The sequence below is a fragment of the Ruditapes philippinarum genome, unplaced genomic scaffold, assembly GCF_026571515.1.
Source record: "Ruditapes philippinarum isolate M1 unplaced genomic scaffold, ASM2657151v2 ctg609_1_1_1_1, whole genome shotgun sequence".
NCBI classification, from domain to species: Eukaryota; Metazoa; Mollusca; class Bivalvia; order Venerida; family Veneridae; genus Ruditapes; species Ruditapes philippinarum.
The window spans coordinates 110644-182732 of NW_026853899.1; the positions used below are offsets into that span (position 1 = coordinate 110644).

A 72089-nucleotide genomic window follows, 5' to 3' on the forward strand; every position below is an offset into this window, starting at 1 on the left:
TTAGATGGTCAAAATTAACGAAAATTATAAAAACTTTAAAATATGGACGTTATGCGGCAGGACCATGCCTTTTTGCCGCAAAATGTACGTCGGAAAAATGTGGACGATATGCGCCGCAAAACGTCTATTTACGTACGTTTTGAGGTACGGAGGGTTTGGTGTGTTACAAGGCAGCATGTCACCCTGTTTGTGTATAAAACAGAATAATTATACTATTATAGAATTGTGTGACTGTAAGGTTCAGAACTGGTTTATTTGGACATTTAATTAGCCATTTCCCTAGCCTTGAAAATTCGTCGAAATCTTAATAAAGTATCTGTTATTTACTAACCAGAATAAAATGTTTCATCTTGTAAACTTTTTTAAAATGATGTAGAATTCTTTAACGATTATTTTCTAATAATACACAATGTCTGCTATACTTTATGATTCAGAAGTAGATTATCTACATTAATTCCACGAAGAATCTAGATCAATGTGAGTAACTTTCTATTGACTTAAAATTAGCTGCGACCCGTCCAGTCGCAACATCGGTGAATTGTAAGACCTAATAAATAATGCTGTAATCATGCATTTGTCAAATTATAGTTGGTGAATTAAAAAATAGTTACTCGTCTTTATTCGCATTCCTAAAATATTTTTACATGTACATTGACTTGATGTTTATAGTTGAAACAGTGTCTACAAATTTATGCGCTTTATAACGAACACTTTTCACCTGCTTACACAACGTTTCGTCAAATAATTATCGGAAAACGACACATTATTCTTGAGAATGAAATGACATAACCGAAAATATATATAAGGCAAACGTTTCATTGAAAAATATTGAAAACCGACATCAGTTAAGCAGTGAAAACAGCAAATTGCATAAACCTGTAGACAGTGTTGGATTAAGTCTTTTCACGGCGAATAAACGAAAAGAGCAACATCCCTAACGTTCCCTAGCATATCATATTCATAGTGAATGACAAAACATATGCCTCCTAGAATCAACTTGACCGTATAAAAGCCATTCAAAGTATTTATGGTAGGTGAATAACGTAAAATTCACAGTTTTAGACAAAGATATTCTGATGAACGAAAACGATAAAAAGGAGAGAAAAAACATTGTACATATGTTTCGAAATCGTGAATTCGTGAAGTTGAATTCGTAAAATCATGAAGCTGGAATCGTAAATTAGTGAATTCTGTATGTTGAAAACGGGAATTCCCGAAGTTTAAATTGTGAATTCATGAAGATGAAATCGTGAATTCATGAAGTTGAAACCATATAGGTCTATTGCATGTTATAACTAAAATATATACATTCATTCCTTATTGCAAAATTTGACTTCAACTTTATAGAAAATAAATTTTTAATACCTCCCTTTATTTACAAGAAATGTTAAATTCGATATTAATATCTTTATAAATAATGCTTTTTGGAACCTACAATATAGGTAAATCTTAATTTGAGCATCATATTTTTGATTTAAAACCATAAAAATTGTGTTATAGGATCTTTAAATAAAACAGATATGGGAAATAATTTAAATGATCTTCAGCAACATGTGCATGTAGTCATAAATTGTTGCCTGCTTCATTTCCAGACAGAATGTGACATGTAATAACTCAATAAAATGAAGAAGTTGATTAAGTCGGAAGAACGACGCTACGCGCGAGCATATTGCAGCAGAAAAACTGATAGCACTTGTCGCACGTCGACACGATGTTTGCAGAAATAAAAATTGAGCCTTGTCATGACAAAACCAACATAATGGGTTTGCGACCAGCATGGATCCAGACCAGCCTGCGCATCCGCGCAGTCTGATCAGGATCCATGCTGTTCGCTATCAGTTTCTCTACTTGTAATAGGGTTTGTAAGCGAACAGCATGGATCCTGATCAGACTGCGCGGATGCGCAGGCTGGTCTGGATCCATGCTGGTCGCAAACCCATTATGTTGGTTTTGTCATAACACAGCTCAAATAATCCTAAACACAATCGTAACAATGATCCAATGTATTGTTACTAAAACACTATGTGATGAAAATAATTTGAAGTGACTAGAGACACGATTATAAAATTGAATGAAATTTTTGACGACGTCTACAATATCGGGACAGAAACCTTAAACCGAATTTTACTTTGTTAAAACACAAATAATCTTATTTGTATAACGTACAGTTATGAAATCACATTTTTTATTAGAATTGAAAATAACGTGTTTTTTTCGGTTTACTTAATTAGTTGTTTACATTGTATCGCAGGGAATGCAGAATATGTTGTTCAATTGTTAAACAATATATAACGTACATGTTATTTACGACATTATAAACGTACTTTGCGAATTTGACCTAAAGCAAGATAAGTTTACAACGTTCCGACTTGGAAACTGTTAAATTCATTGAATCGTTAATACCTGATACTTAAATATTCTTCGTACAGATATTTGTTATATGCATAATTATGAACTGAAATTTTTGCCAGTATAAATTATTATAAACAGGTGCAAAGTGATGCAACGGTATTATTGTTCGCTCACATAATCATAAAAAACCCAACAAATTCGTATGTCTGATTTGATTGTACATTAGTTGTGAGGTAATCGATTGGAAGTTACACCCATAAGGAAGATCAGTCGCGGGAATTCATTTCATTTTGAAAAGTTATATTCCATGATTTATGGGTTTGTCTTACAGCGAGCATCTTAACAACGTACTGTTGATGCTAGTGTTACATGTTGATGCCAGCATTATATGTTGATGCCAGCGTTATATGTTGATGCCAGCGTTACATGTTGATGCCAGCATTATATGTTGATGCCAGCGTTATATGTTGATGCCAGCGTTATATGCTGATGCCAGCGTTATATGTTGATGCCAGCATTATATGTTGAAGCCAGCGTTACATGTTGATGCCAGCGTTATATGTTGATGCCAGCGTTACATGTTGATGCCAGCGTTACATGTCTATGCCAGCGTCAAAGATTTTGTTGTTGTCGTTTTCTTCAAGAAAACCATCAACGTTCTGAAATGTCGCTTTATATTGAATTGTATCCATTAAAAGCGCCATTTCATCAAAATCGTTTCTTCGAAATGTATAACGTTTTTTCGCTATAAATCTCAAATTGACGTGTCAATTTTTCTATCCATAATTGTATAGGAAAAATTCAGAATATTTATTGACTGAAGATCGAACAGTGCTGACTATGATCAGACGGCACTGATATACGCCTGTATATCTTCGTTTGCACTGGTCGCATTGGTAAAACCAAGTGTCCTATTTGCATTATATAAATAAAACATGTTTTGAGAAACAGTAAATAATATCATCCCAAGGAAAGTACTGTTCACGCTGAGGGTAACAGTATTTTTACGAGGGATGATATTTTTTTCTGTTACTCACAAACCTATGTGTTATTTACTTATAACCATAAACAAATACTTCATTTGACAACCAAATATTCACTATGAACTAGATGGTACCAGATAATATCAATCCTGTGCATTTACTTATTGGATAACCCGATTGAACTATTTTTAATTGGCGAGATATCATTTTTCTGACAGTTTCAGCTATTGTATGTATTCCGAAACCTGTCAAATGACAAAAATAATTGGAATCAATAAGACAGTCGTCACATATTACATTTACATTATTAACGGACACATAATTTAACCTAAATATCTAAAATTGTTCAAACAACCTTATTTAGAGCTATTGTTAATAATAAGTCAGTGATTTTCCACTTTTATTATTTGTGCAACAAACCGCAACTGAAAATGTATTGTTATAAAAATAGAAACTTAGAAAATAATGTCAATGTAATCAGTCTGACCCATTTTCTTTAGTATATGTGTTCATGAAAAATGGCAGATGTGACCAATTTCAACATTAAACATTTTTTTTTTTTTTGGTCGGGAGTATGTTTTTGATTTAGGTGAATTAACACATATCTTGATCACAGATGCTTGGAGAATCATGTTTTTAAAAGAAGATATTTAGTTTTTTTAAAAAAAATAGCCTAGAATGAATCCTTTAACTTTGATTATAAATGTTGATTTGGATTTACAACAGCTTGAACATGCGCACATAAAACTTTGGTTTGATCTTCATGAATGATGATAGCCACCAGTTCGCATTTTTGTGATGGAAGCAAGATGGAAGTAAACTCTCGACACAACTGAAATTGTATTTCTTAATTTATTGTCAAGTAAAACCTGTCATGCTACGTCGTTTTTAAGAATAATACGCCTATGACATCCAAAACTACCGAAAAGCACTCGTAATGTTACAGACAGCAGTCACTTTCACGTGAACTTTAGGGAAAACATGTTAAAATGAATCATCAGTTTGGAGACATTTTACATTAGCTTGCTTTTTCGAGAAGACAATCTAATATATCATTTACTAACCATACTTAAATATGGCATTATTCATTAACTGACATTATCCATGGATAAAAAGGTGTAATTTTCCTGATTTACGCTGAAAATTATGTTTAAATTTGGCTGCACAATAATGAAATGCTGAATTGTCCTTAGATACTAACGTGAATTTGAAAAGGAAATACCTAAGAAATTTAAATGTCCCTTTAAATGTTGGTTGAAAAATCATATTAGAAATTCGGTATGACATAACTGTTGAAAATCATTTGCATATTTAGTATCATATATGTGCTTTAACAAGCCGTTTAATTAATTATAAAATTATGAACAGAATATAACCTTTGATATTATAAAAAGTTAAGAAAAAATGAAGGTTAATGGAGTGATGTTAATTCGAAATTATAGTTAGAGGATATTATACATAAGGACTGATTAAACAAAGCATTTGGAATTTAGATTTTATTCATCGTATATAAATAGGAACCGAGAAAAACGTTATTAAAAAAAAGAAAGAAATTGAAAACTGATTTCAAATCTTTGGGAAATTCATGGCGTATTTTTAATAAAAAATGTTCTAAAATATTTTTTCATGACAAACACTGCTTTATAGCATAGTGTACAAAATATTTATACTATACCTTAATTTCCATGTATACAACCCCTATACCTATAATGTATTCTGATTGAAAATAATCATGATTAAGAATTAACCCCGGGATATGCCTTATATCACCATGAAATAAAGGCTGCAGCTTAGGGTATTATACCAGTTCTCCACAATTAACCCAAATTGAATGTATATATTCATATATTTACATCTTTAAACAGACTTTATAATCGAATAAATAGATGTTCCTTATCAAATACAGCATCGATTAAACATACTCGAAAAACAAAACCACTTTGAAACAGCAAAAATAATATTACAATTTAAAATTAACAACTGGTTGCCTACGCGTATCTTTTAGTTGATTAATAACCTATACATTCTAAAATCTTCAGGCAATTTCAAAAGCAATTTCAACAAAGTACGTGACTATAATTTGATTTGATTTGAGTCTTATCGAGAAATTGGAAATACTTCTAATGCATCGCAAAAGTTACGTGAACGCCTGATATGGTTGAGATTGTTCATGAGAGATAATGAAGTGTATATGTTCATGTCAGTTTTGTCCTTGATTTATCGTAGGATTTAACCTTTAGTCTGCTGGTAAGAGGCGAGCAGTGCAGACCAACATCATGGTCTGCATTGTTCGCAATTCAGTCAGTAGTTATTTTGAAATTGTCCCTAAAGATAAAGAATGGTTTTGACCAGATTGAATATTGGACGAGTCCATTTAAGATATTTAGCGTGGTAAGTTTTAACCTGAGTTTTTTAAGAACGTCCTCATTCACACTGCATGCAATTACAATATGAAATAAGAATGTCATTTAGAGTAATAAAGTTTTTAATCAAGATAAAAAACAAAAACACAATAATTCTACGATTATATTTGGGACCGATAAATCTTTGCGTCATCTGATATACAATAAAATATATTATATCGGTTAATTAGACTGGGTATAAGTCTAGATAAGAATGTCCTAACATTCTGCATATTGCAGAAGATTTTCTCGTTTATCATTTGACATTGTCTAAGACTGTCAGACAGATGTATTTCTTATCGCCATATAAGATGAAAATAAGCAAACGGAATCACTTTAAGAGAGAATATTGTACTTTAATATGTTATTATTTATCGTGTGCAAATTCATCGCAAAACCAATTTAAAATAACAATTGAACATTTAGTAAAAATAACGTTAAATTCGCTTTTAAATTATTATGTTGACACTTTTTTTTGTTGTTAAGCCAAAATGTTTCAAATATAACATGACTGCAGAGTTCTAGAATGCATGGTATATTTGCAAAGCCTGATACCGTTTCATTATTATAAAAAATTAATTGCACATGGAAGATATTATAACAGAAAAGAACCATAGCAAACATTGCTCAAGATTGTATATCACGACAGCAGGAAGTTTGGTAAATCTTCTTAAGCCAGTTCCTAATACAGTAAACTCCGCTTGTAATGAACTCATTCGGACATTCAAAATATGTTCCTTATATCCAGAGTTCCGTGTTAGCATATAGCGAATTAGTTCCTTGTATTAGGATTTTTTTTGTAGCGAACATATGTACACATAACACATCGTCCACAGAGCGTACTTTTTGGAATTAGAAAATCCTTTGCTATATCAGTTTTAGTTTTACTCCCTTTCTCCATTTCTCGTAAAATATGATATTTTGTTTCAAAACTCAGTACTTTTCGTTTTTTTCCATCATAAAGAATAAACAAGTTTTTAGATTTTTCCTTCCTTTTATATTGAATATCTTTTATTATATTTAAAGGGGGGCATTTATATATGAAAGATATAGATTTCTTTTTATTTCATTCAAGTGTTCTTTGTTGTTTTCAATGGATTAGCATGAAATTGCATGCGTGATTATGTTGAAAACCGATTATACTCTTAAATGATCATAATTATTTTACTCGAGCAAAACTATTAAAGGAAAGAAATGATAGAATAAAAGGAATAACCGTTTATCTTGGTGACAAGAACTCATGCTAAAAATATCTTAAATAGAAAACTCTTACGTACTGCTATACAAATTCATTTTCACACATACAACAAGAAACGGTTTAAATCAGTGTGAAGGAAAACGAAAGTTGAAAATGCGGGATCTATTTATGGATAGCGGATATTTTACAGTACGTTATAAAAGTGTAATTTTTTGTACCTTTAACTAAAATGGGACTAAGAAATAAGTTCCTTATAAGCGATAATTCCTTATAAACGTGTTCACGATAACCGTATTTTTTTTATATAAAATAAAGAAATTCGGGCCAAAAAATGTTCTTTTTAATCGGACGTCTGCTTTAACTATGTTCGCTTTAAGTGAAGTTTTCTACATATCTCTGAAAAATCTACCAATTTATATATCTACATATCATGATCTCATGATTTAAAATTATCAAGTCCACTTATTGATCACTGATTCAACATTGCTCACTACAGGCTCTTTTTAAAATACATAATACAGTTCTTCAAATATGCTTACGTCATACAAAACACATTGTCTGTATCGTTCCATACGCTGTTGTAGAAAAGAACAAAATCGTTGCATGCCTTTTTAACGTACATCATTAGTTGAAATGTAACAAAATAATATTTCTAAAAAAGTTTACCATATAATAAAACTTAACACACTTCAACACGCTCAGAATTTAGCTACAATTCACATCGGCAAAATTTATAGTTTCGCTTCCGAAGCACGTGTTCACGCGACATTGTTAATTACGTTAGTTTTAATTTAGATTAAATGCAGAAATTTTAATTTCACAGTTATCAATGTCGTATCTTCAGGCAACGAAATATAATCGAGAATGTTGTTAAATCATCACTATTTGAAAATTAGATTAAAACTAATCAAAAAAAGAGAAAAGTTAGGGTTGCCTACGACCAGCTTAGACAATGCAAGTATAAATTGTATTATTCCATCCACAACGATTATTTTGGTAAATTAAATGTATTCCTTTAACACATATGTCATGATTAAACCGTAAGTAAGTATGTAGAGTTCTGCAAATTGAACGAATAATTAACATTCAACATGAACCTGATAAACTACATATTAATCAATATTTTATTAACTTAAAAACTAATTAGTTTTATGAACTAATAACTAATTCTTCCTGTCTTAGGAAGTACAATACCACCCTAACAGGTACCCATTAGCATCCGGTTAAAGTTAACGACAATCGTCAAAGAGGCGCGTATGCTACAAATGGCCCAACAATTTCAACATATTAAATGTAATAGTATTTCCTCTGCAATTTCCAATGAAATTCAAGTAAAATTAAAATATATCCAATTAAATTATAATGTATATACTTTTTAATTTCATAAATAATTTATGCATGTATTTAAAACACAAGACAATACCTGTTTCATATTTATAATCTCGTTTGATAATATCGAATGTCTTCTTCTAATTTTGAATTGTTTAAATCTATGGCCACTTTTCTTATCGTGTTGCTTGCTTCGGCCGGATATTTGCACAATACGGTGTCACTTTTGCACAATGCCTGCGCTCTTTTAATATTCCTGCGTTACGCGATATAAAGTATGTGTCGGGTGATTTCTAGCTGTTACGAAGCGGACGTTTTCCTTTTTTTTTTATCTAATAACAAAATCATTTAATCTCTACATTATCTTATTATAAAAAAATATCTCGTGCTATCTATAAAATATATATTATTTATCTGACAGTTCTGGCAAAAGTATGTTTAAATGTCTATAAATGGACACACATAATTGGGTAATATTGGTTTAAGACATATTAGTGTCATTGATCATATTAACGTTATTGGCAGCAACATTATTAGCCTAAATAACTAGCTTATCCTCAAACTAGAATAATGCTACCGTCACTATATTAGTTCACTTTTTATTTTACGTATATTCAACTATGTTATTTACCCGGAATGTTTATGAAACAGTATGGACAGAAATAGGTAACAGCGGATGATAATATGTACATTTTAATCCAGGATTATAACTTTATAAATTCACAATAAATTTATTTTCATAAAGTCACGATTTCAGCTCCATGAATTCACAACCTCAACTTAATAATCTCAAGTTGAAGTTTTTAACGTGAATTCATACAATTGGCATGAAATCGTCCGCTCATCTGGCCCAATAGGAATTCAAGGGTAGCTGGTTTGACACTCGTGCAAGGCTAAATTTTCTGTTACAATTGACTCTGTTGCTCATTCATCCCTAACCGCTAAATCAAAAATCGTGTAAGATAAGTAGTCTATCACTATAAATGAGCCGCGTCATGACAAACCAACATAATGGGTTTGTGACCAGCATCGATCCATACCAGCCTGCGCATCCGCACAGTCTGATCAGGATCCATGCTGTTCGCTAACAAATTATATTACAAATAGAGAAACGGATAGCGAACAGCAATGATCCTGATCAGACTGCACAGACGCGCAGGCTGGTCTGGATCCATGCTGGCCGCAAACGCATTACGTTTGGTTTTGTCGTAACGCGGCTCAAATGTGATTAAATAGGCGTAAAACCAGAAAAGCAATCAACGTACAGACTGTAAACATGAAATTAAGAGTTCTAAAAGTTGAAATAGTAAATTCACGAAGAATAAAAATAACTTAAAGTTATATTTCAACAATTTATTCACTTGTTAGCAGCAGACCTTTGATGATAACAAATGACCGAACAGTAGTTTAATAGTATACTAGTGTTTAAAGGTGTTCATTTTCCGTTAATGTTTGAATTTATGGATATTTACATCCATTAGTAATTGATTTACGAACAGATGACCATTCCCCCTTTATCTGACCATTTAATTAACCTGTTGTTCAACTTCAAAAATATTTGTGTAACTAGCTTGATCAGGCATGCGTACAGTTCATGAAATGATGACAGCCTTCTGCTGCAAATTTCTAACCATAAGATACGGTCATATACTGACCAGTCGGTACATTGTTTACCAAACAGTTATCAACAGAGGATAATGGCTTTACTATTAGTAAATATATTTTCTATATTTTTGTATGATAGGTAAACTAAACAACTGAAAATTTTATGAGAAATAAGAAATACAGATACTGCATCAAACAGAAAGCATTTGATGCAAATATTTTCTTAGCAATTAACAATGTAAAAAGAATTGTTTTTGCTGTCTAGTGTTATTTATTATATGTTCTTTGTATCAATGTTTATTTTATTTATTTTTTTTTGCTGCTCGATGTGGAAGTAATGCTTATATTCAATCGTTCAATTTTGCATGGCTTTTTCTTTTCTTCCTAGTATATTGAAAAATGTGGTTGCTATGGCAACAAATAGGCTAAAAATCTGGCAAATATAACAATATTTGTGATTGCTAAAAAGTGCTGAAAACATTTTTATGAAACTTAAATATTGATAAATGGCAGTATGGAGATTATACACATTATTGTAATCTTGACTCGGACTATTGGGAGTATATTAAGAACTGTCCTACTCACCAGCGTCGGCGACCTCAAGATTTCTGATTTTTTCACTATATGAGTTCTTTATTGCTTAAGCTATTTACCTCAAACTTCAAATATATGTTTCTGATCATCAACCATAGCCTGGGTTCCAGTCTGTCGATTTTTTTATGTTCCTGTTTAGCAAATCGACAGATACTATCAAAACGACGAACTAATACGGAATAGCGCATATGTTATTAATAAAGAAAAAAAAATGTTATAAATAAGTAAAAACTTTCAACGCCTGAATCCCAGGCTACATCAACCACATCAAATGTGACAAGGTTTACAACTTTAGCACACAAATTATCAAAATTACCCCCTTGAACTTAGAATTTTCATGAAACAAACTGTTTTTTTTTAAATCCTCTTTATTTCTTAATGCATCTTCTTCATTTGTGAGTAGGTTCAATACTCTAACTAGACTATTTCGAGCGTTTTTCTAGAAATTAATTATTTTCTACTCAAACTTCTTCATTCCATATAGCACTTTAATGACAAGGGTTATAAATCTAGCGTCCATATTTCCAGAATTATCTCCTTTAACTTTCATTTTTTATTATTCATTCTTTAAATTTATTATTTCTTCATGGATTTAATTAAAATTTAAAATATACATTCATTATCAACACCTATATCATATGTGATCGGATTTATAAGAAATGGGTTTCCATGATTATTTTCATTTTGAACTTGAAATTTAATCGATATTTTTTATTTCTTTTCGTTATTTCAGATGGTATATTTGAAAATTGTTACATTTTTTTTTACTTTTCTTCTTTATGACTACAAATGGTATTTTCTTTAACTTTAGAGATATTGTATATTGCAACACTTGAGTATTGTATATGTAATTATTCTTCTAAAACAATTTCAAAACATCCAAGAATATGTTAAATATGTACTGCAAATGTTTATAAACATTATAAGTAATCATTTAAATATATGCATTCATTTCTTAATGAAAAAAAGTTGGCTTTTCATGGAATGGCACGGAAGTGTCACATTGAAGGTTCCATGATAACCGCCGTATGAACACATCTGTGTATGTTTCTAAATTCAAAATTTTACTATTTCATGTTTAAATGTTGAATTCTGCTTAAGCCGGTGCTAGGGGGCGTGGACGGTAACTTGCACTTTCCAGTACCGTCCATGAACAGGCTCAATCAAACCGAGCCTGCAACATTTTCAATTTTGCCGTGTTGGACTTTCTTTAGGGATTCTGTATTTATCTATTTTAGACCAAATCCAAATAAAATTTCTAATTACCTCCCTTTATTTACATGAAACTGTTAATTTAGTAATATCTTTACAAATAATGATTTTTTTGGAACTTACAATATGGATAAATCTTCTTTTTAGCATCATATTTATTATTTAAAGCCATAAAAATGAGTTATATGATCTTTAAGATTGTTGTTGTTGTTGTTGTTGTTATTAGACACACATCATGTTGTCTCCTTCTTAATTAAAAAATTTTGCTTTTTTTTCAAAAAAAATGTTATATTCTTAATCTGGCAACAACCGGGGATGATTGAAGATTAACTCTCAGAGTAACTTTCAATCTGTCTTTCTTGAGATCACTTTTAAAGAACTTGTAACTTTTCTAACGAATTTACTTAAAATAGAGAAAAGTTGAAACATTAGTTATACATTTTCATCCTGAGAAAATTAGATCTTTTGATTATATGTTGTATAAACATAATTTTCATACTAGGCAGGGAAATTTTACACATTACTTTGATACAGACAAACTAAAAACTCCAAAGATTTAAGATCATTCATGATATTCTTTCATTTATTCATTCCTTCATTCATTCAATGGCATATTTGAATGGCTAATAGCCCTTAAGAATGTTGCTGGGATTCTAACCGGTAGGGGGCTTATGGATTGCTTGCAATACTATGATAATTGCTTTTTATTATAATGATAATAATAATAAGAAGAAGAAGAATCTTTATTTTGCAAATTAACTCTCAAAAGAGTCATGTACAAGCATTCATAATATATACAATAACATGTATGCATAAGTAAATAACTAATTACATAAGTATGTGTTTTCATAATGACCTTGACATATTAGCCTGAGGCTGAAGGCTAAGCCCAATAACAATGTCATTATGAAAACAGTAAATTATTGACAATTATATTAATTAACTGCACATAATTTAAAAACGTTAAAATTTAAGAGAACAAAAAATAACTAATAAACTGTATTTCTGTTGTTGTTAGATATTGCAAATGAGATTCTTGTTTTGAAAATGTCTCGGAAACCAACCTTGCAGCAATTCAAAATAGCGACTTCTTTCAATGAAAACAAAAGCAAATTCATAAAGGCCTGTCGGACCGTATTTGGTACAAAAACGAATATGGTACAAATTTGTACCATATTCGGTCGAATATGGTACAACTGTCTAATTGTACCATATACGTATCTGCAGTTTTGGGGTAAAATGCCTGACCAAATATGGTACAAACTTGTACCATATTCGGATGAAAAATGTACCACATTCGTTCCGAATATGGTACACACTCATCATCGTCATCATCATCATCATCATCATCGTTATCCAATCATCATCACCATCATCATAATTATCATTATCATCATCATCATCATCATCATCATCATCATCATCATCATCATCACCATCATCATCACCATCATCATCATCATCATCATCATCATCATCATAACTACAATTTGCATCAACGTCATCAATACCATCATGAAATAATCATCATCGTCATCTCATCATCATCATCTATCATCATAATCACCAATCGTCATCGTCATCGTCATCAAATCATCGTCATCATCATCATCATCATCATCATCATCATCATAACTACAATTTGCATCAACGTCATCAATACCATCATGAAAATAATCATCATCGTCATCATCATCATCATCAGCATCATCATCATCATCATAATCATCATCATCGGCGGCCGGTAATCATTGGCGTCAACATAATAAAAAACTTTTTTCATCATCATCATTATAATCATTATCATCGGCCGATAAACATCGCAGTTATCATCATCACAATCATCAAACCCCAATCATCATCACCATTGTCATCATCATCAATTACATCATCATCGTCACCATTAACACCATCATCATCATCGTCACCATTAACGCCATTATCATCATCATCGTCATGATGATGACAAAAGTTTTGATGATGATGACGACGATCAAAATTACCGTCATCATCATCATCACAAACTTTTATCATCATTGTCATCATCATCATTATCATTATCACCACAATCATCAAGGTCATCATCATCATCAACATCATCATCATCATCACCATTATCATCATCGTAATGAAGATCACAAAAATGTGATGATGATAACTGCGATGTTTTTCGGTCGATGGTGATGATGATGACAAAAGTTTTGTAATGATGATAACGACGGTCAGCACATCATCATCATCATAAAACAGTTACACAACCAGCAAAATCCATGTAAAGTGTGGTTAGGTTAGCTGTTTCTGTTACTGCTAGTTACGACGGCGACGACGACGACGACGATGATGATGATGATGATGATGATGATGATGATACTTTTGTCACTTCCAATATTAGGTTAATACAATGTATTTGAGTTTGAAAAAAAGTCTACACATCGGCAGACTATTTCATTTATTAAGAAATACATAATTTATGTACCATATACGTAGGCCATTTTCATTTTATGAGTTTTTTTGGTATGTACCAAATACGTTTTGGCGAGCATAGAAAAACTTATTCCAACCGAATATGGTACAATGTTTGTACCATATTCGGTCGAAAATTGTACCATATTCGGTCCGAATATGGTACATTTGTACCATATTCGACCGAATATGGTACAATTGTACCATATTCGTTTTTGTACCAAATACGGTCCAACAAAGGCCGAACTTGAGAGCCAATTAAAATTCTCCGATCTCATAATAGCCGAGTTTTCTCATAATGTCCTTCCTTTTTGCATTATGGCATTGTTTCATGTTCATAATGCCGTGGTCAACTTCATATTAGGCTTACATTTGAAGCGAAAACATGCCTTGTCGGACCGTATTTGGTACAAAAACGAATATGGTACAAATTTGTACCATATTTGGCCGAATATGGTACAACTGTCTAATTGTACCATATACGTATCTGCAGTTTTGGGGTAAAATGCCTGACCAAATATGGTACAAACTTGTACCATATTCGGATGAAAAATGTACCACATTCGTTCCGAATATGGTACACACTCATCATCGTCATCATCATCATCATCATCATCATCGTTATCTCATCATCATCACCATCATCATCATTATCATTATCATCATCATCATCATCATCATCATCATCATCATCATCATCACCATCATCATCATCATCATCATAACTACAATTTGCATCAACGTCATCAATACCATCACGAAAATAATCATCATCGTCATCTCATCATCATCATCATCATCATCATCATCATCATCACCATCATCATCGTCATCGTCATCATCATCATCATCATCATCATCATAATCATCATAACTACAATTTGCATCAACGTCATCAATACCATCATGAAAATAATCATCATCGTCATCATCATCATCATCATCATCAGCATCATCATCATCATCATCATAATCATCATCATCGGCGGCCGGTAATCATTGGCGTCAACATAATAAAAAACTTTTTTCATCATCATCATTATAATCATTATCATCGGCCGATAAACATCGCAGTTATCATCATCACAATCATCAAACCCCAATCATCATCACCATTGTCATCATCATCAATTACATCATCATCGTCACCATTAACACCATCATCATCATCGTCACCATTAACGCCATTATCATCATCATCGTCATGATGATGACAAAAGTTTTGATGATGATGACGACGATCAAAATTACCGTCATCATCATCATCACAAACTTTTATCATCATTGTCATCATCATCACCATCATTATCACTACAATCATCAAGGTCATCATCATCATCAACACCATCATCATCATCACCATTATCATCATCGTAATGAAGATCACAAAAATGTGATGATGATAACTGCGATGTTTTTCGGTCGATGGTGATGATGATGACAAAAGTTTTGTAATGATGATCACGACGGTCAGCACATCATCATCATCATAATCTACCGATAAAAATCGCCGTCAGCATCATCAAAACACATTTGTCATCATAATCATCATCATTATAATAATCATCATCGACCGATAAACATCGCTGTCATAATCATCAAAGTACGTTTGTTATCATCATCATCATCATCATCATCACATCAATTATCAACACCCCAATGATCATCATCGTTGTTATCTTCACCAACACCACCATCATCATCACCATCAAAACCAACATCATCATATCCATTATCATGATCGTAATGGTGATCACAAAAGTTTTTTTGTGATGATAATGACAGCGATGTTTTCGGTCGATAATGAGGATGTTGTGATGATGATGACGACGATGAGAATATCATCATCATCATCATCGGCCAATAAACATCGCCATCATCATCATCACAAATATTTTGTTATCATCATCATCATTATCATCATCGTCGGCCGATAAACATCGCCGTCATCATCATCTAAAATCTTATCATCATCATTATAACCATCATCATCGTCCGATAAACATCGCTGTCATCATCATCCCAAAACGTTTGTTATCATCATCATCATCATTATCATCATCATCATCACCACCACAATCATCAAACCCCAATCATCATAACCACTGTCATCATCATCACCACCACCATCATCATCACAATTTTTTTACCATCATCATCATCATCACAAATGTTTTGTCATCATCATCATCACATATTCATTTTACATTTTGTATTTTATAATTTGTTTCATTCAAGAGATTCAACAAACTTGTACTTTTTTCATTTATTGGTATACTGACAGGATTTTTCAAAGTAATATTGAAGAACATAGAACAGCATTTAAATTTTAATCCAACTGTAGCATTTTGACCAGACATAATATACATATATACATTCATTTTAGTAGCAGCCAAAATATCCCAAATGTGCTTCGTAAAAAGTTACCATTAAATGAGCAAATGACAACAAATTTCCGGTAGAAGAACATAATCATCAATCACAAAAATAACATAACAGGTTTCCAAACACCGACATACATGTATAATTCACCTGTAATGTCTGTACATGACATCTATGATATCATACCAACCGATTCCACTAACACGCAAACGCAGCCATGCGTTTGCCCATTTTGGCCCCTTGATGATTTCTTTTATTGCCGAAATAAGACCGCTGTTTCTGCCCGCTCTTGTTAATAGGAAACGAACGCTAATAGGATTTCTGTTACTAGTATCTAGTCCAATATCCGGCCGAATATTCTAGGTGTTTGCAAACTCATTGACCTTATTTAATCTCTAAAGGGTTTGCCGACCTTCGCCAACACAAACTGGATTGACGGGTTTGATTGTATGCAGAACTTAAAAATTTCAACTTGAATGTGAAGTGGTAACATCAGAAATGGAAAAGTCGTTCGCCTCTGTGCCCTCCTATTGTTTATCATATCTTGAAGCTCTTTCAGGGCTGAACACACAGAGACGTCACCGTTGTCGCCAGGTAATAAACCCAGTAAATAAAAGACTGTTTCATCTAAAACTCATACTGTGCTATTTCAGTCTTTAAATCAAATGGTTTTGGGTTTGATAGTTCATTATATTAAAGCTAACAACTCCCGTTCCAGAAAATAACCAACACTCTAACGCACACATCTGCTTACCAACCAAAAAAGATTGAATATCCAATGTTTCAAATTCAAATAATTGACACATACAATGTATTTCTATTTTCAAAATTTACTTTCCCTTAATCAAGACAACATATTATAGATTCAAAACTTAAACTAAAATTATTAAGTTTTGTTTTATTTTTAGAATGTTTACATGAACGCTTTAAAAACGTTCTTTACAATTCTCTTGAATATTGAGTAAAAAATCGGACCAATTTTTTCGTATTCAAATAAAAAAAAGTTTAGGGTCGGGCGAAAAAAATAGGTAGGGTCGGGTCACCGGAACCAGACATTTTTTTTCTTTTCGCCTAATGTTTAGGAATACAGTCACACCTGTCTAAAGCAGCCAGTCAAACATCCTTATTTTTGGAGAGATATATTCATTTAAAAGAGCTCAAAATCTCTTAAATCGGATTTTGGTGAAAATACACTTTCGAAAAAAAAAGTTTTAAAAATTTGAAAATTGCTATTAATTGTTTGGGTCAATCTAAAACTACTGACCAAAGGATATTGAATTATATCGAAGAAATTCTATCGTAAAACAACTGCAAATGCATGAAATATGAATTTCGTTAGTTATTTTTTTCGGCCCAATTTCTTGTTTATTTTTCGGATTTTCTCATGCAATATCTTCTTGTCAGAAGTTTTAGATTGACCCAAACAATGCACGAAATCATTAATATGGCTGACGCGACGTCATTCGACCAATCGAATGCGACGTCGACATTCCTGCAACGACGTTTGCTTAAAGCAATCATATCTGGACAAAACCTACCAATTATTATTAAAATGTATTAAAATATAAGCATTAATACCGAGGGGTATTAAACGATCAAATTTTCCAAGAAGCGCTGGCGCGCTTCATGGATTTGCTCACCTACCTTTACCCTTACAAGTTCACACTCTATGAACATAACCAAAATGCGATAATCCTCAAACTTTTACAGAGTTACCTGGAGCAAGCACGTCTCTAGTCTTAGAGTACTAGTACTTAGTAACCAGTACTAAGCAGATACATTCGCCAGTAATTGACAACTGCCCTACTTGAAACAGCGGTAGGGGAAGAATGGCCGTAGAAATCATTTCGTGACCAATCTCCACGAAAGTATCTGGCCCGCCCGGGAATCGAACCCAGGCCGCCTGCGTGCCAATCTGACGCGCAACCGACTGAGCTAGCCGGCGAAACAGTTACACAACCAGCAAAATCCATGTAAAGTGTGGTTAGGTTAGCTGTTTCTGTTACTGCTAGTTACGACGACGACGACGACGACGACGACGACGACGACGACGATGATGATGATGATGATGATGATGATGATGATACTTTTGTCACTTCCAATATTAGGTTAATACAATGTATTTGAGTTTGAAAAAAAGTTTACACATCGGCAGACTATTTCATTTATTAAGAAATACATAATTTATGTACCATATACGTAGGCCATTTTCATTTTATGAGTTTTTTTGGTATGTACCAAATACGTTTTGGCGAGCATAGAAAAACTCATTCCAACCGAATATGGTACAATGTTTGTACCATATTCGGTCGAAAATGGTACCATATTCGGTCCGAATATGGTACATTTGTACCATATTCGACCGAATATGGTACATTTGTACCATATTCGTTTTTGTACCAAATACGGTACAACAATGCCTAATGTTGAAAAATTTTAATTAATAAAATATTGATAATAAAGAATTTTCAAAAAGCCTTTTTATTGAGCGCCGAAGATTTTTTATTATTATTCTGACGACTTTAGGATTATAACATTATGTTTTAAAAATCAACATTTAGAATCATCAGGTTGAAAATGGCTTCGAGATTTCTGTGTGTAGGCCGAGTTAAACAGCAAATCAGAATGTCCAAATCTCATTAATTAAGTACGACGTGTCTTTTAATGGCTGTGTTTAGTCATAATGACGAATTTTTCTGTATCATTTAGGCATTTATTTAGAATTGTTGTTTTTTAAGCGCCTAATTTTGCATAGATACTTAACAAAACATCATAACGAATATTTGATTCATACGCTCTTTATCGTCTTTATCAATTACAAATGGTTTCACCTTTAAAGACCTGTGGGTATTCATTTTATCCGTTTTAATAACCATATTTCGCTTGTTTACATTTTCCCCTGAACATTTTAATAAAATGTGTGATTCATTAGCTAATCTTAATATTATTTTTTTCAGGAGTTGATGCTGATTTTCGTATCGGTGCATTTGTGTAGCTCATTTTTCCTTGTATGTCCAAAACATACACAATGTCCAAACCTACCCACTGGTTGTTTATGTCGCGAATCATGCCCAAGGTTTAATTTTGAGATCAACTGTCGTCAAGCGAATTTTGGTTCATCTTTACCAAGAGACACATTTATGGGTGTCAAATCAATAAACAGTGGCCTCCCTATAGAGTTATATCTCCCAGATAATTTAGCAGACATAAATATTGATGCATTCAATGGTATAGAAGCTAAGATCCAGTCATTGAATTTACGAAACAGCACCTTCGTCCGTATACCCGCTGCTTTTGGCAAACTTCATAATCTGAAGGCATTGTATTTATCTGGTAACCATATACAGACATTGACATATTCGGACTTCAACGCCTTCGCAAACAACCTTTATACACTGTCAATTAGTTTGAAATATATGTCGGCGTATCCACAGTTTATTGATACACTTCCTGTCTTGTGGCAGCTAACGCTCAAAGACATTCCATTCGAAATGAACGACATGTCCATTTTCAGTGGCAACAGCGTTATATCAACACTTACGATAACGTATTCACCTACCTACCGTGGACCAATTATACCGCCAAGTATTGTCAATCTTTCTGGACTGAGATCAGTTTATTTCTATGGCAGTCAAATACCATGTGATTGTTCCCTAAAATACTTGCAACATTGGGATGTATCGAAAGTTGGCATTATTTCACCATGTACGACGGGTATATATGAAGTCCTTGAATACATAAAGGGGGATCTTCAACGATGTTAGATGGTTCTGCTTACTTTTCCCTAAATAAGACCATTTCTTAATACCCGATGTACATGTACTCGTCTTAATGACGTAAAAAATGAACAAAAATAAATGTACTCAAGAAATCATTTTCCTGTTTACTTTGTTGTTTTGTTTTGTGTGTTAAAGATGAAAACAATAATTTGAATCAGTGATAGTGTACATATATATATTTGTAAGAATGAGCGTATGTAAGTATGCATGCATGACGGAGAGACAGATAATATGATTATCTCACACTGATAAAAACCGGAATGTAACTGTTTACGGTGGTAACGAGGTTTAACAAAGTTGCCGATAAACAGTAATCCAAGGTCTTTATGTTCCTGTCTGTGCTTACAGTCAGTATTTGACTTTTTTCCTGTATATTACCTAGGAACACATTATTTCCGAAACGACTTATGAGAACTAGTTACATTATTTAGCATGATTTCTTACAGTGGGATATTGATTAATGACTTCAGAAAAAGCATCGATTAATGTCATGAGAATCCGTTTGATAAAATGAAAAAAAAACAGCACAAATTGTTATGGTCACTAATAGAAACAAACAGTTACAATAGGTGAAAGTTTGAAAAAGGTAGTTTCAAGTTTCATTTAAAGCACACATCTATTTACTTGGGGCAACTTGATCCGCTGATACGAATGGCATATGATAATATTAATAGGTCTTCTTCAGATTTTTATATAAACGATACTAAGAAGCAGCTGTTTGATCTGATACGACGCGAAACTTTCAGCTATTTTATATACGGCAATTGAAAACAATTAGGGTGATAAGAGAAACAAAAACATAAAACACAAAAACGCACTATTTTTCTTTTAATTTTAAGGCACCAAGTTATAATATTGTTCAAACAAATGAAAGTGCCAACTTACCATGACTAAAAAGCGGTGTTGTAAAAAAAGGAAAACATACCTCGCATGGTCTTTGGTCACTCGTGTTAAGGTCACTGTTGCTTAAAATGGACTTATACATACAGCTGTTGTTTATTTACTTAATCGTAGTCAATATTTACCCGGGGGAAGAGGGGGTTGTAACTCTATATGGACCGGTTAAACTATATATGTGAATCTCCATTGATTTAGATGTGCACTAAAACAGCATATGTGAAAGAAAAATTGGTGTATCCGTCGTGTGCATTACGTACGAAGAAAATGTCACTAAACAGATTCAACGAAATAAACGAAATATCACGAACGTACATACACATATAAGCCCTTATTGAGATTTGGCTTTGCTGGTCAAAACTTCAGCCCAGCTTCATATATGCTGGAGAGATCCATAGGTGATTATAGAAAACCATCTACAAAACTACGGATCACTTTCATATAAACAATAAATAGCTACATTGTATTCTAAAGAAACTGTTAAGGTTTCTTAGCTTTGACTGAAAGTTCGTTAGTCCATGTGTTTGGTAATTAAATATCACTACATCAACAGACTAAAACTATGATAGAAATACTAAAAATACCGAGTGTACAAAAATATTGACACAGAGCGAATACTACTTATATAATACATAATTTCCATCTGAGGAAACGTACCTTGGACAAGCCAAACTGTAATACATTAAACACCAGACAAATGAAGTGACCAAATTATTGTAAAGCTATAGAATGATATGTTTTTCATAAATTATCTAAATTCATATACAACGGCTGATATTATAATTAGGGATTTGCTCAAAATTTCCCTAATTGGGGGTAGTATAGGCGATTTTAGGGTCTTCTATTTTTCCTAAATTAAGGAGGACTGATTGAGAATCTGAAATTTTGGGTAAAAAACAGGCATAAACTGTTGAGTTAATGAAGGAGAAACAAACGAAATACACGCTTAATTTTATTGTAATATCTATCTGCACAGTAAAACGAAAAGGAGGACTAATCCTCCATCTCATCTCAAACAAAAGACTGTACCTATTCACAAAGTCTTTGCAGAGATTAATCAAAAAGACGGAGTAATCCTCCTTTTTGTTAACACTAAAAACAAAAATGCAAAAAAGGACTAGTCCGCCTTATTATGATACATAGACGCATTTATTCAAGAAAGATTATCATTTCTTTCTTAAAACCAAAACAGAAAAAGAAAGAAAGGGTGGACTAGTCCGCCTTTTTTAAATGTAAATCAAACTAAATCAAACCAAATACTGAACATGTCTAAGATTTCTTATAAAACTTATATTAAGGACGGATTAATCCTCCACTTTCAATAAACAGTCAAAACTGAAACAATATAATTAATTCTGTATATATATGTTGTCTAAAAATGTACATAAACAAGACGGATTAATCCTCCTTTTTATTTATTTTGAAACCTCTTCAATATTAAAGGAAAAAGGAGGACTAGTCCGCCTTTTTCAAAAAGACATACCTGTATATATTTAAGTTGTCTAAAAAACAACATAAAAGAGGGATAAATCCCCCGTTTTTTAACTTTTAAATCTACATAAAAATAAAAGTAAGACGATAGGGAAGACTAATCCGCCTTTTTGCAATCTAAATCAAACCAAAGACTTTTAATAATCAGTCAAAACTGAAACAAAATAAAATAACCCAAGAAAGGGAGTAGTCCGCCTTTATTTGATTAGTCTGGAAATGTACATGAAAAGACAAATTATTCATTTTTATTTACTTTCAAATCTGAAATAGAACAATAGTAAAAAAAAGGGTGAAATAGTCCATCTTTTATAATGGGAGTCAAATCAAAGACAAAATATAGTAAAGATTTCTCTGAAAATACGGATTAATCCTCCTCTTTAAATGAATAATCAGTCAAAACTAAAACGATATAAAAGGGGGGGACTAGTCCGCCCTTTTTCAGAAAGAGCGTATATATTTAATTAGTCTGAAAAGAGAACATGAAAAGACGGATTAATCCTCCTTTTTATTTACTTTCAAATTTAAAGTAGAATAAAATAGAGGCGATATGGAGGAATAGTAGTAGTCCGCCGTTTTGCAATGTAAACCAAACAAAGAGTCTAAAAATATTTACGATTTTTCTTAAAACTTATCTGTAAGGGCGGGTTAATCCTCCTCTTTCAATAATTAGTCAAAACAGAAAAATGAAAACAAATCAGGAAAAGGGAGGAATAATCCGCCTTTTTTCAGAAAGCTTGTATATATTTAATTAATCTGAAAGAAGAACATGAAAAGACGGATTAATCCTCCTTTTTATTAACTTTCAAATTTAAAGTAGAATAAAATAGAGGCGATATGGAGGAATGGTAGTAGTCCGCCGTTTTGCAATGTAAATCAAACAAAGAGTCTAACAATATTTGCGATTTCTCTTAAAACTTATAGATCTGTAAAGGCGGATTATTCCTCATCTTTCATTAATCAGTCAAAACTGAAACAATATAAACCAATCAGGAAAAGGAAGGACTAGTCCGCCTTTTTACATTTCAGTAGTCTGAAAAAAGAGTATCAAAAGGCGGATTAATCCTCCTTTTTATCAACTTTCAAATCTCAAGTAGAAAAAGGTAAGACGATAAGGAGGACATGTCCGACTTTTAGCATGGCAAATCGAACCAAAGACCAAATATAACAAAAATTTCTTACAGACTTATCTGAAAAGACGTTAATCCAGAACTTTCAATAATCAGTCTAACTGAAACAATATAAATTATCTAAGAAATGGGAGGATTAGTCCGCCTTTTTAAAAAAGACTGTATATACGTATTTAAGTAGCATGAAATAGTACATGAAAAGAGGGATTAATCCTTTTTTATTTTCTTTCAAATCTGAAACAGGACAAAAGTATAAACAATAGGGAGGACTAGTCCGCTTTTATATAATGGGAATCAAACCAAAGACTAAATATATTCAAGATTTCTTATTAAACTTCTCTGAAAAGACGGATGTATCCACCTCTTTCAATAATCAGTCAAAGTTGAAACAATATAAAATAATTAGAAAAAGGGAGGACTAGTCCGCCTTTTAAGTAGTCTGGGAAAAATACATGTAAGGGCGGATTAATCTTTCTTTTTTTATTTACTTTCATATTCAAAGCAAAATAAAATTAAAACGATAGGGAGGACCAGTCCGCCCTTTTCAAAAAGATATATAATTTATTCAAGTAATCTGAAAAATACATGAAAGGAAGGATTAATCCTCCTTTTTAATTACTTTTAAATAAACAGCAGAATAAACATAAAGACTTTTAGATGCGTCTTTTGACATGTTTCTTTTCAATTTCTTTCAATTTATCTGATTTCAGCAATGAGTGTATGCAAAAGTCTAGTCACATATAACATAAGTTTCTCAAAACATCTCAATTTCAGTCCAGTTACTTTATCGTTACCCTTTCTTATGGGTTTGAAAGCGTTGGTCCTACGCTGGTGCTGTAATGGTTTCAGCCCACTCCATTTTTGCTCAAAGTACTCAAGAGTAAATCAGTCATATCTTGCGGATAAATTCTGGATTGCACTTGATTCGTACATTATATAATGTAGTGCTCCATCTCTATCCAAACCATCCGAGACCCAGAAAACAGAGAATGGAATATATGTCTCTGTCATTCCGTCATCAAGTTTAAATTACTTTGTATTCAGTTAAACTGTAAAATATTCTGTTTTGTATTGCATCTAGACACTTTTGCCAGGAAATGAGGTCCTGAAAATACATAAACACATGTACTTATAAACAACTATAACAGTCATAATATCTCATACGTCAAGCAAACATTTACATTATACATAAAATGGTCTTGAAGTAGGACTAGTCAAACAAGTCATTACTTGAAACGGTGCATAAAAAATTAAATAACTATTTTCAAACTTTAGTTGACATGATCTAATTAGCACCATGTTACACCCCTTAACCAATAAAGCAGTCCGAGGTGCATTATGCATTGCGCCGTAACGCATATAGCTATATTCGTAATCATACGAATACGAATAATGCTCCCGCCAGCTTCACGGAATTTTATTTGCTAACAAAATACAATCATACTCAAAGGATGCCTCCCTTTTACGAATAAAGCTCCGCATGAAGTTGGATAGAAAAAGAACAAAGTCGACACGAAAAAATTGTTAAATTGCATCATCATCATCATCATCATCACCACCACCACCACCCCCATCATCATCATCATCATTACCATCGTCATCGTCGTCGTCGTCATCATCATCATTTTCAACAAATCTTCATATGATGATGTACTTGTGGGGAGAATCATGATGGTGTACTGGTGCTAATGTCGTGGTGATGATGATGCTAATGATGATGCTGTTCTGATGATAATAAAGGTGATGTTGTATACCTTCTGCTGTTGCTGCTGCTGTTTATGATAAAAATGATGATGGTGATGATGATTATGTACTGATAATAATGATACTGTTATCGTATGATGATGTTAACTATGCTATTGTCGTTTTTGTTGTTGTTGTTGATGATCATCATCGTGTACAATGTTGAAATAACATGTGCCTCATATGAAAAATAGACATAAATATTAATAGGCTTTACCCCTCCCCCCTCTTTAGCGTTATATGTTATGGCGGTGGGTTGGGTAATGTTGTAATTTCGTGATGAGCTGAGTATGTAAGAACCTCGTTATAACGCAGTGTTTGTAACTTGGACCCCGACATAAGAGTTATAACGGGATGCAGTGTATCTTATATTATGTATATCACGATTTTATTTATCTCCATAACCGCCTCCGTGGTCGAGGGGTTAGAGTCGATGACTTCTAATCCAGTTACCTCTCTGGCGTGGGTTCGATCCCCGGGAGATGCTTTGGTAGTTTAGCGCGGAGGAAGGTAGTCTAGTACTGGTGTAACTCTCCAGGAACGATGGTTAGGAAACTACCCGCCTATATGACTGAGATACTGTTGAAAAAGGCGTAAAATGAAACAAACAAACAAACAAATATTTATCTCCAACACCCTGCTGTTTCAAGAAAAAAGTTGCTCGATTCCTTTCTCAAACAGAGGGCTTAGATGTATGCGCATTTGAACTATTCTTGCTTTGGTTTTGATAAGATAATATCTCGTGGCCACGACTTTGCTATCTCGTGGCCACGACTTAGTTACTCGTGACCACGACATAGTACCTCGTGTTCACGACTTAGCTATCTCGTAGCCACGACTTAGTAACTCGTGGCCACGACAAAGTATCTCGTGGTCACGACTTAGCTATTTCGTGGCCACGACAAAGTATCTCGTGCGCACAAGATAAATAAAAACACAGACATGTCACTTATGTGCCACCGAACATTAAGCATATATAAGTATATACCAATTAGTCATTGATCTATATACAGTATAATGATATACATTTGTAATTGGATAATTTAATGTAAAGATAACAGGTTTTATTATTTATAACTCACATTGATTAGTAAGTATTCTTAACTTGTTTTTTACTATCTGCCCTATCAGAATCTGACATCATTCTGTATGTGTATACATCTGTATGTGTCAATCTGACCGAAAGGCGATGGTAAGATGGTAGAATCGCGATGGTACTATGGTGAAAACGCGATATAACATCGCGTTTTCACCATCGTACCATCGCAACATCGTGCTTATACCATCGTACCATCGTGTTTTCACCATCGTACCATCGAGTTTTCATCATCGTGTTATCGTTCAATCGCGTTTTAACTATTGTACCATCGTGCATCGCGGATAGGGAAGGAATAAAAAATCACGATTGTCCAAACGGAGTACCGTAGGATGTTGATCATTTGAAAGTTTCTTTCAAGGTGAATAGTTCATATATTATGTAAGTAAACAAATTATATATACGCCGTAAATTGCATAGTTTGTTACAGAAATAAGAGCTTTGAGAATGTTTTTGTCTGTTTTATTTCTCTCTTTATTTGTTTGTTTACAATCTTGTTGAATAAATGAATGGCTAATTGCGTTTAATACTCGACGGCGTTTATGGTCGCGTTCAATTAGAGCATTTAAATATCAAAAGAAACTCTTTATTTTTTACATAATCTTCGTTTAGAAACCAAAAAATGTACAATACGCTAAATGACACAAAACAATTATTACTGACGTGATATTCCTACGTATTCAGTTAATATTGTGGCGGAAATTACCGATCGCGTTACGGAAAAAAGTCTCTTTACATCATGTTTTTTCACCAAAAGGCATCTTAAAACATTTTTTATTGTAATCTACATGTCGAAGTCTATTTAAACTGAAAAATATGCCTATTCTGGACCACAGACCTTTGATATAATTCTTTATAAAACGACAACGAAAGTAAGATCCCATTTATACACCGTTAAAAGTCGTGTACAGAAGGCGCTGAATTTGTTTGGGTCTCAGAATGTCAGACAGGTGAAGGTTGTGAGATTATAAACCAATTTGTTTGTATGGCGTCACCAATGCTGTTTCCAGTGTTATAACATTAGTAAATTGGCTATAAGACTAATTGCAACACTGCACTGATATTCAATTCAATGTTTATTTGGCTTTAAAAAAAGTGACCTGATCTGGGTTTTGAACTTCAGACCTATCGCTTCCAAAGCGAGCGTGTACACCCCTCGACCACGGGTAATTATAAGATAATAGCCTGAAAGATACTAAAATAATTCTAAATTAGAGTTTGTAACCCTTTTTAATTTCGATATATGTTGCTCACGATAAACCTGTTGTTTAACACAGAAGTTAATAATCATGGAGCTGAATAGAAGCATGTACTCGTATGTCTATAAGAATAAATCTTCGACCAATCGGGAGCTATTTTTTCGTTACGAAAATGTATGCGCCTGTCATTTGACACTCTTTACGCAGTAATCTCCCCTTAATTTTTCGGCGTTCATGTACATATGAAGGGAAGTAACCGCTTTGAGGAGTTTGGACTTCTATTTGCAAATAAGAGCATCAGGGTCTGAAATTTCGCTTCCATTATTTGTTTGCTCTGACGACCCAGAAAAAAAGAAAGCATGCAGACCCATTTATGTAAAAATTAGCATTCGCAGGTAGCCAAATTATCTTTATGCGGCTAAATATGATTTGATCTGAATTAAACAACCAGGTCTTCCTAAGCTACTAAATAATTATCATTTATTTATCTATTTATCTATCTATCTGTTATCATTTTGAGCGATTTGATATATACGAAATAATTATCCTTTACATCACCTGTGACATTAAATGATATAGTTACTTTTCGATAAACATCACTCACTTTAAGATTCCTAAAGTGTATTCTATAGCTCTTCACTTATAGGTTCTTGTAATTTTAATGATTGTCATACAGTAAAATGTGAGTAAACGTCTTCATATAAACTGTCCTCAAAAGAAATATTCTACTTGTGCGCCGAGTAAACAACGCGAAATTGAAAGAATATTTGTATGAAAATGGTAAATGAAGAATCACGAACTTAATTCTATTTGTAATTTGACAGCAAACTATTAATGTTACATAATCATAAGTGTTTATAATCAACACATCAAAGTTTCGAGACATACAATTAACTTTAGTGATTTTAGTCATTTATATTAACATATGTTAGCTGAAAGTAATCTAAAATCAAGGTAAAGAAGGAAAATAAGAATAAAAACGAAATGTAAAATGTTAATTGCTATTTAACTTAGCCACTGATTACAAACTATTTATAAAGAGGCAAACACAAAATAGAACGCAGTTATCAAAAAAATGTGCTATCGTAAGGTAAACGGTAGACATTTTTGTGTTTAAGGGTATACTTAATGATGTTTCAACATGGAAATAGTAGTAGGTACAATTGAACAGCTATGAAAGAAGATGTTTTTGTCTGCTATCTGTTATATATCTTCAAAAATATTTTAGTAGCTAGTGACTGCAGATATCTTAACAGGTATTTGCCAGGATGAAACAGATTTCAAGGTGATATTCCTATTCAGCAAATAAGATGAACCATTAATTGGTCAGTATATAGTTGGATCTTTACTGGACCAGATATTTATAATGGCTTTATTACGAGTAAATATCTTTTACATTTTTTTATTCTCACGTAATAAGTACCAGTAATATGCTTTTGATAAGAAATAAGAAATATTTCAACAAGCAGAAACAGTTCATTTGCTTTTTTACTTGCTAGCTTATTTAAACTATTAATGTTTTCTTACTGGATCTCTTTTAATATGGTCGTTGTCACATATATTTTTTTTTGTTTTTCATTTTATCGATAAAACAAGGTTCTGCCATAAATATATGACTATATATCAAGCTGTATAATTCCTTGTTTTATCTCTTCTGATTATTTGAATTTCATGAGTACATACATTATAGATTCATTTATTTATTTTATATTTCATGAGTGTATGCTGATGGTCATATTAGTGGAGTTTTGTAATGCCATCTTTATTGCATGTCCAACACTAACACAATGTCCAAACTTACCCCAGGGATGTGTATGCGGTGCCTCATGCGGAACGAACGCTTTAGAAATCAACTGTGGTAAAGGAAATTTTGGTACAATTTTACTAAATGACACTTTTGTTAACTTCACATCAGTACAAAGTGGCGTTCCCATCAATCTAAAATTACCAAATAACTTAGAAGACATAAACATTAATGCATTCAATGGTATAGAAGCTAGGATCAGATCACTGAATTTACGAGACAGCAATTTAGTTCATGTACCTGCAGCTTTAAGTAGACTCCATAATTTACAGGCCTTGGATCTATCTGGTAATCCGATACAGACAGTGTCTTACTCCGACTTTAACGGCTTTGCAAACATCCTTCAACTACTGTCGATCAGTTTAAATCATATGCCAGCTTATCCGAATGATATTGATAAGCTTCCTGTCTTGCGTGTCCTAAATCTCTATGACATTTCATTCGAGATGAACGACATGTCCATTTTCCGTGGCAGCAGCATATCAACTCTAAAGTTAACCTTTACCCCTGGATATTCTGGACCCATTTTACCTCCAAGTATCGTCAATCTTTCTGGTCTGAGGTCAGTGTATGTCAATGGGAGAAGGATACCGTGTGATTGTTCTTTAAAATACTTGCAAGATTGGGATGTATCAAAACTTCGTATTCATTCACAGTGTACGACGGATGAATATAAACTTGCTGAATACATTAGACGTGACCTTTATAGATGTTAGAAATGTTTATGAGGGAATCAGACAGACAAAGACAAGTATCATTCTCGAAGATAAATATTTAGAGAGAACTAGATAATCTCGTATATGCGACAACAATCTTGCTTATTTTATGTACATGTATATGAGCTTAAAAAAAGAAAATATATTTTTATTATCATATTGCATTTCATTTTACTTTAAGCGTTTTATTATTGTACGTTACTATTTATATTATTTTCAGTAGATTAGGTTTATGTCACATCAACACTTTTACGGTTATATGGTGACTTTTCACTTTTGCTGGAGGAGAAATCCTCGTGTGCAAAATGAAACTTGCACTAACATTTCATTCCAATAGTATAATATCATTATAAGAGTAAGTAATAGTCTTTTGACTATTATTATTATTAGTATTGTTATTTCCTTTTTTTAAGTCGAATCAACAATATAAGGGTTAAATGGTGATTTCAGCTTTACTGGTGGAAAACTCCTGTGCTCCTCTGGGCACCATTTAAAGCTTCTTATATGTGAATAGATATGTATTCGTAAAGAACTAATCTGGGTGCTTATTTAGGAAATTTATTAAGACATATCGAACAAAAAGAGAGACCAACGAACAACAAAGAAACGCATTCATGTAACGCACCTCCCGGCTCAACCCAGCCACATCAACAGGGCTCCATGAAGGCACTGAACCGGGCACAAAGGCAGAGAAAGGTGGGGAAGAGCATATCAAGAACAACTCGATAAGTGAAATTGTAAGAACTAAAATGGTGATACGGAAATCAGTTGCATCATTTGCATAGTTAGAAAAAAATCCAATTCTAATATATTTTAAAGTTTAAGCAACCGTTTATTATAATGCAATTGAGTTTATTTCTTCGATTTGATTTAAAGAGAATTTTCAGTTTTTCATCATATGCAGCTCTTTAAAAAAACAATAAAATCATATTGCACATAGAACATGTCTTTAAAGCCTAAAACTGGGAGCGGTGGTCTTGTGGTTAAGGGATCTGCCTCTCAACCAAGGGAAAAAATGACTCCGACATCGCGTAGGGATGACGATTTTATTTTATAAAACACAATATATTTTTTCAAGAGATTTAAATTGTTTATTGCTTCCAAGGGATCACTGTTTTTCAGATTTTAATATTGCAAGTGCAAATGATAGTTCGACTGTGTTGCTATTTATTCAAATATTCAAAACTACTTTCACTTTCGGTTGTAAACTAACAATGAACGAAATACTATTACGCGTGTTGAACCAAATTGGGTTTGTAAAACCACTAAATGATTGTCAGAAGGAGTGTTTGATGCATGTTTTGAGTAAAAATGATGTTATGGCGATTTTGCAAATAGGGTATGGAAAAAGTTAAATATCTTAAGTGACTCAATTTGCGTTAAAAGTCAAGTATAATCTAGTTTCTTCAGTTTTCTTAATTTTGACACCCTTGATCAGCATCATGGTGGACCAGATTAATTCATTGAAAAAAACAAGGAATAGATGCATGCTGCATTACTTCCGTATTCAAAAAAGTAGTGCGTTCCCATCATGCTTAGAGTGGTTTCACATAGGTCAGTAAGACCGGTGTACACAATGTACCATCTATTAAAAATATATAATACCACGGGAAACGAGCGAGATGCATCATTTGGTTATTCTAACAATTTAAAACTTGCATTTATATATAAACACGATATTCAGATTATATCATTGTTGTCATATATTTATTTCGAGAACCTTGCATCCAACATATAACTTTTTAATATTTGAAGAATAAGTTAATCTTAATGTAATGCTTACCCGCCCCGAAAATCTACCATCGGACAATATCGTAGCAAATCAGTTTGCTTACCATCATTCCTGGAGAGTTACACCAGTACTAGACTACCTTCCTCCGCACTAAACTACCAAAGCATCTCCTGGGGGTCGAATCCACGCCAGAGAGGTAACTGGATTAGAAGTCATCGACTCTAACCCATCGACCACAGAGGCGGTTGGAGGTGACCGATTTTTAACGCTAAATACATCCATAAATGATTTTTAAGAGTAATTTTCACATGATTATATACTTTCCTACATAGAAGCTGAATTATGAAATGTGGTAATCGGAACGGTTTTCGTAGTATTATTGATTGATTGATTTACATAAGTCATAAGATTTAAGGTCTCATATGTAAGTTCTAAATTCTCAGTCCTTTATTAAGGTACAAATTATTGAAGTCCTTTTAAAGATTTAACTTTTAAATAATTAACAATTTTATGTCATCACTGACGTTCCTTCTGTGCGTTAATATCAAATAGTGTTTAAGCATCGACTGAGTAATTACATAGGTAAATTGGTAATTAGTTTATCTACAAAACGACTCACCCGGAACATTGATTTATCTAAAAGAGATGAAAGGAAAAAAAACAGCCCAAGCGGCTTAAGAAAATAAATTTGAGTCTCAAATTTTAGATCTTAGTAATCGGATCCTCGAATCCATAAAATGCTTATTTTGAAGACGGTCAACTGGTGACATTAAGCTCAACACATTGTAAGTTCACCTTAACGATTTTAACAGAAATAACCATTAACATAAATGTCACTGCCTTCCGTAAGCAAACCGTTGAAAAATGACCCAATATCTAAAACCATTAATGCGCTGAGTAAGATTTCGTACATTCCTTATTATGTTTAGTAATATTGAAAAGAATTATAAAAGAAATATTAGCAGATAAATCTAATGGACAACTATTCTGACAGTAACGAAGACAAATTCTTATTTACCCTGCGAGAAAATGTTATTTTGTCCAATACGTATCAGTCTATTATGCATGTATGAAAGTATTCTCCAACAGTTTTACGATATGTCCAACACACGAGCTTAGGAGTTTTATATTTTAAAGTTAAAAGATCTTGTTAACATTGAAAAAGTGTCCTTAGTTTATTTTAATAAAGATAACGAGTTGATACATGCATGTTGTGTGTGACAACCTTTAGTTGTCGATTGATTTGTTCTTTCAGTTTTTATTCAATACCTTTGAAAAAGGGTATTTATTACAAACAAACTTACACAAAAAAGACCATTGAATTCCCACTTTATCGCAGTTTATCACAGCTGCACATATTTGTTTTTGTCCTCAAAATTGTTGTTTTAGCTATATTGTTGTCTGTTAACCTCCAATAAAGATTCTTGAAATTATTAAGATCTTACAAAAACAACATTTTATTAACATCAATCAAAGGTTTTATATAAGACAAACGAACGAATTATTGAATTATAATATGATGGAATCATTTTAATGTAAGTATTTGGTTTGATATTAATTAGCAACATTTAACATGTAAGGAGAAGTCACGTATTAAGATGTGACATAATTTCTACACATTTTAAAGCCATATTGCTAATAACTGTTAATTTTTTGTCATTGTAAGTTAATTAAAACAATAACTTTTACTCCATTCATAATTCATAAAATATCGATATATATTTTCCTGTGTGATGTGATGTGAGTATGTTCTTTATGAAGATTTTGCTTATCTGAAGGTAAAGTTATTGAAATATAATCGAAACATGCTGAATGACTCATTGTTAGTTCAAATATTGTACAAACAGCAACATTTCTTTGGTTTACTTCTTTAGTCAAGTACCTTTATACGTACTACGTGTGGTCAAAACAGCTATAAATGAAGACAGTTACTTTGTTAAAAAAGTTTAATTACAAAAATAAATGCCGTAACAGGAGCTACTATTGCAGCTACCTACCATTCGTATGAATATTTTGTGTCTAGGACAGTTTCAAATTCGAAGTTTGCATAACTTTAGGTTAAATAAATTGGTTATATAAAATGCTGTCTTTTTTCGCTTTTTTGTTGTCTTTTGTCGCTTCTGAAGGATCGCCTCTTTACTAGTCTTATAAAATTAAAACTCTTTTTTACATAACTTTCATGTAACGCTTACTTTACGTTAATAAAATGTAAGTGTTTATGTTACTTTTATTATCAAAAAAGACATATTCAAGTTAGATAAAGAGAATATTCTAATCAGAAATGTGAAATATGAAATTTCTACATCGTCTTACCGTTCGAAAGTATGTAGGGTCAGCCTATCGAAAGCGTATGACATAAATTCTTTGTCATTTATATTACTGTTTACGATAGTTCAACTACTAAAATAACCTGTCTCATTCCTGTTTAAGGTTATTGAATGAAACAGTACCATATCGCAGTTGCATTTAAGAGATGGAAAATAAAAAACGAGAAAAAGCAAGTTTCTCTCACACTGAATGTACGTTTAAAGCAAGTTTAGTGGGGAAAGCAAAGCTGTGAACAGTAAGTTTCAAGTGCTAGATAACTCAAGGACTTATGGATATAAAGCAAGTGGTTTAAAAAGTGTAGTCATTTAAAGAACGTCTGAATGTCGTCTACTATGTAGTGAGCATCTACAGTAGCTACACAAACAATATGGTTACTCATTTTACTATAAAACATGATATATATATGGTTTTATATCAGTTTAAATGTAAGTCAAACATAAGAACTTCGTACAGTTTGCAAAACAATTCCATATTAGAAAGTACTTGAATAATGAATGAATTGTTGAGAAATTGTAAAAGGAGATAAAAAATACACGAAAGATGTTCTTAGTGAATTTTGAAGTGATTATCTGATTTATGAGCAATTTTAAAACTGGGACGGAAAAATGCTTTCGATCAAAATTTGCTTGGGAAATAACGTGAGACACTTGCGTTTATAATAAAACGGGAGAAAACTTGTAAATCATGGTTTCTCGGAGCTTAATGAATAATCAATACATACTATAGACTTTTCGTCAGAGATATTGCTTACCATATGTTTATTATACATGTTTACGATAATTTGTTTCCAACGTGATATTTTGTCTCGAGCATCTGCAAAGCGCTGTTTTTATAATGATTTAAAGTCACTTTTCCAGAAACTATCGATGCGTTTTATAATTTATGATTTCTTCCAGATGATTTCTTGCGAGGTTTTTTCTCTATATTTCGATAAAAAATGAACCATATATTATGGTAGAATATATAGAATTATCATAACTGATAACTGTACTAATGAAGACATAGTTTACAACACATCATAAGTACTGACTTGACTTTTAGTCATGTTCAGATCGTCGGGTATAATTAATCCGCATTGGTAAACCGTCCTTAACTTTATTTATATGGTAAATTGAACATTATCAACATTCACATTTATCAACAAGAAAAATGTGACTGGAAAATAAGTAAAAACAGTATAAATATAATATATCAATTCCCCTCCAGTAAAAAAAATGTAAAATAGAGAATAAATTTAAAAAAAGATATTTTGATATTATCGTAATGTAAAGAAATAAACATTTAAAGGTAACATGGGAAGAGAATATATAGTTAATATAACGAACATATATGAATGCAAATATAAAGAAGGATGATATACGGAACTGTTACAGAAAGAGCTTCTGGAATACAATTTTATTTTATCAATGGAGAGATCCTCGTTCGCATACAGAAGGTTATATAAGATGTAGGCAGACAACGTTAGTTAGTTATAGAAAACCCCGTTGGACATATAATACTGCAACAAAATATTGAAATTCAGTTTCCGTGGATCCACAAGTGCATGATTTGCTATCCAAAACGAGATATTCTAGATAAGTCAGATAATCTTAACTTCGAGTAGAGTTAGAAAATCTTTGGCTTAGTACACAGCAACAAAATACTGAGAATCGGGGATTTTTTCCGCAAGAGCATGACTTATCCAAAATAGTTCTTCTAAATAAGTCAGATAATCTTAACTTTTGAATACTGGTAGAAAATCTTTAACATACATTTCTATATTTAGTACACAGCAATAGATTTCTGAGAATAGTTTTTTTCTTTATTCACAAGAGCATGATAACTTTTTCAAAATAGATCTTCTAGATTAGTCTGGTAATATTAACTTTTAAATATTGTCAGGCAATGTCACATTGAAAGATGTCTGTTAGCGTCTATGGGAATTTATGATCAAATTACACCAGTGCATTAGAGTTAAGCACAATTCAGTATTGTATTCAATAATTTAAATAAAATCACCTTTGAAACGTATTTTGTAGTTGAAAACATTTTTATATACCTAACCTCATAATAAAATATATAATAGTTTTCAATTGTAGTATTAATTTTGAGGAAAATAGCAACAAGATTATGAAGAAATATTTTTAATTGCACCATTCATACTCGTACGAACTAAATAAAACTTGGAAATGAAACAATAACATAAGTTTATCCATTGAGATGTAAACGTCCAATAAGTATCTATGAATTCTTTGGCTATGAATATCTACGAGAAATAGCAAAAATCCTATTTTTAAACACTTAAATGTTCATTAGCAACCAAAATACAGAAATGGTTCTAAATATATTATAAATGTATGTGTCACACACTTGTCACTATCAAGAAGAGTTTCATATTATATTTAGAAATGTTAGCTACCTGCGAATGTCCTAATACAAAAATATTTATTGTCAACATAACAATGATGTTACACGATGCCGAAAACATGCTTCCTTCAGACGCTATGCATTTGTGTATCACAATCAGTTGAGTCAAAGAACAAGTTTTAAAAAGCAGACAACAAATGCTATGTGTAATTAAAGAAAACTGGAACCAGCCAACATGAAAATTATTAAAGTCGTGGAACTAACAATCAGAATGTCGTGTTAAACAATCTTCAGGAACAGGAAATATACTATCTCTGATTGAATGTACGAGGATACTATTCAGCCTAATAAGACACTACTTTATGACATCTCTTGGAAATTCGGTTGACTGATATCACAGACAGAAAAAAGTTATCCTCATTCAAATAGCATCTTTTAATGTCGGCATACAGATAATCACAATAGCATTCTCACGTGCTAAAAGACATTAAGCGTCAAATGGAAAGTATATTGAAAGATGTTTTTCTTTCCATTTGAAAGGATAAAAATGAATTATAATATCATCTAGAGAAGTTGGTAAGAATTTTCCTCCTGAATTTCATTTCATTAAAGATCATGTATATCTTTGTATTCCCGTTTATTTTATGTTTTTGAACATAAAATGATCAAAATGATATGATTAACATGAGCTATATTAATATAAGATAAAAGTGTATGCTGCATAATGTACGTAAATGGTTAGCCCTTTCTGATATTGCTTGAATCCAGCTCTGATTATACCATTGTAATATAAGTAGAAAATGCTTCCGAGGGATCACTATGTTTCTTCACAAAATCAGGCGGTAAGTGTTGTGTGGCAGATGTAAATAGTTGCCCCGTATCAGTGTTGTTATATTTTTCTTTTTGCGTGTAATTCAGTTTTTTGATCCTATAAGACAATAAGCGATAAGTAAGACAGAAAGCCAATTTGAGAATTTATATCAAGAATACACTAACTGAAAGTCGACTTAAAGAAGACAAGATTACTATTTTACGTGCTATAAGGTAATTACAGGAACATTGTTTAAATAAATGCAAGCAGTATTAAAAGATTCATGGCATTAATTGTTCAGTCAGATACAATATAATAAAATTAAGAAACGCTATCTTTCTAAAGAAATAACACATTGTCTTGCATTGGGTAAATTAAAGCTTTTTATTTTTCTAAAGCAAATCTATCCCATACAAAATTATTTTTCAATTATTGGTTATATGATCTAACATGTTTTTGAATATTTTATGAGTGAAATATTTACTCAGTAATGACATTATAGTTAAAAGAACAAATTATTACTGCCTTCATAAGTGAAGGCTTATCGATGCGAATTAATTTATTGATCGAAGAATACTAATCTTATTGATTGAAGTAGGCTTCTTGATCGCGCAAGGCTTATTGATCGCAGTAGGCTCATTGATCTAAATAGGTTTATTGTTAGGTGTAGGCTTAGTGATTGAAGTAGGTTTATTTATTGATCGAAAGGGCTTATTGATAGGTTGAGGCTTATTGACTGAGTAGGCTTATTGACCAGATTAGGTTTATTGATCGAACTAGGCTTATTTATATTCCGTCTTTTTTAAGATACATTTTTATCGTTTAAAGTGCATCGTTTTAAAGTTAACCTTTTTTTGATTGAATAAAACCATGTTTGCTTGCTGCGAACAGTTATGATATTTAAATTTGTTTACACTTAACGCAGACATACTTCACATTAACTATTTATTTTTCAAAAGAAATATAAATTTTATTTTATGGAAAATGTGTGCAAGACAGGAAAAGAATATTTAATTGTACAATTCAAAGTGGAACTTACAAAGAAAAATATTGTATTCACAGAGTCGTTATCATCCACTAAGAATCTTCTAAAAATAGACTGTGGAAATCTACTTGAAAAGGCACATTTACCATTATATACACCAATCCTCAAACAAGTAGCTGATGTTTCTAGAAACATAAATACAAAAACACATTTAGTATGTTAAAAATGTATGCGACACAAACTTATCACTGAGTTTCATATGCACGGATTTACCAAAAATGTTTGTTTTCAAGATAACAATGATGTCAGACCACACGCTTCCTTCAGATGCTTTAAAGCATTTGTATCACAGACAGCTGACTCAAAGGGCACATTTGAAAAACAGGTAATAAATACTAAATGACCTGGTAGTTTAATAAGACGGGAACCAGCCAAGATAAAAACACAATAAAACGATATTCATCGATAGGAAATATTACGGTACACGTGTACTATTCAAACCTAATAAGACACTACTTTATAGCATAATTTTTTTATTCGGTTGACTGATATCATAGACAGAAAAAAATTATCCTCATTCAAATATCATACTTTAGTTAAATGTCGGCTTAAGGATAGTCATAATAGCTTTCTCACGTGCTAAAAGACATTTAGCGTCAAATGTTAATTATATTGAAAGACGTTTTCTTTACATTTGAAAGATAATAAAGAATCATAATACCATGTAGGACAGTCAGCAAGAATAAAAAAATTCTGAATTTCATTTCATAAAAGACCATGTTAATTATTGCTTCCCTTTTTACTTTATGTATTTGAAACGTAATAAAATCAAACCCACACATGAATAAGAAGCTATTATATAAGATAAAGATTTATGCTGCATTATGTGCGTAAATATTTAGCTATGTCTTCCTCAAATTCTTTGAATCCAGCTCTCGTTATACCATTGTAAAATAAATAGCAAATATACATATCCATATAAAGACTATAAAGGAATTCACAATGGACTTTGGTTTTGTTGGAAGATGTCACAGTGGTTTCTGATGTCATTCACAAAAAGCAATTACTTAAATATATATAAATCTTTTTTGATATAAGTCAAGCGAAATAGTAGCTTATTACAAAGTATTTTATATGAAAGTACTGCTTTTTGTACGTATGTTTTACCTATATGTAACAAACGATACTAAATAAAAACGCCTGCTTAAAGAATGGAATATGTCTCTGTGATAAATCTATTGAAATACATGTATCTACATTTCTCACGAGAGTATGAATAATTGCCCGATGTCTGTCTTATTACTATTTCTTATGGAAACAGGCATATTTTAAAGGGAATTTTATTATAAAAATGTTTTCCGTTTCGTAGCAGGAATAAAACTGTACAATTAAATTCTTTCTATGGTGTCTTATTTAATTTAATGCGGATGGGTCTACAATTGGCGCATTCTAAAAAGGAATTTAAACAATTAATAAAAAGAATTACAAATGTATAATGTGAATATTCTAATTCATATTGTGTGATACAGTTCTACATGATATATGAACATTCATATAAAGAAAAACTGTTTTTTGTTCCAGAACATTTTATTATACATGTATATGTGATATAGTGTCATGTATCTCACACTTGCCAACAAGATCCATTTATAATTCTTTCGTGGTTTGTTGTTATGTCTAATACTAAATACTAATTCATTTTTTATATTACAAGCTTTTATTAACAGAACAACTTACTTTAACATAATATAAAATATTGCAATCTAATTAATTACAAAATATGCTGATTCCAAGTATGAATGTTTATGTACAAAAATATTACTTATCATTAGTCCATTGTAATTTTAATATTTTTGTTTTTACTTTCCGTATTGATGCTATTTTGTCAGCTTCGTTTGATATCTTTTAAAACTAATACAGCTCCATACTGTAGCGAGCTCAAACTTTTGTATTATGATACTGCAATCCCATAATTTTCGAGTGGTGGACTATTCTAAATGCAAAGCAAGGTAATCTATTATACAAAATCAGCAGAATAAGGGTTATGTACTGTGTGTACATGCACATCTTTTAACACATTATTTGAATGACAATTAAAATTACAATTTAACAAATAAAAATGAAAATTATGCGTGAAATTCAATTTCTGAGCAAATAGAAATATTCTATAAGACGAACAAGGATAAGTTATAAGTTAGGCTGAAAGCCAATTTGAGAATTTATATCAAGAATACACTAACTGAACGTCGACTTAAAGAAGACAAGATGACTATTTAGCGTGTTCTCAGGTACTTACAGAAGCATTGTTAAATTAAATGCAAGTTATATTAAAAGATTTATGACAACGTTATCTTTTTTTTTCAGAAAGAACACATTGTCTTGCACTGGGTAAATTAAAGCTTTTATTGCATTTATCAGAAATCGTTTCTCTGAAGCAAATATAGTTCATACGAAATTTTATTCGATTATTGGCTACAAGAGGCTCCATGTCTCTTATTAAGTGAGTAGATTATTTACTCAGTTATAATATTAAAGTTCTTTTAATAAAAGAACCGCCAATGGTTACTTCTTTGATCAGGTAAGACATGTCGATCTGAGTTGGCTTATTGATCAAAGAAGACTGATGGATTTGTGTAGGCTTATTGAATGGTGTAGGCTTATTGACCGGAGTACGCCCCTATTGATCGAAGTAAGCTTATTCATTGAAGAAGTTTTATTTATTGAAGAAGGTGTACTGGTCGAAATAGAATAATTGATTTGTGTAGGCATATGGATTAGATTAGGCTAACTGGTCGAGGTAGGTTTATTGACTGAAGAAGGATTCTCGATCCAAATAGGCTTATTGATTGGAAAAGGATTACTGATCGAACTTTTCTTGTCGATTGGAGTTGGCTTAATGACTGAAGTTAAATATTTTATGACACCTAATGCAATAAATGTTTCATGATTGGGACATCTTGTTTTTTTTTCTTTTTAAAAACGGAAAGACATCATTAGAATCTAATTCACGAAAACCAGTTAATACCAGCGTTTAAACCATGTTGTAAAATTCATCATAGCGTTAAAACATATAACATAAGCCTTATTTTAATTTTCCTTTTCCATAGTATCCGTGTCAAATTCATACTGTATCTCTATCTTGTCTCGAGTAAAGAAACATTTTTAAATCCATATTGTACTCTATATAGCCTTTTTAGTGTCAGTCTTTTAAACTCATATCAAATTTATATTGAACCGTGAAAACATGATAACCAATTAAACACATATCAAATTTATATTGAACCGTGAATACATGATAACCAATTTGTCAGTGAGTCATGTAATTTGCTACATTCGCATTTTATTTAATATGATAGAATAATAAACATTTTGAATTTAATTGTTTTCTCATTTCGATGTGTTTATTCTTTAAAACGATGGTATGATATAAAGATGCTATCGCACATTGTTGATTACAAAATTTATTTTTTTGGACAAAACCATTTTTGGACACACCAAACGCCTCGTCAAACATAATATACAACATGTCTGTGCATTATCAAAAAGTAATATTTGTTTTGAGGAAAATGTCAACGAGACAGGAAAAGGATATTAAACCGTACAATGCAAACGAAATAAACAAAACAAACAAATTACTTTATGAACTGAGTTGTAAACATATAATAAATATCTTCTAAATGTAAGGCTATGAATATATACTAGAAATGACAAAATTACCATTATAGACCAATCCTAATTAAGCTCAGCTTGTGTTTCTAGAAATGAAAATACAAAAACATATTAAGTTGAAGTATTTCATACATGTAGGCGCCACAAACTTATCACTATTTAGAGGAGTCACATATTCACGGATTAAGAAAGGTTAGCAAGCCTGTTAATTCTATAAAACAAACCTAATTGTTGTCAACATAACAATAATATAATAATGTTACACGATTCAGAAAACACGTTTCTTTCCAATGTTATTAAGCCTGTGTGTCCCAGAGAGCTGTGTCAAAGTACAGTATTTCGTGCGCACGACTTAATTATCTAGCTAGTGGCGACGACATAGTATCTCTTGCGCACCACTTAACATCTAGTAACTCGTGACCACGACATAGTAACTCGTGCGCACGAGATAAATAAAAAAGCACAAAAAGATACATATAAAATAAAATACAAGATCCTCGTTAATATGGCTATGCAAAATTGACAGTATGCAGTATAATGCTAAAGGTAGTTCAAGACAACTGGAACAAGCCAAGAAGCAAAAAAAAAAAATAAAGTGGTGGATTTAAAAATAACGAAAACACAATAAGAATGGTGTGCAAAACGATATTCAGGAATAAGGAATATTACAGTTCGAGCGTACTATTCAAACCTAATAAGACACTACTTTATGACATATCTTGGAAAATCGGTTGACTGATATCATAGACAGAAAAATGTTATTCTCATTCAAATAACATCTTTTAATGTCGGCTTAAGGATAGTCATAATAGCTTTCTCACGTGCTTAAAGACATTTAGCGTCAAATGTAAATTATATTGAAAGATGTTTTCTTTACATTTGAAAGATAAAAAAAAGAATTATAATATCATGTAGGTAGCGAGAATAAAATTTCATTAAAGATCATGTGTATTTTTGTTTCCCTTTTACTTTATGTATTTGAAACGTAATAAAATTAAGACCACAATAATAAGGAGCTATATAAATATAAGATAAAGATGTATGCTGCATAATGTGCGTAAATAGTTAACCCTTAACTCCTCCACCAGCTCTTGTTATACAATTGTAAAATAAATAGCAAATATATACATAAAAAGACTAAAAAATTCACAATGGACTTTGTTTTTGCTGATATATGTCACAGTGGTTTATCATTTGTCAAGTTGAAATTTTTCAATTGATCAAAAGATATTTAATCTGAAGGCACATATGCTATTCACAAAAAGCAATTTATAAAATATATATAAATCTTTATTGATATAATTTGCTTTGTTTTATAAAGCAAAATAGTAGCTTCTTACAAAGCGTTTTATAATATGTAAGTACTTCTTTTTGTAAATGTGTTTGCCTATATACGTATGTAACAAAGTATAGTAAATTATAACGTCTGCTTCAAGAATGGAATGTCTCAGTGATAAATCATGTGAAATATCTACATTTCTCACGAGAGTAGAAATAATTGCCCTTTGTCTGTCTTATCAATATTACTAATGGAAATAAGCATATTTTTAAGGGCATTTTATCATAAAAATGTTTCTTTTCCATTTCATAGCCGGATTTAATATGTACAATATAAAACATTTTATGGTATCTAATTTACCAAAATAAAAATGAAGCAATCTGATACATTGATAAATAAACCGTTTACAAACATCAATGTTTATACAAAAATAATAAAACTTGTCATTTATTTATCGAAAGTCTAAAATTATAATTGTACTTTCCCTATGGATGATATTTTCTCAGATTCATGTTATATCATTGAAAACTGAACATGCTCTATACTTTGGGAAGCTCATTTTGCAATAATATTATTTTTGAATTATTCATTTTATTGATACTGTAGAGTAACATGGAGCCTGTTAAATCTTATAACCAGTAAACAAATACAAATTTCGGTTGTGCTTTATTTGCATCAAGAAAACGAATTCTGACTAAAGTAATATAAGGTTAAGCTCACTTATTGCAAGACAGTGTATCATTTCTTATGAAAGATAGTTTTATTAAGTTATTTTATTCTACCTGATTTAACTATAAATGCCATAAATCTTTCAATATAACTTGCATTTAATTTAACAATGTTCCTGTAATTGCCCGAGAGCACGTAAAATAGCCATTTTGTCTTCAAGAAGTCGACTTTCAATTATGGTATTCATGATATAAAATTCTCAAATTGGCTTCTGTCTTACTTATCACTCAACTTTGTCTTATAAAATTGTATTATTTGATCAGAAATTGAATTAATCGAAATATGCTTTAAGTTATTGATTAAAGTAGGTTTATTGTTTGGAGTAGGTTTATTCATCTGGGTGAACGTATTGATCGGAGTTCGCTTATTGATCGATTTGGGCTTATTGATCTGTGTGGGTTTATTGATCCTTTGAACTTAGTGATCGGAGTAAGCTTGCTGGGTCCTGTAGGGATTGCGTTCATTGAACGCCACCTTTCCTAGTTGATCTTGTTCATCGTATTTCATTGATCTGTGTTGGCTTATTGATTAGAGTGGGCTAATAAATCGGAGTATGGTTATAAATCTGAGTGGGATTATTGATCTTAGCTTACAATTATCATATTACTTTATATATAAACTAAAGGAATATATGTATAGACATCCTTTTTATGCACATTTGTATGCAGAAAAGTTTTTTGTCTAAGGCATTTACTTCATTACTTTATACACACAACAAAAAATAGTTATATTTAACCCAAGCAAATTCCTTTATAATATACATCGGAAATATTGCATGGAAATGTATGTTATAAACTTAAAGAAGGAAAATTCGTTTGATATATTTTTTTCTTATGACATTTGTATGGTGATTTTAAGGAAGTTACGATTACTGTATAGCGTGTTAGATGACTACAAATCGGAAGGATCTATAACTGAATGTTTGTTATACTGAAAGACAATGATAAATCCTCGTATAGATCAGTCATTATGAAGTACTAGTAAAGGAGAGAAAACTACATTCCTAAGAATATATTATTGAATATTATTAGTCATTCACAAAAAAGTGCAGGACCAAAAGGAAGAAAAATATGATAAAATACACCTTACAACATTAAAAGAGCGGGTACGTCCACGTTCAGTAACACTTATTATTTACATATGGATCTTGTTATACCGATGTACTCAATATTGTAACAATACTTGAAAAGCAGTGAAGATTAATAACACCTGTCAAATGTTTGCGGTTCGAATCGGAATATCCGTACCGAGGCTTGTCGAGTAACCGCCTATGTGCGGATACCGAGGGATGGATATTCCGATCCGAACCGCAAAGATATGTGTGATATTTTATCTTGCATATTCTTCCACATTCCATGATATCTAAATTCTTGACCTTAATGAAACAATTTTTCATGGAAATTTATGTCATTACTTTAACAGCGTTTGAAATTACATCTTCATTAATTACGGCGAAATTATGTCATCCTGAGCATACCATAGTATATATAGCAAGCGACTCATATGGCACCCCCATACCAGATGAAAATTCCGGCATTGGTAAAACTAACGGAAACACCAGACTGATATGCAAGAAATGAAAAGCTGAGACACATTTCGCACCTTCTACAGACAGTAACTTTTGAGGAAAGTAAATCATGTAAGTGTCTGAAATTTTCTAGGAAAATCTAGTCGTATCCATATAAATACTTAAACATTGACCTTCCATCATACTCTGCCTGCTGTATATTGCGGACCATTCTTTTGCATGACTTATATTACAAAATTACTAACTGGGTTATGATGGCAATATTACTTTGGTTTTACTTTAATACCGTAAGAAAAAGTCCTCTCCCGGGATTACATTGATACAATATTACACAGCATATTAATATATATATATATATATTTCTTTTTAACGTTTACCTTCAAATATCAACACGTTGTTACCGAAATTGATTCACGTTTATCTGCTATCAAAAATATATAAGAAAGAAAACTTATTTAGAATGTCAAACTGATTATGGTCTTAGTCTTGTTACCGGTATCAGGTATGAGTATATTCGCCTCACAAAATTTCAAAAATGATTGCTTTTACATTAATACATTTCATTGAACAATAATAAAATTTGTACATGATTAGCTCTACTAACATTACTTATCAAACTACATTTCCTTTTATGTCTTCGCAATGGTAATTTTTGTAAAATGAGAACCAGGAAATACATACGATTCTGTGTGTCATCATTTAGATACCAATATCAATATGCGTGACTTCTTATATGTATATATTTTCAGATGACATTGCGTTAAGCTACAATAGGACTGAAATGATATATCAATCTAATATATAGATGGGTACTGGCTTTACCAATGTGTGTTTTTATACCTGTGTCAAACTCCTCACACAATATCGTTACCTTATTTCTGAAATAAATACATAATTCCTTTTTCTAGTAACACATTTATCTCACTTCACGGCAAATATCTATCATTAGTGACAACGTCAAGATTTCCATTTGAAGGCTTTGAATTTGGTTCTTTCGTTTTCGTCGCGAAAATTGCTAACAAAAAGGTTATTTCTTTCATAGCAAACATGCATGGTATTTCAAGCTGATGCTAGCAGACGTGCTTTGCTTTCTCTCTTTCTCTCTCTCAAACACATACACTCCGAAAAGTACATACATACACAGCTAAAACATACATGTTATACATACTTGCAGCTGGAACCTTAACTCTAACACGTATAAATATCTAGGGGCTAAAGAAAGAACCAAGTTTTAAAATTGCTTTTCAAAAAAGAAATGGAATTTTGACATTGACATCTGATATCACACTTATCCTTTGAAACTATGTTATACTTTTGTGTTTCGTTTGCTACAATACGTTCTGAATAAATACGCGCGTTCTTTAGTGATGTATTAAAACAATGTTTCAAAAATGTATTCAAGCGGAATCTACTCTGAAATATTAATAAGTAATTAATTACGCAGGTCACAAACATGTTTTTGTTTAAAATAGAAATAATTTTATTAAAACACAAATTTATTTATATACAATGTATATTAAAGGTGTCTTTTAAACAGAAGTTAATATATTTCAAAATTATGAACTCTTCTTTAGTTTAAACATATTTTATTTCTCAGAATATATATACATGTTATAATTCACAATATACAGATGCAATTCAAATATTCTTTAAAAACAGGATTAGAATGAAAGACAACATGTCTTATGAAATTCTTCTCCTAAGTGAGTAATTGACATGTAATAGGCGCTTAAATAATTACATATTTTATAATCTGAGACGAATATAATATAGAAAAAAAAAAATTTTGAAAACAAAATATATTAGAGAAAAAGAAAACACAGAAATTGATATGTATTCAAATGCTTTAAGAAACATTGTATATGTCATGTATGTTCCATTGAATAAATTTAGGATGAATACATATTTAGAATGAATATATCAATAGATTGAATTAACATTCAAATAAATATTATCATACAAAGTAGAAAAGTATTTGACAATAACACAGAAAGGTGAAAAGGTAGTGAAGAAGGAGAAAGATAAATAATGAGGTATAAAGTAAAGGAATATAATGTTTAAGTGATTGGGTGTTAAATGAATCTTTTTGTCTCTTGGATGTAAGTGTGTACGTGTGAAAAAATTATGTCATTAGTTTGGTCAGAAAGGTCTGGGTTTGCCTAAAAGTAGAACATTTAAATCAATGTCAAAGTTATTTAAATTTCGAAGTAACTTTTGTCGAGCTGTGTCAAATTGTGTACATTCGAAGAAGAAATGAAAGTTATTTTCTATTTGGCCGCAAAGACATAAAGGTGATGCAGTTATGTTTTTCAAAAATAAATGGTAGTTTAGAGAACTACACTTTGTTCGAAGTCTTGTATGAAGAATTGAAGTTTTCTTTCACCAGACAAGTAATACTTAGGCGTGTGCCGTATGTTTTTTCTTCAAATTTTTGTTTAAATGATGTGATAGTTGGAAGGTTACGGACGTCGTGTGGAAGATTATTCCATTCCCTTATTGCAGTCGGAAAAAAAGAGTTAAAATAAAGTGTAGTTCTTGCATATATTCCCGGAATATTGTCACTATTTTCTTAGGTTGTACCTATTATTAGTTGATGTTGGGAGAATTGAGAAAAGATAATCTGGAGCTAGTCCGTTTTGAATTTTAAAAAAGTAAGATCATTCTATGTATATATCGTCTTTCTTCGAGAGATTCCCAGTTTATTTCATTTGAAAGATTTTCGAGTGAAACAAGTCTTGTACATCCGGAAGCAATACGAGCACATTCGTTTTGGATTTTGTTAAGTTCGTCTGATTCAAAATTTGTAGCATTTCCCCATATAACATCAGCATATTCAAGTAATGGACGAATGAAAGAAGTGTAGATTGTCTCTAGTGATTTTCTATCTAGGCGAAATTTAAGTTTTCTCATAATATTTACCCTATTCCATGCTTTATTTGATATATAATCTATATGTGAGTGCCATGTGCAGTTATTCGAAATTAAAACTCCAAGATGTTTGTGGTCGGAAACTTCAGTAATAGTCTGATTATTCATTTGTAGTTCTGGATGTTGATTTGGATTTCTCTTTCTAGAGACTAATAAAGACTCAGATTTAGAAGGATTAAATGAAACAAGCCATGTATCTGCCCATAATGAAATTCTGTCTATATCCGACTGTAATGTGATAGCAGCTGTTTGTGGATTTTCAACAACAAGATAAAGACTAGTATCATCGGCGAATAAATTGATACAAGATTGTATATCTTTAACAATATCGTTAATAAATATGAGAAAGAGGAGAGGGCCAAGAATAGAGCCTTGGGGGACACCAGCTGAAAGGTAACCAATAGAAGATTTAGAATTAGAAAGGACAACACGTTGTTGTCTATCTTTTAAATATTCGAGAAACCAAGTATAGACCTTTCCAGAAATTCCAGCATGTTTCAATTTAGTAAGTAAACCCTTGTGCCAAACCTTGTCGAAAGCTTTACTAATGTCAAAGAAAATAACTCGTACTTCTAGACCGTTATCAAGGGCTTTGCAAAGAGTATCGTAAATAGACACTAATTGATTGACTGTTGAATCGCCTGGTATAAATCCTGATTGAACTGGAGTAAGGAAGTTATTATTTTGCAAATGGTTAAAGAGATGTTTGAATATAAGTCTTTCAAATACTTTCTCCATGGTGTTTAGAAGTGAAATAGGACGATAGTTACTAGGCAGGGATGGATCACCTTTTTTGAAAATTACAGTTACATTAGCTTCTTTCCAAGAAGATGGTATGATACAACTTTGGAGAGAGTAGTTGAATAGGTTACATAAGGGGACAGAAAGTTTCTTGAGAAGCTTCTTTTAAGAATTGTATTACTGATTCCATCAGGACCAGATGCTTTTATCGATTTTAAGAGATTTAAGGACAGATTGTGTTTCGTCTGGAGTAAGAACAAGTTCAGATAATATATTACCATTCAATGGAGGACCAAGATCGGGGACATCTTTATCTGAGTTGTCGACTTGAGTCTGCTGAAGAAAATATTCATTTAGGAGATTTGCCTTCTCTTCGTCAGAAAAATGTAATTTGTTTGTGTTGCTCTTAAGTGGGGGCATTGTTTGACTTGTTGTAGATGAAATGAATGTTTTTAAAGTTTTCCACCAATCCTTAGATGATAATGATTGTTCTTTTAGTTTATTTGCCATATTACAGTAATAAAACTCTTCTTTCGCTGCCTAGTGAAAGATTTCCTCTTGGGAATAATGTGAGTGAAAAGCTACATAAAACATTAACCCATTTGTGCCGGAATTTTATTTTTATATAAGAAATGTATAAAACATATAGTAACCATATAGTTATAACATATATCCGTTTATTTTTCAAATATAAGTACTGTATTTTTTATTTTAGTGTTTTAATATTTTGTCTACAAAAGTAGACAACAGGCGCAAATGGGTATATGTAAAACACATATAGAATATATGTCCAGATAACCTATTGTTGGTTTATTTGATAACTTTTACTTGAAAAAATCCTTAAAGTTTATACAGGCAATGTTTTCTATTACTTTTCCTACAAAAGTAGACATTAGGCACAGAAGTGTTCACTCTGAAATTCATTCTGAATATGAATTATTATTGTTCATGTCTTTTGGCTTTGATCGTATGAATACCTAAACACTGTGAAACATTTCAAAGCATTTCCTGTGCACTCCAACATTACATTTGGAACATTGTGTCCTGCATTTTTTTCCACACAATGAACAGCGCACTTCTTTTGCTGGCTCTGCGTAATGATTTTTTACCATCAAGTCGGATATGGTCTGGAATTCTTCTTGACAATGGCCTAATCCTACCTCTTGGTCTGCCAGGGCTGACAGCAGGTGTACGCCCCTGAGCAAGCAGCACAGTAACCAGAGCTCGTCTGACACCTAACAGATCTAATGGTTGCCTCAATCCTGCATCAGTAGCACGGTAAATGTGCCAGGTTTGCTGCACCGCAAGGTCAATGCAATACATAAACACTGGCCACCACCACTTTCTTGGATCTGATAGAGATACGATACTTCTCAACATTTTGATCCATCCTGTCCACACCTCCAATTGTCTGGTTGTAATGCTTTATAAGGTATGGCTGCGGAAGGCGCACCCTAGCTTTTGCCTGCTTTGACCACCGTGTTGCTTGTTGCAATGGTTCAACTCCATGGCAATTTGAAACCACATTCACTATATTGTTGTCATTCCACCTCACCACTATCAGACCTTTGTGTGCGTCATACCTTTTATCATAGTTTCCTCGTTGCGTTTTTCCCATGTCTTTTACATTTTCGACAGGACAATCTTCTATTCGGTTGGCACGGATGGTTCCAGTGCAAGATATTCCCATATCTGTAAGCCGGTCTACGAGCTTCAGGGAAGTAAATAGATTATCAAAAGTCAGATGGTATGCATCATCTTTCTGCAGCTCTGAAAGCAGGTCCATAACTACTGCTCCGCCCATTCCAAGGAAGCCAGGATCATGGGTTTGGTGGCCTTTTGCCCCTTGATAGGGCTCAAATAGTAAAACATATCCAAGTGCTGTCGTTAACGCCCACATCTTATAACCGAACCTAATTGGTTTCCCACGAATAAACTGTTTTCGCTCCGTGTCGCCCATAGTACGGGATCATGCTTTCGTCGATTGAAAGGTTTTTCTCTTTCAAGAAGTATAACAAGAAGCGCTCATTCAGCAGACATAGCAGTGGTCTTACTTTGCTAAACTTGTCCTCTCTGTCAAGATTGTTGTTATCGCAAAGATGTACATATCGCACCAATATGTCGAATCTGTCTCGCGGCATTGTACGAGCTATTGCCTCATTCCTTACGTCATCATCCCGGCTCCAGAACTGTCTCCGTCTTGGCACAGTGTTATAGCCTGATATAAGCAGAAATTGCTAGGAAGATCCTAATTTCTTGGGGTGAAGTTGAAAACGAATGGTTGCCTTTTGAACCAGCATATCTTATACTCTGTTTCAACAATCATGTTGATCACGTCATCATCAAAAAATAGTTGAAGATGCCATCTGGTGTTTGCGGCCATCGACTTTTGTCTATATTTGAGCCATGCCAAGTGAATCTGTCTTTATCTTGCTCAGGTAGATCTTTATTTTCCCACTTCCTCTTTACTGGTGCAGGTCGTTTGGGACGCGGAGCTGGATCCCGTAGTGCAATTCTTACTTGAGGTCTTTTTTGCAATATTTGCAGGCACTTCGTATTCATCTGTATCAGAAGAATCTGAAGAATGGTCAGTTTCCTGAAAAATAAAATATGATAAATATAAAAAATCTTATTCTCAACTGGATTTACTGTACATTATTTACTTACTTGCTTCGTATTTATTTATTTATCTATTTATTATTTATTTATTTTATTTATTTATTACTAACTAGATCGGAGTCTGATGCTGAATCAACAACATGACGTCCATCTAGGCGAATAACTGTCGCTGTTGCTTGTTGGTCTAACTGACGTCCACTGAGGTTGTTGTAACCTAATTTTTCATCTTCACTTGCACTATCTTCATCTGTCAATTCATCTACAGGAGGTGGTTGAACATGTATATCTGCCCTTTCAAAGTTACCTTCATCCTCAAGCATTGATATGATTTCATTTACTGTGTATCTTCTGTAAACAACAAAATATTTTCATAATGATAAAACGTACCCATTTGATCCTATTGTCTACTTTTGTAGACAAAATCTAAATTGACTGTCATAACACATTTTATACATATTTCTGAATTATAAAACAGGAATTGAGCAGAAATATAATTATACAATATAAAACAATCATACTTTATGATATAAAATAAAAACAATATAAAGTTTTACATACCTGTTTCTGCTAGCCATTTTCAATAATATTTTCAAGGCAATTTTTATCACATTCTTGTTGAAAACACACTGCAAATAACGTAGTGGTCTGCATTTTGTCTAGCAAAATAGTCCAATTAACGCTTATCATAACAACAAGTATAGAATAACAATGATAAACAAATGTGCGCTCATAATTAGGTCCTAGTGTACTGATAACTGCTAGTGTCTACAAAAGTAGACAACAGGCGTAAATGGGTTAAAAGATCTCTTAGGAAATCGTCTAGAACATATCGATCTTAAAGAGGTATATTTGAATGAAATCATATATATTGTATGCCCTTTTGTCTTTCGAACTTATAAAGAATTGTACACTCATCTCATATTTTCTATTTGAATAAAATATTCTTACATTGTGCGTTCAATTCTTGTAAATAAGTATACTACCGTCTATATTTATTGTAATAATCCACCATATGTAACATACAGAGAGTTTGCATTTTAGTAAACAAAATTTATTTCAGGTCTTATACATCAATGTAAGAAATTATTTATGTCTGCTAATAAAGATATTATGAATCATATTGACGATTGCGTCAGGATATTGAGTGTATGGCGCACTTGAATTTATTGTTTTGTAATCTGCTGCTATTTGGAATTGCGTTGTGTCAATTCATGTATATATGACGAATGTTCGATAAAACAAGGTCTATTACTGTTATATAGAATCCTCTGTTGCAATATAATGATAATATCCCTCGTTTAATTTATTTATGACATTTTATTTACCATTCACTGTTTTTAAAAGTGGTGTTTCCTTGATAACAATAAACTAACTGGCCTGGTGCTACACTGTTATTGTGTTTCAATTTTCTCTGATTTGATCAATATCTCAGCAACCACCGAATTGATACCAAATGAAATTCCGTTACTATGGAGTTTGTGATGACATTTGTTTAAACTATGAAGTAATCTGTATCTTAATCACAAGAACTACTTATTGCATGCTTTTTGTTTTCGTTAAATAGCAAGAGTGGATACTATAAAAAAGCGCGTATCATGGTCTTGTAACATATTTTATATGTTCGAAGTAGGGCCCGTAATTTCAAAAAGAAGTTTTTGTTTTATTTATATTTTGGTCCTATTTTGTCATAATTATGCAGTTCTTGGACCCGGTCGATTATAATTGGAAACCGAAGCCTATTATTGATATATGTCGTTTTGCTTTTACAGCCAGTCAACATGTAATGGTCATATCGTGCCAAATACTATGATTATTATACTAAGTTAGTTAAATCTTAGTTAACAAATTTATTTCTGTTCAGTAATTGATCAGGATTTAATGTATCTGAGGCAAAACGTTCTCTTAGTGATTTTATAGTAAAGTTCTTTAAGTTAATATATTCGATACATTATATCAAGAGTTTCATATCAAGATCAAGGCATTCAAGAAGAAAATATTTGGCTGTGAAATATGCATTACAACTAATAAATAGATTGCATACTATCTCTCGTGATGACCGTGTCTATCCTTCTAGACTCATGTCGAAAACATGCACTATGCATTCAAATTCACTCGAATGTTTAACTATAATGTCAATTTCTCAATGTGACTTTACATGAGAAAGATCTCTATTTTTTCTCTGCGAAACGATATGAAGTAAAGAACCAGTTAAATTTAATATATAACTGAATATGATTAAATCAGTCTCTATTCAACTATATCTGTAAAAATGTTTTGTTTCTTTGCGCACGATTTGTTGGCAGGAAATCATTGATTAATCATATTTCTACAAATAAGATAAAAAATTTGCTCACAAATATTCTTTACAAGTGAGAATACGAATAAGACACACGGCCATTTTATGTATGCGATGAAGATGATGATACAACGACTGTTTCATTGCACAATGATATTTGATATAATATGTGTAAAAGTGGCGACAGACTTCTAGGTTGCTTTATTCGATAAAATGCTATATTCACGATCCATTCAACATCTATCACAGAAATCATTAATTTTAAGTAGCGAAAAGTCATAGAACAGTACCCACTTGTAAATGAAGCAGGCTCGGTTTTTTATGTTTGCAGTGGAAACGATAAACCTCATTCACTGAATTGCATTATATGTACTATCAAATATTGGTTATGGTTGTTGAAATTGAATATTGCGATATATATTCCTAATAACGGTTTAAAGTTAATCAATAACTTCAATGTTGGACAAAGAGTCGCCACAAGCATTGGTCTCTAGTACAAATGCATATAACAAAATAATGAAAATGGTACGACTTTCTTTTTGTCGAAACATGCACTGTAACATTGCCTTTATCAACTTAGTGTCAACTTCTTTAAAGGTCCTAATCTGAATATGTTCAATGTCACTTCTAATTGGAAATTAAAAACAGCTCATATTATTGAATAAACTACCGAAATATGTACACGCCCGTTTATGACTAGTGCTGTTACATGCAATCATCCTGAATTGTTTCTTTAGTATCTATTCGTTTGCAATTATACTTGGCTGCATTTTACGCTATACTTTACACCGAAATAGACGACAACAAAAGAACATTTTTCCAATGTTTATGAATAATATCAATTTTCTACGTGAATTTTCAATACATTATATTTAGAAAATAGGATTGATGTTCTTAGACATTTTATCCGTTTTTCGGAGATGATGATTTGTCTCACGGAAAATGATATCTGTTGATATGTGTGAAAACGTGTGTCGACAAGTTTCTTTATTCAGATTTAATGTTACATTCAAGGCGTCCACTCTCTTTATATATTTTTCTTGATCATATTCATTTGTTCACCATTGTCCTTAACTTTCATATGTTGAGAAGAATTATAATAGGTTAGCAAGGAAAGTGGCATTTAATAGGATACTGTTTATCAAAAGTGCTCAGAATACATCTTCATTGTAGGTAATTTTTGATCATGATAAATGTAACCAAGGAATAACCAGTGTGATCTTTAAATAAATTCATTATTGGATCAAATCGAATTCCATAAAGACTCATTCACGTTTGTATAAATCTAGCCTCGTTTTCATGAAGAGGTCCGAGTAATCCATATCAATTCATTATTTTAACCGCCTAGCCTCAATTTCTTGTTCAAAGTCAAACGATTAAATCCTAACTAGTTAAATACTGAAAGTAAATGTCAAAATATTAGTTGTATGAAATAAAGTCTTCTGGAATCATACCTATATACCTATATCATGTCAAACCTATTTTAGAAACGATTGGCGCCTCGTCAATATGGGTTTGCTAGCTGTGTACATATCTAATAAAATCTTGTCTTGTACTCAGCAATTTATTATAACCTTACGATGTATAATGTTATTTTCATCAGGGTGCAGCATTTGAAATGTTTGCCGTATTGTTATTATGAAATAATAAACCTCTAATAAAATGATATGAAGATAGGAATTACAACTAGAAAACAATTTTTGGCAGGTGTAAATAATATTTGACAAAGTGCTTTACGAAGTAAAAGAACATTTAACTATAGACGACTTATGATATGATAAGAGCAACCAAAAGAGTTATAAATAAAACTAATAAAGCTATGAAGTATGGAGGGTGTGTAATACTAGACAAAATGTTGAGGTTGTGTTTTGTTTTGTTCTTGCACTCAAATCACTGTTTCTTTTTATGTTTTAATCAATAAATCAAGATTAATCATCTTCAGTAATCTGTTTTCCTTTCAACGTCAATCCTAGTCAGTCCAGAAAGCCTCATGAAACTCCAATCAGATATAGTTTGAATTGATGTGCTCCTTTATTCTCCTCCTAAACCTGTTTGCTATTTTAGAGAGGGGAAGTCTATTCTTCCTATAAATAATGAGAACAAAGATCAACAAGGCAAAGGCACGGGAAGCAGCCCCCGACACAACTAGCAACAACAGCACGGTTCCCAGAAGGCACCGAACCATACTCACATTAAGGTATTCATTGAATGACAGCATATACTCTAAGCGCTCTAGTAAATAAAAAAAATGCAGCTATGATAAAAAATTCCAATAGCCTATGGCCTTAATTTGGATTTGGAACGATTTGTTTCATGTTGTATAGTGTTATGAAGTTGACAAATATACAACAGTAAAGTAGGTGAGTAAAGCAAATTAAAAATCAAACATTTTGATGTGAATCCGATATTTTGTGAAATTTGTAGGGTACGCCCTAGTTATATTTTCGAAAGATTTCTATTTCTCAAATGTGTTATGTCGTCCATGATTTTACTTATCAAGATAATAATGTGTTCACTTAATTTAAATTTGCATGTTCCTTACATATTAAAAATGAAAGCAAACTTATCTGTCTGTAATAATATATTGTCTGGTTTAAACATATTTATTTAAGCTCGATTGCGAAACAAGCTCCTGCAACTTATATTAATCACTTTCGAGTCAGCTTCCTGGAACCAACCAGTACTGGTGTCATAAGAAGAAACATGGTCGTGACCCGATTAGGGCTCGAACCCATGATCTCAGGGTTGAGAGGCAGACACCTTAACCATTAGGCCACCACTCCCCTTTGAATGTTCTTAATATATTGTCTGATTAATATAAATAATAAAATGGAAATTTCAAAGATTTAACTATTGAATTTAACTACTGAGAAAAATGCTTTAAGATTAATGAATAAAGGCAATAAAGTGACATGGGCACTATTCAGTTTTTAATCTTGTACGGTATAAGATTTGAATAAACTATATTTCAATTAATCATACGTATATTAAATGTTGTTTTCCATGCAATATAAGATAAAAAAATGAGTGTTATCATCACAATAACATTCCCCTAGAGGTTGAGTAGTTGCCTTTAATGGTTGACGCCACCGTTTATCGTAAGAGGCGAATGCATGAGTTCGAGTTAGTGGAGTCTATGTACCTCTTAAGTCCAGCAGATGAGATGTGATCATTGGTGTTGCTTTAAGATTGTAACACTGGAGGTAAGCCAAAATCATCTTTCCTGTTTCGGTGTCATATGACCTTGATTGTGTTGTTGCGCCGTAAAACCAATAAAACAAAACATAAATCATTATAACATCAAGGAAGCAATTTTATGCATACAAATTAATAAAAATTATTTTGTTGAAAAGACACAGATGTGAACATATTTATTACATTGTATATCGGAATTTTTAAGACTGCCCGAAACATTTTTACCTTTATAGAAAAGTTAACCTCAAGATAAGTTTCTCTATAATTATAAATATAAAAGTTTATAAGAAATATATAACTTGAATTTGTTTAGTAATTCATCATTTATTGGATATGAGTAAGGAACTGCCTAAGGTCATCTCAGACATATTTCTTGTCTTTATTGGAGAACAATCTAAATTGTACCAGGCATTAATATTCCAGAAGTTGTTTACAAAATGATTGCTGCATTAAATAGAGAGACACAAATCTTTACATGTATTATAGCCAATGTTTGTATCAGACCTCGATGCCTAATTTCTCCCCTCAACATTTAAATATGAGTGCAGGGAAAGCAAAGCAATTACAGTTTGTGTAACCTACATTTAAATATAAAGCGTATCAAAACATTCGTAACAGAAATTACGTAATAATATAGGACGTACATATGTGCAGGCGTGTATTCGTGTCCTATTTCTGAGGTAAAATGAAAGAACAATCAACAGTATTTTGAAATGAACAAAGAACGAATTGTTTCATTGACGCCCTATTGTATCAATCAAAATAAACTGTTCATTATTTCGGGACCAGTTGCGAAAATATCGATCTATCTTATTTTATGTTTCGCAAAATGAATATGTACAAAGTATACACTTTTGAAACAATTGACGAGGAAAGTAATGTTTGACCGATAATAAATTGATTTCAAATGATTGACATAAAGTTTGATAGCTTTGTATAGTAACTTCTTTTCCTTTAAAGCTTTGTGACTTTTTTATATGTGGCAATAGAGAAGAAAAATTCTATAAGTATATAATATCATGCAAATTATTTTTGAAACCAAGTTAATTCTAAAGACTAGTTTTCCACCACAACCAAGAAAAAAAGTCTATTGGCTATTACCTAAGTCTCTAATCTATATTAGCATTTATTATATGATCTAAATATATCTGCAATCTCATTGGTCCAAACAGTAGTCAACAGAACTTTTTATAAAATCATATTTACTGGGTGTAGTATCATATTCACTGGCTGAATTGGATTTTCCCAGTCTAAAAATAGATTGAGACTCATATTTAATGATCATACACCGTAGACTGTTTAATACGCGTGTTACTTAAAAAATAATTGTTGCTTTTTGTTCTTTATGGCATATTTCTCGATTAAAATATCAATACATTACCATTTTACTTAAAGGCTACACCGTAATGTTGAGTATAAACTTGAATTACTTTTGTATGCGCAGCGTTCGCGAAGTCGTTGCACGCCTAACACGTGCGTCTTTTTTTCCCGCGCTTAAACGAGGCAAAATTTGTACATGTATATAAGGTTGTACTTTTTGTGATTTTTATTATTTCTTAGCCTATTCATATAATAAAACAATTATTGACTAGTGAGCCATTGAATATGATGTGATATTCACCGGCAGAAAGTCATATTGACCTCGGTTATCGCCTCGGTCAATATGTCATCTGCCGGTGAATATCACATCATATTCAATGGCTCACTAGTCAATAATTGTATAATAACTGACGATGCGTTTTGGTTTATAATAATATTATAATTGTATAATTGTTGAAATACTGTGATATATCATGATGATTAACACATTGTACCATCAAATAGTGCTTTTGTTTGTCTTATTTCCCTGAATAATGTTCGACTGTTTTTAGTTTGTTGACGTGATAGACTTTTGCGATTGATGATAAGCCTATTACAAACATGCTTGTTACCCAGAAAAAAACCCAATTCAAAATAGGCTAGAGAAGCACATAATTATGTTATTTATTGCTATTTATGTCATGGAATGGTTTACTGGGAAATGCTTTTTTACTAACATTACAATCATAAATTCGCGTTCTTTGTGGATTTACTCTATAACAATTTGCTAGAGATTGCATTAATTGATTTTATTATAAAAGTATGAATCACCCAACCTGCTCTGTTGGACAAAACGACCCATGAAGTATCGGATGTTCAATAAGCGCAAAAAGATAAAACAGAAAAACAGACGTGTAAGCAAGAACAATGTGGTATCAGACTCGTTTTACTCATGCGGAAGACTAAATAATGTTCAATACAAGGAAAGCAATTTAAGATTGCATGCTGATGCGAACATTGACAAACTTTCCAGACACAAAATAATACTCGTTCAAATTAAATTGATTCAATAATGAAATTTTCAAGGCTAAGTGCATTTTGTTAACAGTTTAAAGATCTTACTATGTGCACTCGTAGAATCGATTAAAATCGTATACAAGCAGAAGTATTGCTACCGCGGTTACGGAAAATGTTTTAATGAGATAGTAACCATTAACAAAAGACTTTATGTAAATTTCATTAAATCGTCCCTTTTTATCATTTAACATCCTTTCTACTGATGTAAATGTCCGAGAAACAAAATTTGATTTATATCTTGAGCTCGACAATACTTGTAAAAGTAAAAGACTTTTCCGATTCACAATTATTTAATTTTCCGAAACACCTTCATATATGTAAAAATGACTTTTTTCCGAACCGATGAAGCAGTCCTATACTTTATTTATATGAAATATGAATAGCGATGGAATATCAAATTAGAGGAAAGTAGGGTTGTTTTTTTCCCGTATAAATATATACTTTCTTACCTAGGTCTTGGATTATCTCTTTTTTTTGCAAGCAACTTGCTTAAAATTAGAATGAAATGAAGCATCAAAATTTGCTTTAAGCAAGGTTTTTTAGAACCATAATTCTTTTTGTGTCTTATTATGAGTATATTGAAACATAGAATAAGCATTTATCTGCATTTAAAAAGGTAAAATAGAAGAACATTTCTAAGATGATGTTATTTAATATTACCAAAATGCGGATAACTATTTATGTGTCCTTTTATGACAACAGATATTGAAAATATTAATATTCATGTATATTAATTAAATACATTATTTTGTCTTTCGACGACACTGTTATTCCCAACACAAACGAATTGACAAATTGATATATTCAACTAGCAGTTAGTTAAGTACAGTTCAAGGTAAAATGTTTGTCAATTACATGAAATAAGTTCCAATAATTGCTTATTTCACAAGAGGAATACATGACGTAGATGCAAATATTCCCCTGTGGTTTGAGCCTAAGCGTTGGTCTTATTCAGACATTTTTTATTTGTATGTCATCACTGTACACTTCCAATGCATCGTATTTACAGGACAAGTTAGATTTTCATTCTTCAATTTCATCTTAAAGTTAATGAAAAAAAACACATAAAACAATAAACAAACACAACATACAATAACAAAGAATGGTATTTCGAGCTTTGTTTCCTTGATGAGCAGTTTAAACAGACGATAATCTTGAGCTAAATGATATATGTCAGAGTAAGTGTTTAGAGTGATATAATGTGAAGTATATCAAAGGGGAAAATAAAGGCGTATCATTCCTAATACTAGTACATCATTTTGTTCTGTTAGCTTGACACGTCAATCATATTTGAATATGTTTTACTCTGACAAAAGTTATTAAATTTTAAAATGGAAAATATCTATACAGTTTTGCTAATAACAGAGAAACAAAAATAAAACAATATTGATTGTACTAGGCTCATAAATAATCAAAATGAACACTATTCATTAATTGAAATACTTATAACCATATGCTGTTCAACATATTGTGTTTCAGTTTCCCTGGTAACCATGATTTGTTATATGAATGGAAATTTATATAAACGAAGAAAAAGAAGAAATAATTGTTATCAGATTTATTTTACCACAGCAAACTCTTGAGCAAAATATATATGAATCTATTTATTTCTAATAGTTACAGATATTTGGCTTGAAACAAAATACAAATTAAAGATATAACCAGCAAAAATGGAAAGAAAAATTGTAGGAAAAAGTACACAATACTGTTACAATTTCACTTATTTTAACCAATTGAATAACACATACCAGATTCTGAGATAAATAGTTTCTGTCAAATATGTCTAAAATCTAAACCAGTTTTACGAATATGACGACGCAAAGAAAACAAACATAACTGGCAGAATACAAATTCTTACGCAAAAACAAAACTTTACACCTAAAATATATAATGATGAATATTCAATACTTTTATCAAACATATTATTGTCGAGCTTTTGGTTAAGGTCCTTAAGCATACATATATATATTTACTATAATTCAAATATAATTATCACCCGACAATGCTTTCATCTACAGCACATATTTTCCTTGTGAAACATTTACCAGCAGTTCTTGAAAATGGCTGGCGTCTAATCTGATGAATTGATATCGTTTTATATATTCACATATCAGCAGTTTACCAAAATATTGTCCTCGTTGTGCATCTCAATAATCTTTAATCTATTGCTTTTATTTATTTATTTCTTTGTGAAATTGTCTGATGAACAACAAAAGTGCATTAGAATGATTGCAGAACAAACAAAATTAGTTCTATAATAAGTCATTTAATATGAATACATGTCTGTTTGTAAGAAATAATATTGTGGTTAAACCCATATTTTATTTCCTATCTTAAAACGACACGAGATTATTAAATAACAAAGATAAAGTTAAACGCGAATTATCCAAGTGTTATTTTCATTTCTTTAATTGGCCCTTGTTTTGAAATAAACTCTTAAATTTGTGTATGGTCAAAAAGAGTATACTTCAATCGGAAAAAGATATTCATTGTGCTTTTTCGAAAAGTTTATTACGTACGAATCCGACAACATATAACATGCTCATAAGTGTTTCATAGCATCAACAATAATTCACGCTTATTTGTTGTACTACAAACATCATTATTCTCATTGGAAGTAACTCGTTATTACATATTTTTTTCTGATAACAGTTTTATTGCGGAAACACTTACCTAGGTCTCCTACAAGTTGACAAGGATATGTTGAGAACCTAAAAGTTAAAGAACTATCCTCATTCCTGTATATTTTATTTTAGAACTATCCTTTACATTTTTTTAGAATGGTTAGAACTGTCTTTTCAATTTTATTTAAGAATGACCAACGGGATTCACCGATTTCAGTTTTAATTTTAAATTGACAGGTGAAAATTCTTTTTATATTCAGTCCCTACCTGTTAATTTTACAGGAAGTCAAACTGATGACAGACGGACTTCGTCCGAAATTGTTCGAATAGAACTAAAGGGACCCACAGATAAAACAATTATGTTGTGCTCATCAATCTTCATGGCCGGGAATATAAATCTTTAATTCAATGTTCGGAGAAACCTTTCTTAAGCTGGTTTCCGTATAGGTTAAATAAAAAGCAATAAAAGAAAAAAAAAACTTTAAAATAATTTCCCTCAGTCATCCTTATTCGTGATATTGGGTACAAAATTGCAATAAATACGTGTTTTGATTAAAATTCTCAACAGCTTATATTTTGTCACCTTCTAGGATTATGTCTTGCATACAACACATCTATTCGTGTAGCACATAAAACGATTATAGTAAGTTATCAAATGAAAATACATCAATCAGGTGTGAATATGAAGATCATTTATAAAGATCTAAAAATGTAAAGAGTTTACTCAAATCGAAACAAATTATTTTACCAGCGACATTTGGGTAAAAATGGTTTTGTCTGTTTGTTTCGTGTTTAACGGCGCGTTGACACAAGTAATATTTTGCCGTATACTATAATTGTTTAAGTCTTATGTCCTTATGTCAGTTTGTGCGAAATTTTAAAATACAAGTTTATTACCTTTAGGTAATCGATGAACCAGGGGCAAACAGTTCTGATCGTTAATTCTCCATATAAAATTTATCACGAGTCTATGCAAGATCAAGACATTCAAGAAGGAAATGTTTGATAGTGAAATATTAATTGTAAGTGTTACATAATGTACCATCGTCTACTGTTTAAAGCTGGGAATGTGTAATTTGTATTTTTATAATTATTAGAGTTTATAAGATACTTATGGCTATGATATATTTGTGTGATGAATATTTTTAAATAACACAATGATTACCTTTTTTTGATTGTACTTTACTACAAAACATGGGCAAATTATTTATTTCATTTCCTTTATTTCATAAGCTCGTGAAATATAATAGGATTTTATCACAAAATTATTTAAAACATGCATACATGTATGTTTATCAATTGTCTAAACATAGAACTAATTTTGTTTGTAATTCAAGAATACTTACTCGCATTTGTTCATCATCAAACAATCAGACATTTTCTCAAATAAAAAAGCAAAATAAAAAAGTCTTAAAGATGCACAATTAGGACAATATGGCCAATCTGGTAAACAGCTTATATGTGAATATACAAAGGGTGAAACAGATACGTATAAGACGCCGGCCATTTTCGACAACTGTTTGGGAATGTTTCACAAGGAAACGATGCGGATTGGTCAGTAATCAGAGTATTTGAAGTATAGTTAATACATGTTCAACGACCTTTAGCAAAATCTTGCCAGTACAATTTTTTCTGCTTATACTAAGAAAAAGAAAGTCAACCTTATTAAAGATGTGCTATTTCAAGAAATGTAATATAAGTTGTGTAAGAAATTGCAATAAAACGTGCTTTTATTTCAACAGCGAATATTTTGTTGCTTGCCCAGATTATGTTCTACATGCAAACAAATACGTCCATGCAGCACATTAAACAATTCGTAAGTTATGAATTGCAATATATTTCAAGTCAGGCGTGAATATTTAGATAATTTCTTAATATCGGGTTTTCTCAAATCTGAACTAGTCAGCAACTAGCAAAGTTTATGTCAATATTCATCAAATAGTAATAATAATGGCGAATTGGCACAATACTAGTCATACCGCGCCGAAAACTTATATAAGCATAAAGTGAGGTAGTGCAAGTTTATGAAATGAAAAATATTAGAATAAAGGTTTATTACTTTCATGTAATTGATCAGGGTTTTTGATGTTACTGAGGCTAAACGTCCTGGTCGTGAAAATATTCGACAGTGGCCAATCAATTGCAAGCTATACAATGGATCATTGTTTTCGCTTTAAATGTGAGAACGTGTACCCCTAGTGTGCACTTGAGTACTAGGTAGTCATGGCGATTTGAAAAGATGTGAGAATTTTATATCATGAATACAATAACTGAAAGTCGACTTGAGGAAGACAATATGGATATTTTGCATACTCTCGGGCAGGGCAGTTACAGGAACATTGTTAAATTAAATACAAATTAATTTGAACGATTTATGGTATTTATGGTTGAGTCAGGAACTATAAAAAACAAATTAATGAAAGCGATCGTTCATTAGGAATTATACATAGTCTTGCAATATGTAAAATGAAGCTTATATTGCAAATTAAAAGCAAAAATATTTATGCACAGAGTCGTTATCATTCACTGAGTATCTTAAGTATCTTCTAAAACTAGGCAGTGGATATCTACTAGAAAAGCAAATTAACCATTATATATATATGAAGTATGTTGAAAATTTATGCTTCACAAACTTATCACTGTTTAGAGGAGTTTTATATTCACGGAATTAGAAGTATTAGCAACCCTTTGCATTCTTTGACGCAAAAATGTTTGTTTTCAACATATCAACACGCTTCCTTCAGATACTATAAAGCCTGTGCATCACAGACAGCTGAGTCAAAACACACATTTGAAAAAGCAGGTAACAAATATTATAGGTGGTTTAAGAAAACTGAAACCAGGCAAGAAGAAAACAATTAAATTGGTGGAATTAAAAATAAGAAAATCACAATAAGAATGTCGTGTGAAACGATCTTCCTGGATAGGAAATATTGCAGTACGAGTGTATTATTCAACTCCAATAGGACACTACTTTATGACATATCTTGGGAATTCGGTTGACTGATAGATGTTATCCTCATTCAAATAACACCTTTTAATGTCGGCTTACGGATTGTCATAATAGCTTTCTCACGTGCTGAAAGACTTTTAGCTCAAATGTAAAATAAATTATATTGAAAGATATTTTCTTTACATTTGAAAGATAATAAAGAATTATAATACAATGAAGGACTGTCAGCAAGACTAACATTTCTTTAAATTTCATTTTTAAGATCATGTTTATTTTTGTTTCCCATTTTACATTATGTATTTGAAACGTAATCCAAATTTGAATCCAGCTTCGTTATACCATTTTAAAACAAGAGCCATGTCAACATGGCCATCCCTCGCCGAATGGGTTTGCTCATTGGAAGAATGTATATGTAGTAGAGCAGAAAAAATCAATTTTAAGAGATCTTTTGGTAATGAATACTGATGGCTGAAGTGATTACAGATTTGAAACCTATGTGAATACTGATGGTTTGAAAATAACAAAGGGCAATAACTGAAAAAAAATGCAGGGTAGATTTTTATTCTTATGTGCTGCACTCCTCCCCAATGAGATCTATCCACCTATGAAGTTTCAAGTTGATATCTCAAAGGCTTTTATAGTTATGCTCTGGACAAACAGTAAGTATCAAAAATAACAAAGGGCAATAACTGAAAAATTATGCAGGTAAGTGCTGCACTCCTCCTAAATGAGACCTATCCACCTAAGTATGAAGTTTCCTGTTGATATCTCAAAGGCTTTTTATAGTTATGCTCTGGACAAAAATTAAGTATGAAAACTAACAAAGGGCAATAACTGAAAAATAATGCAAGGTAGGTTATCATTCTTATGTGCTGCACTCCTCCTCAATGAGATCTTTCCACCTAAGAAGTTTCAACTTGATACCTCTAACACTTTTTTGAGATAAGCTCCGGATAAAAAGTATGAAAAATAACAAAGGGCAATAACTCTAAAAATGTAAAGGGACGAGTTATCATTCTTGTGCATATCATTCCTCCTCAATAAGATCTATCCACCTAGACTTTTTGAGATATGCTCCACTCAGGTGAAAAATTAAGTATAAGAAAAAACAAAGGGCAAAAACTAAAAATTTATGAGGGGTAGAGTTATCATTATTGTGCATTGCACACTTCCTGAGTAAGATCTATCAACTTCTGAAGTTTCATGTTGATATCTCAAAAGCTTTATGAGTTATGCTCTGGACAAAAATTAAGTTTGAAAAATAACAAAGGGCAATAACTGAAAAATTATGCAGGTTAGAGTTATTATTGCTGTGCACTGCACTCCTCCTCCTCAATATGATCTATCCACCTATTAAGTTTCAAGTTGATACCTTAAATTCTGTTTGACTTATGCTCCGGACAAAAATGTCGGACCGAGGGTCGGACAGAGGTACGGATGGACGGAGACTATTTCCATATCCCCCGCCGCCTTTCGACGAGGGATAATAAGTAGCAAATATATATATAACTATAAAGAATATAAAGAAATTCACAATGAACTTTGGTTTTGCTGCAAGATTTCACAACTGTTTGTCAACTTGAAAGTGGAAATCTTTCAATTGATTTGTTTTCAAAACATATTTTAATCTGAAAGCACATAATTTATGTCATTAACAACAAGGACTTTATGAAATATATATAAATCTTTATTGTTATAACTTGATTTATTTCATCAAGGAAATTATTAGCTTCTTACAAAGTGTTTTATAATATGGAAGAACTGCTTTTTGTATGTATGTTCTGCCTATATAAACAACACATCAAAACGTCTGCTTCAAGAATGGATATGTCTCTCTTATAAATCCTGTTTAATATATCTACATTTCTCACGAGAGTAAGAATAATTGCCCGATGTCTGTCTTATTACTATTACTAATGGAAACAGGCATATTTTTAAGGGCATTTTATCATAAAAATGTTTCTTTTCCATTTAGTAGCCGGATTTAATCTGTACAAAAAATACATAATATGGTTTCTAATTTACTAAATGAAAAATATAGCAATCTGATACATCAATTCATAAATATACTGTTTACAGCAACCAATGTTTATACAAAAAAAAATATAATTTCTCATTATTTAATCGAAAGTCTAAAATTATGACATGCACTTCCCTATCGATGATATTTTATCAGCTTCATGTTGTGTCATGTATGTATGTAGTTAATGCTTAATGAGGGTCCATCCGCCCTTTCGGGCACAAAATGCAGCTTTCGCTGTCGAGTACGGACCCCGGACATGTCACCAGTCATGGCCTTAAAGAGTTAATTTTGAAGCACAAAGTGGTGATAATCTACCTCCATGCAATTTCCACGGAGTATTAGCCAAAGATATGAATTTTGAGCCAAAAGTAGGTCACTGTACGGCGGTCAATGAGAACCTAAATGTACAGTAACCTGTGACAATAGGAAAGGTTAGCCCTAAAAAGGGCTGTTGGTGCCAGCAAAAGGCCTGCCTTACAAACCGTCTATCTGTACTAGGGGCTCACGCACCCTAGCACACCATCCTCGTCGTCTCAGCCTACTTTGTAGGGCCACTCCCCTCGGCATTAGTCAGGACACCGGCAGCTAACTTCATGCAGTCTATCTAGGTCGTGCCGCCTTAAACGTTACCCCGAGTAGAAGAAAACTTGCGAATTTGCCGCATTAAACGTACTCAATCCTTCAATCATGCCCTGTGCCTTCTCAGCGACGTGCACGCTCCGAGGGGAAGTGAGAAGTCCTGATATGTCATTTAAAATTGACAATGCTGTATACTTTAAGAAGCTGAAACATTTTTGTTAATATTGCAATCCAACAAATGGACTGTTCTTGATTAAAGACATGGTCAATACAAGACACAATATCAGCATATTAATTAAGCTCGTGTAAAACACATACAAATGTAAATATTTCTTTTTCACAATGCATTTTCATGGTATTAATATGCTTTTAAACATTATTTTAACTGAGAATAAAATTACCAATTTTACAAATAGGTAAGCGTTTGCGTTTAAATCAATTTCTGATCAAGTAAAACAATTCTATAAGACAAATAAGGTTGAGTGATAAAAAAGACAGAAAGCCAATTTGAGAATTTTATATCATAAATACCATAACAAAAAGTCGACTTCAGGAAGACAAGATGGCTATTTTGCGTGCTCTCTAGCAATTACAGGAACATTGTTAAATTAAATGCAAGTTATATTGAAAGATTTATGGCATTTATAGTTAAATCAGGGTTGATAAAACAAATTAATGAAAGCTATCTTTCATAAAGAATAATACATTGTCTTGCAATGAGTAAATTGAAGCTTATATTACTTTAGTCAGAAATCGTTTCTTTGATGCAAGTAAAGCGCAAATAAAATTTGTATTTGTTTACTGCTTATAAGATTTAACTCTGTCAATTTAATGATATTTTTGCCTCAAAAACAATGTAATTAAAATGTTACTTCTATGATCGGAGTAGGCTTATTGATCTGAGTGGACTTATCGATCTGAGTATGCATATTGATCGAAGTAAGCTTGTTGATCTGAGTAGGTTTTATTGATCTGAGTAGGTTTTTTGATTGAATTAGACTTATTGATCTGAGTGGACTTATTGGTCGAAGCAGACTAATTGGTCGAAGTAGGCTTATTGATCTGAGTAGGTTTATTGATCTGAGTTGGTTAATTGATTAAAGTAGACTTATTTATCTGAGTGAACTTATCGGTCGGAGAAGACTTATTGATCTGAGTGGACTTATTGGTGGGAGTAGACTTATTTGTTGAAGTAGACTTATTGATCTGAGTAGGTTTATTGATTGAAGTAGACTTATTGATCGGATCAGGCTTTTGGATCCTAGTGGGCATAGCGATAGGATGAGGCTTATCTATCTGTGTGAGCATATTGGTCGAAGTAGGGTTTGTGATCTAAGTAAGCAGGTTTATTGATCTGAGTAGAATTACAATCCTTTTACATACATTTGTATGCAGAAAAGTTTTTATTTTGTCTACAGGTTTTTACTTTATTACTTAATACACTTCATCAAAAAAATAGATATATTTCATCCTAGCAAATTCCTTTATAATATATAAGGGAATTATTGCATAGAAATGTATGTTAAAAACTTGAAGAAGGAAAATTGGTTTGATATTGCTTTCTTATGACATATCTGTGGTGATTTTCAGGAAGCTACGATTGCTGTATAGCGTGTTAAATGACTACAAATCGGAAGGATCTAGAACTAAATGTTTGTTATACTGAAAGAATATGATAAATCCTCATTTAGATCAGTCATTATGGAGTACTGTTAAATGAGAGAAAACTATATTTCTTAGAATATGTTATTACATGTAACGATACAGCCATTCACTAAATAGTGAAATATCTCTAGGGAATATAATAAAAAAAAATTCCTTACAACCTTTAAAGAGCGGGCACACTTTTTCTATATTTCACGTTCACTAACACTTAATATTTACATACCAATGCACTTGTAATTGCACTACTAATGTAACAATACTTGAATAACAGGGGAGATTAATAATATCTGTCATATGTTGCGGTTCGAATCGGAATATCCGTACCGAGGGGACCCGAACATTGGGCGGTAACAAGGCTTGTCGAGTTACCGCCTATGTTAGGGTTCCGAGCGACAGATGTTCCGTGTGATATTTTTTTTGAAATTCTTCCACATTCCATCATATTTAAAATTTAAACTCTTTACCCTAATGAAACAATTTTCAATGGAAATGTATGTCATTACAACCGTAACTATTTTCTTACAACAGCATATGTACTTACAACTTCATTCATAACGGCGAAATGACGTCATCGTGAGCATGTGATAGTATAGCACGCGACTCATATGGCACCCCCATACCAGATGAAAATTTAGGCATGGGTGAAACTAACAGAACACCAGTCTGATATGCAAGAAATATAAAGCTGTGACACATTTCGCACCTTCTACAACCAGCAACTTTTGAGTAAGTGTCTGAAATTCTCTTGGAAAATCTAGTCGCATTCATACAAATATTTAAACATTGACCTTCAATTCAGCCTATTGCATATTGCGGACCATTCTTTTACGTTTTTTACAAAATTAGGGTTGATCATGTCTAACTGGGTTATGACCGCAAAAATGGTAGTATTAATTTGGTTTTATTTTAATACCTTAAGAAACAGTCCTCGTCCGAGATAACATAAATACAATATTACACAGCATATTAATATATATTTCTTTTTAACGTAAGCTTGAATATTCTAAATACGTTGTTCCACAATAAATACACGTTTATCTACTCTCAAAAATATATAAAAAAAAACTTTTTTAGAAAAAATCAAAAGCGATTTCAAAAATGATTGCTTTACATCAATATATTGCATTGAACAATAATGAAATTTGTACATGATTAGATCTACTGACATTACGAATCAAACTAGATTTCATTAAATCTTTATGTCTTTGCAATGGTAATGTTTGTAAAATGAGAACCAGGAAATACATACGATTCTGTTTGTCATCATTAAGATAACAATATCAATATGCGTGACTTCTTATATCTATATATTTTTCAGATGAAATTGCGTTAAGCTACAATAGGACTGAAATGATATATCAATCTAATATACAAATGGGTCTTAACTATAACAATATGTTTTGTTATACGTATGTCAAAATCCTCACATAATTCTGTTACCTTATTTTTGAAATAAATACATAATTCCTTTTTCGACTTACACATTTATCTTACTTCACAGCAAATATCTATCATTACTGATAACGTCAAGATTTCCAATTTGAAGGCTTTGAATTTTGTTCCTTCGTTTTTGTCGAGAAAATTAGTAACAAAAAGGATAATTTCTTTCATAGAAAACATGCATGGTATACCAAGCTGATGCAAACAGAGCGTGCCTTGTTTTCTCTCTTTCTCTCTTTCAAACACTACATACACTCCGAAAAGTACATGTACATACATACAAAGCTAAAACATACATGTTATACATACTTGCTACTTGAACCTCAACTCAAACACGTATAAATAGCAAGGGGCAAAAAAATTAAAATTGTTTCGCATAACAATGGAATTTTGACATTAACATCTGATATCGTCACTTATCCTTTGAAACTATGTACTAAATACTTTTGTGTTTCGTTTGCTACGATACGTTCTATATAAATACACAGAAACTACTCATTGAAATATTAATAAGTAATTAATTACGCAAATTACAAACATGTATTTTAAAGATGGAAATATTTTGAAGCACACATTTAAAATGTATCATATTTACATATTTTGAAGGTACCTTTTTGACAGAAGTTTATGCATTTCAAAATTAGGAACTATTCTCTCGTTGCCTAGTTAAAGATTCCCTGTTGGGAATAATGTGAGTAAAAAGCGTCTAGACATAAAACATTTAAAGATCTCATATGAAATCGTCTAGAACATATCGATCCTAAAGAGGCCTATTAGAATGAAATCAAATATATTGTATTTGTCTTTCGAACTTATAACGCATTGTACAATATTCCTGTGTTAATAATTGGATATTTTTTATTTGAATAAA

General features: G+C 31.9%; 3 protein-coding genes across 3 annotated transcripts; 2 read left to right on the plus strand and 1 right to left on the minus strand.

Annotated features, from left to right (window-relative positions):
* Positions 1 to 9907: 9907 nt before the first annotated feature.
* On the plus strand, positions 9908 to 20368 carry LOC132738290 (uncharacterized). Its single transcript, XM_060725759.1, has 2 exons — positions 9908 to 9976; positions 19478 to 20368. The coding sequence occupies exons 1-2, from the start codon at positions 9962 to 9964 to the stop codon at positions 20282 to 20284; spliced, it is 822 nt and encodes a 273-aa protein (XP_060581742.1). The 5' UTR covers positions 9908 to 9961; the 3' UTR covers positions 20285 to 20368.
* Positions 20369 to 29099: 8731 nt separating this feature from the next.
* Positions 29100 to 30394, plus strand: LOC132738291 (immunoglobulin superfamily member 10-like). Its single transcript, XM_060725760.1, has 2 exons — positions 29100 to 29233; positions 29572 to 30394. The coding sequence occupies exons 1-2, from the start codon at positions 29219 to 29221 to the stop codon at positions 30370 to 30372; spliced, it is 816 nt and encodes a 271-aa protein (XP_060581743.1). The 5' UTR covers positions 29100 to 29218; the 3' UTR covers positions 30373 to 30394.
* A 21413-nt stretch (positions 30395 to 51807) lies between these two features.
* LOC132738292 (uncharacterized) lies at positions 51808 to 52787 on the minus strand. Its single transcript, XM_060725761.1, has 3 exons — positions 52626 to 52787; positions 52178 to 52415; positions 51808 to 52044 (listed from the first exon to the last, which is right to left on the minus strand). The coding sequence occupies exons 1-3, from the start codon at positions 52640 to 52642 to the stop codon at positions 51895 to 51897; spliced, it is 405 nt and encodes a 134-aa protein (XP_060581744.1). The 5' UTR covers positions 52643 to 52787; the 3' UTR covers positions 51808 to 51894.
* Positions 52788 to 72089: the final 19302 nt, after the last annotated feature.

What these genes read in the sequence shown, in the direction of transcription:
- LOC132738292 (XM_060725761.1), bottom strand. An exon ending in CAGCATCAGACTCCGATCTA is followed by an intron (nt 52,045 to 52,177) that starts GTTAGTAATAAA and finishes TTTATTTTTCAG; the next exon opens with GAAACTGACCATTCTTCAGA.